Genomic DNA, 72,089 nt, shown 5'->3' with positions numbered 1-72,089 from the left:
TAAGTCAATGTTACAATTGGCATGCCGACACTAACTGCTATGTGCGGAACATCGGACTTGCAACAGAATGCTCAGTGCAACAGCTCAAAGGAAACACAGGTGTAGTCTTCCTTCCCTAACAGATACAATGGACCATTCAAGTTTTTGGGACAATCCAGATAGTCTACAGAATCATTATTAACGAGATTGGCACACTCCAGATTTATTAAGTAATTGAAGTTCAATTTTCGCGGCTGCCTTGGTGGGGTTTGAAGTCATGTCTCTGGGCTGGTTTCTTTTAATAAGAATGGTCTGGACTATGTGGACCAGTAACACTGCCACAACTACTCTAGGTGAATGGAGTAAAAAGGACGCATGATGTTTTGTCAGGTAACACTGAGGTACATCAGGAAACATTTATAGCAAGGTTCAGAGGAAGGGTCACTTGACCCGAAATGTTAACCCTGATAATGAGTTTTTCCAGCAATTTCTGTTTTTGTTTGATATTTCGGACCAGGACCTGAATGCTTAATGAAAGGAGGAGAGAGAGGCAGGGAGGTGGAGGGATGTAGAGAATTCCAGCGTTGGGAACTCAGGCAGCCCACAGGCAGAGATGGCAGTTGAGGAAGTGAGGTAAAATAGGGATGGATAAGTGGTGAAAACTGGAAATTCTCAGGGATCCCGGCAGAAGCTGGGGCTGGAGGAAGTAGCAGACCTGAGGGAGGATTTGAACATGAGGAAATGAAAAACCTTTGTTTCCCAAGTTAATCCAACAAGATGCATGTTCACATCCGTAATTTCCACAAAATATCTTTCCTCCCACACATTCTAATGCACAGAGGCAGATAATAATGTACTAGTTTGCTGAAAGGATACTGTGTTTTCAAGGCATTGTGTTCACATGCAACATCATGTTCCCAGGGTAGCTTCCATTGTTGCTAAAATATTCAGATGTTACTTCATTTGCAATACCCATCATCCCAGGGTCATTTGCTTGACTTGTCTCTGTCAGACAGAGCAACTTGCTGGGATTTAATTGTGAAAGTGTTTCAAAACAATTCCTTTCTCTCAGGCCATGCTTTGAATTTAAAGCTCTCATCTTTGCCTTCAAGCATTCCCCAGCCTTGTTCCTCCCTGTCTTCAGTATTGCTTCGGCTCCTAAAGCTCTCAAGGTACCGAGAGTCATAGAAATCTGCAGTGTAAAGGCAGGCCTTTCAAGCTTCTGAACAGCATCCCACCCAGACCCACCGTGCTACCCTATAAGCCTGCATTTCCCACAGTTAACCCACCCACTCTGCACATCCCTGGACACTGTGGGCAATTTAGCATGGCCAATCCAGCCTAACCTGCACTTCTTTGGACTGTGGGAGGAAATCCGAGTAACCGGAGGAAACCCACGCAGAGAACGCACAGTTGCCTGAAGGTGTAATTGAAGCCGGGTCCCTGGCGCTGTGAGGCAGCAGTGCTAACCACTGAGCCACCATGTCATCCTTCTCCAACCCTGACCGTTTGAATGTCCCAGATTTTAGTCGCTCTGTTGTTGCTGGGGGGGGGGGGATGGTCATCAGCTGCCAACTACCTCATTAACATAGAAGATCCAGGCAGGAGCAGGCCATTTGGCCCTTCAAGCCTGCTCTGCCATTCAATATGATCCGGCTGATCATCCAACTCTAAACCCTGTTTCCATCATTTCCTCTTTTAGCCATAAGAATGCTACCCCCTTCCTTCTTGAGAATGTTAAATGTTTTGGCTTCACCCATTTTCTGTGACAGTTAATTCCACAGGCTCACCATTCTGTGGGTGAGGACTCTTCATCTCAGTCCACAATGGCCTGTCTTGTATCCTTAGACTGTGACTCTGGTTCTGAACTTACTGGGCATCAAGAACATTGTTTCTGTGTTTACCCTGTCTAGTGCTGTCCTAATTTTATACATTTCTATGAGTTCCCCTTCATTCTTCTAAATTCTAGTGAATACAATTCTAACCCATCAAGCATCTCTTCATACCTCAGCCCTGCCATCCTAAGAATCACTCTGGAAAATCTTTATTGCTCTGTTATAGTCAGAACATACTTCCTCAGATAAGGAGATTAAAACTGCACACAATCCCAGGGCCCATGCTCATCAGGGCCTAGAACAATCGCAGCAAGACATCCCTCCTTCTCGAATTCAATCCTGTTACTATGAAGGCTAACATACCATTTACCTTCTTCACCACTGCTGCTCCTGCGTGCTTACCTTCAGTAATATGGCCCTGAATTCTCTACACTGCTTAAAACATGACTATTTAACTCTTTTGATTGCCCACTCTGATATCTTCTCAAATAATATGAACATAGAACATAGAACAGTACAGCACAGAGTAGGCCCTTCAGCCCACGATGTTGTGCTGACCACTGATCCTCATGTATGCACCCTCAAATTTCTGTGACAATATACATGTCCAGCAGTCTCTTAAATGTCCCCAGTGACCTCGCTTCCACAGCTGCTGCTGGCAACATATTCCATGCTCTCACAACTCTCTGTGTAAAGAACCCGCCTCTGACATCCCCTCTATACTTTCCTCCAAAAAAGCTTAAAACTATGACCCCTCATGTTAACAATTTCTGCCCTGGGAAATAGTCTCTGGCTATCGACTGTATCTATGCCTCTCATTACCTTGTATACCTCAATTAGGTTCCCTCTCATCCTCCTTTTCTCCAATGAAAAATGTCCGAGCTCAGTCATCCTCTCTTCATAAGATAAGCCCTCCATTCCAGGCAGCATCCTGGTAAACCTCCTCTGAATCCTCTCAAAAGCATCCACATCTTTCCTATAATAGGGCGACCAGAACTGGACACAGAATTCCAAGTGCGGTCTAACCAAAGTTTTATAGAGCTGCAACAAGATCTCACGACTCTTAAACTCAATCCCCCTGTTAATGAAAGCCAAAACACCATATGCTTTCTTAACAACTCTGTCCACTTGGGTGGCAATTTTAAGGGATCTATGTACCTGCACACCAAGATCCCTCTGTTCCTCCACACTGCCAAGAATCCTGTCTTTAATCCTGTACTCAACTTTCAAATTCGACCTTCCAAAATACATCACCTCGCATTTATCCAGGTTGAACTCCATCTGCCACCTCTCAGCCCATCTCTGCATCCTGTCAATGTCCCGCTGCAGCCTACAACAGCCCTCTATACTGTCAACGACACCTCCAACCTTTGTGTCAAATAAAAAGAGAAATTGCTGGAGAAATTCAGCAGGTCCGGCAGCATCTGTGGAGAAAGAAACAGAGTTAACGTTTCAAGTCCAGTATGATGTTTCTTAAGAACAGTGGAACCTGACAGAGTAGATGCTGACAGATTGTTTCCCCTTGTGGGAGAGTCTAAGACCAGAAGGCAGAATCTCAGAAAGAAAGGTTACACACTGAAAATAGGCATGTTGGAGGGTTTGAGCTACATGGAGAGGTTGAATAAGCTGGAGAGTTTCCCTGAAGTATTGGAGGTTGAAGGGTGACCTTACAGAGGTTTATAAAACCGTGAGGGGCATAGATAGGGTAAATAGCCAAGTCTTTTCCCCAGGATAAGGCAAGGCCAAAACTAGAGGGTGTAGGTTTAAGGTGAGATGTGAAAGATTTAAAAGGGACCTAATAGACAACTTTTTCACGCAGAGGGTGGTACATGTATGGAATGAACTGCCAGAGGAAGTGGTGGAGGCTGGTACAATTACAGCATTTAGAAGGCATCTGGATGGGTATATGAATAGTGGATTTAGTGGAATATAGGCCAAATGTTCTGATTTTATTCACCAAGCTGGGAATTTGTGTTGCAGACTTTTCGTCCCCTCAGTGCTTGGGAGCCTCCTGTGAAGCGCTTCTGTGTTGTTTCCTCCGGCATTTATAATGGTTTGTCTCTGCCGCTTCCGGTTGTCAGTTCCAGCTGTCCGCTGCAGTGGCCGGAATATTGGGTCCAGGTCGATGTGTTTGTTGATAGAATCTGTGGATGAGTGCCATGCCTCTAGGAATTCCCTGGCTGTTCTCTGTTTGGCTTGTCCTATAATAGTAGTATTGTCCCAGTCGAACACATGTTGCTTGTTGTCTGTGTGTGTGGCTACTAAGGATAGCTGGTTGTGTCATTTCGTGGCTGGTTGGTGTTCATGGATACGGATCGTTAGCTGTCTTCCTGTTTGTCCTATGTAGTGTTTTGTGCAGTCCTTGCATGGGATTTTGTACATCAAATGCTGGCAAATGGGACTAGATTAAATTAGGATATCTGGTCGGCATGGACAAGTTGGACCGGAGGGTCTGTTTCCATGTTTTGCATCTCTATCGGCCTATGAGGAGGAATTTCTTCTCTCAGAGAGTAATGAATCAGTGGAATTCTTTATCACAGAGAACTGTCGAGGCTAGGTCAGTGGTATATTCAAGGCCGAGATCGGCAGAGTTTTATTCAGGAAAAGAATGAAGGGTTATGGGGAAAAGGCGGGAAAGTGGAGTTGAGAATGACCAGATCAGTCATGATCTCATTGAATAGTGGATCAGATTTGATGGGCTGAATGGCCTACTTATGTTCCTACATCTTATTGTCTTAATTTCGCCTCACATGGCTTGTGCCAATTTTTGTTGGATACCACTTTTGTGAAGCTCATGAGGATGGTTATTTTACCATAACAAAGGTACGGTATTAACGCATCTTCTCCGGGTGTGGGGGGTGATGGGTGGGAGCGATAGCATCTTGTCGACCATATGAATGTATCCTTCAGTTGTGCGCTAAGCGATGGGAATGCATCAGAATCAGAACATATGGGGCGTGGAAGAGCCAGGCCAAGTAATATCAATTTGAGTAACACTGGCAGCTGTGAATTAGCAGGAGATTTGGTGTGCCCAGTCTTTACACACTGAATATCCAAATCCATCTTCAAATTACTCTCACACACAAAAAACAATTTAACCCCACTGAAGTCTTTGACTGTTTGCCGTTGACTAATGCAAGCCCAAATGTCAAATATTTTTGTCAGAAGGAAGATTCTTATCCATCAGCAAGGTTCCTGTATTCAGTCTTGGACAGAGGAGAACAAAACTGCTTACACAGAGACAGGACTCGTTGGAAAAGCTCAGCAGATCTGGTAGCGCCCATGAAGTTCTGAGGAAGGGTTACTCGACCTGAGATGTCAACTCTGATTTCTCTCCACTGATGCTGCCAGACCTGCTGAGCTTCTCCAGCAATTTCTATCTCTGTTTCTGATTTCCAGCACCTGCAGTTCTTTCGATTTCCACTTACACAGGGCTTGGTGCTTGAAGCAGGGCAGGAACAGAGAGCATTTCCTCTCGGTGGAGGCATCAGAGACCAGGAGGGCATAGTTTCGATAAAAGGGGCAGGAGGTTCAGTGGGGACGTGAGGAAAAACGTCCACACTGATACAGTGGTGGGAATGTGAACTCACAGCCTTTAACTCACAGTGGAGTGGCTTGGTGGCTCAGTGGTTAGTACTGCTGTCTCATAGCACCAGGGTCCCAGGTTCAGTTCTTAGCCTCGGGTGACTGTCTGGATGGAGTTTGCACGTTCTCCTCATGCCTACCTGGGTTTCCTTCGGGTGCTCCGGTTTCCCCCCACAGTCCAAAGGTGTGCAGGTCAGGGTGAATTGGCCATGATCCATTGCCCAGAGTGTCAGGTGCATTAGTCAGAGGGTCTGGGTGGGTTACTCTTCGGAGGGTCAGTGTGGACTGGTTGGGCCAAAGGGCCTGTTTCCACACTGTAGGGAATCTAATCTAATCTTAAGAGTGGGAGAGGCAGGAATCATCATAACATTTAAGAAGTACACATTTAAGTGTGCACATCATACAAGGCTATAAGCCAAGTGCTGGAAAGTGGGATTAGGATGTTTGCTTTTTACTGGCAGAGACTCGATGGGCCAAAGGGCCTTTTTCTGTAAGACAGCAATGACAGTGTAGGTTTTTAGAGAGCTGGTAAATGGTCAAAAGAAAGCTAACTAAGAGATGTAAAACCAAAGGCAGGCTCCTGGGATTTCGACTCCTTCTTCAGTAAAGGATAAACATTAACATGAACTGATTGTTCCAAAATGGCTTCTTCCCATTTGTAATCTCCACATAACCCTCTGTCAATGATTTTAGCCAGGGCTGGATTTGGATTGCTACAATTAGTCTTATTGTCCAAGGGCCAGGAAAGGAAAGCTTCAGCCAAGCTTTTGCTTCTGATTATGATCTGTTGATCCATTTCCAGAAAGCGTGTGTGTTTATTGATGTCAGGCTGCAGCTCTTCCTGAAGTGCTCCACTTCACCTACAACTCCACTCCACTCGGAGGCGAAGTCTGGCGTCACCTCAAAACTTACTCCGGCATTCGAGTGGAATCTGGAAGGAATGCTTGAGGTGCGGTCTTTGGGGTAAGATGTTAAATCTTTGTCCTCTCAAGTGGAGGGACATAAAATGATACGCATCCCATTAGACGACATCGAGAAAAGCATAAACATAGTCAAAGTTCATCAACAAATTTATGACCAAAGTTAAAGTCACCATAGTCCTACTTACCCACAGTGGCTCAGTGGTTAGCTCTGCTACCTCACAGCACCAAGGGCCCATGTTCGATTCCACCTTCGGGCGACTGTCTGAGTGGAGTTTGCACATTCTCCTCATGCCTATGTGAGTTTCCTCTGGGTGCTCCGGTTTCCTCCCACAGTCCAAAGGTGTGCAGGTTAGGTGGATTGGCCAGGCTAAATTGCCCACAGTGTTCAAGCATGTGTAGGTTAGGTATATTACACAGAGGAAATATAAAAAGTAATAGGATAGGGGGATGGGTCAGTCTTCGGAGGGTCAGTGTGGACGTGTTGGGTCTAATGGCCTGTTTATAGGGATTCTATTAGACAGAGATAACTGGTGGTTGTTTAACCTTAGGGTCACCATGCCTCAGGTGAGGGGAGAGTTTGAGAAAGAGTGGCCCTTCATAATTACCTCAGCTGATGTGGAAATTGAAGCCACACTGTTGGTGACAGTGTCTGCTTCACAGACTATCTGTCCAGCCCACTGAACTAACATACTGGCCCAAGGTGCTGTACAATATACTTGAATTAAGACAGTGAGGTGCAAGCTACTGCTGGTAGATGCCAGTGAAAGGAGGGGCAGTGAGCAGTGGTGAGAGATGGGAGGATGTTATGGAAATGGGCTGGGAGGTCCCTGTAAAATGGCAGCAGAGTGTCAGAAGCCTGGCATCAAATGTCATAACATTTCCAAATAGCAGCCATCCATGTCCAAACAATCCAAATAACTAGCCAATTAATGGCCACCCTGTTGGAATCTTACCAAAGGCAGGATGGGTTCATACTGTACGGCAGGAAGCCCAGGTAATATAATTAAGGTTTCTCAGCTGATTTCTGGGCAACTAAGGTTCATTCATATAGCACCCTCAGAGGCACTGACAATTGTCGTGTCTTCAATGCCAATATTGGGTGGCTCACACCATCCAGTCCTTTGTCCACGCAGACCGTCAAATAAAACGTCATCCCCGATCTTCAAGAGCACCTCAACGAGGAGGTGTCCTCTCCCCCTCCCTGCAGCCTGCTCAGTGCAAACAAGATTTTTGATCCATCAGGTGTTTCATTTGCCCAGCTGTTCCAACAGGGAGGCCTGGCATTGGCATCTTTATTTAACTGTTCTGCCACTGGTGATATCCTGCCAGGGATCACACCACCTGACCATACAGAGTCGCAGTCTATCTTCCGTGCCAGGGTGGGACAATCTATATTCGGGAAAATGTTTGAGAGAGGGAGAAAATTAGGAAGAGTATAGCATGGTTGGGCTGAATGGGTGGCTTCCTAACTTTAGGTTCTCTGCTGCTTCTGGGATTTTGATGTGGAAAGGTTGGAGACCAAACGTCCGGTAAGACCCAACAACTGTTTCCGAATCTCCTTCGTTGCTGTAAGGATCCGCACAATGTTTCTTCCTGTGGAAGGAAAGGGATTTAAAAACACAGTAACTTAAGAAATTGGAGCAGCAGTTGGCCATTTGGCCCTGTTTTAACACTGCTCCATATGATCATGGCTGCTCTTGGGTTTAACTCCACCTTACCCTCTGCTCCCCATATCCCATGATTCCCTGAGAGACCAAATCATCCATCTACCCGAGCCTTACATATATTCAATGTTGGACCACCCACCACCTCCTGGGGTAGAGAAATATTCATGGCACTTGGAGTGAAGACGTTTCTCCTAAATGATTAACCCTTTATCTCGAATGGTTTCCCCATGTTCTGGATTTCCCAAACAGGAGAAATTCAGTTTCTACCCTTTCAAGACACTCAGGATCTTAAATATTTCAATTTGTTCACCCCTCATTCGACTAAACTCCAGGGAGTAGAGACTCAATTTGTTTCAGCCTTTCTTCATAGGAACAGGTATAGACCATTCCGCCCTCTTGAACCTGTTTGGCCATTCGATAAGATCATGAATGTTCTATGGCCTCAGTCCCTATATCCCTTTGGCCTATATCCCTTAATATCTCTATTTCAGATTTAAAACTAACAACTGATCCAGCATCTGCTGGCCATTGTGGAAAGAGTTCCAAACCTCTACCAACCTTAGTGTGCGGAAAATTCTCTCACCCCAGAAGCCGACAACTGAACTTTCACCAGACTCTTTCCAATGCAAGTATAATTTTCCTTAAACATGGAGAGACAATCTTTGAGGCATGTTCTCACCAGAACCAACACAAGCTGTAGCAAGACTACCCTGTTCTTATACTTCAGCCTGTTACCATTAGGATGATAATTTGACTTTGTAAAATAGCATGTTAACTTTCCATATGGAATCATGGAAACCCTACAGTGTGGAAGTAGGCCACTCAGTCCATCAAGTCCACACCAATCCACTGAATTGCATCCCACCCTGTGCAACCCTCCATTTCCCATGGCTAATCCACTTAACCTACACATTTTTGGACTGTGGGAGGAAACTGGAGCACCCAGAGGAAACCTGCACAGACACAGGGAGGATGTGCAAATGCCACACAGTCAAATGAGGAGGTAATCGAACCTGGGTCCCTGGTACTGGGAGATAGTCGTGCTAACCACTGAGCCACTGTGCTGGTTACCAAGACCCAAGTACTAGTCCTTGTACCACTCCACTAGTTTTAGTTTGTCAACTTCACAATGACCTGTTTATCCAAACCTACTAATTCCTGTCTATTAACCAAACCTCTGTTCATGATAACATATCACTCCCGATTTCAACAGCCCCTACCTTCTTCATTAACCTTCTGTGTAACACTTCATTCACTGTCCAATGGGGACCTAAGTCTAAAGCTGTTTGACCAGTTCCCCTTTATGGTCCCTATTAGTTGGTTCCTCAAAAAACTTTGACAAGTTTGTCAAACGCGATTTTTCTTTTGTAACTCAACACTCTCTGATCACACTATAATTTTCTAAAGGCATTAAGCCTGCCTTAATACTATTTTCCCAGGAATTGGGGTTAGGCCAATTGCCATTCCCATATATTCCCTCCGCCTTCTTTCTTGAGCAGTGGTGTTACATTTGCTAACTTCCAAACTTCTGAAACCATTCAAAATTCAAGGGAATTTCACGTGTACAAATATATGAATTTGGGAGCAGGAATAGGCCGCTGTACTCCTTGAGCCTGATTTGATGTTCAGGATTCATTGAGGAGACAATGCCTTGGAGAACCATCTTTTCCACATTTACTCAGTCAAAACCCCTCAGGACCTTTTGTGTTTCAACCAAGTCATTTCTTAAGTTACTAAACTTCAGCGGATACAAGTCTTGCCTATCAAACATTTCCTCATAAGATAACACACCATTAGGTATTAGTTAAATAAACCTCCTCGGAACTGCTTCTAATGCAACTACATCCTTCCTGAAATAATATGATTAACGCTGCACACAGGACTCCAGCTGCTGTATCGTCAGTGCCCTGTATGACTGAAGCATTAATTTCTTACTTTCGCATTCAATATTTATTATTCTTATTCATTTATTATTTTTATCAGTGACTGTTCCTCAAGAGACCTGGATAATGTTATGGGGGAAAATCTATAGAACTGCGGAGGCTGTAAATCAGAAATAGAAACAGAGATTGCTGGAAAAGCTCAGCAGATCTGGCAGCATCTGTGGAGAGAAATCAGAGTTAGCGTTTTGAGTTGAGTGACCTTTCCTCAGAACTGGGGACCCAGGCTTGAACCCCACCATGACAGACGTTGGAATTTGAATTCAATAAGAATCCGAAAGCCTAATGATCATCAATTGTCATGGGAACAAAATCCATCTGACTCACTAATGTCCTTTAGGAAAAGAAATCTGCCATCCTTACCTGGTCTGGCCTACATGTGTCTCAAGACCTACAGCAATGTTGACTGTTTGACTGCCTTCTGGGCAATTAGGGATGGGCAATAAATGCAGTAATGTCTTTATCCTGCCAATGAATTAAAAAGAAAATGTAATTGCTTCATATTTCTGCCCACCTCAACAATCAAGTTCCTTACTTGCCTATCATCAATCTCTCTATCTCTGCCTTAAAAACCTTCAAAGAGTCTGCTTTCAATGTTTTTTATTAATGAAAATTGATTTCATTAATATTAATGAATATTAATTAGAGTCCCAAAGACTCACAATACAAATTCTCCACATCTCTGTTTGAAAATGGAAACCTTTTTACTTTCAGATTTTCCCTAGTTCCAGGTTCTCCCAAAAGGAGAACCATCTTTTCCACATTTACTCAGTCAAAACCCCTCAGGACCTTTTGTGTTTCAACCAAGTCATTTCTTAAGTTACTAAACTTCAGCGGATACAAGTCTTGCCTATCAAACATTTCCTCATAAGATAACACACCATTAGGTATTAGTTAAATAAACCTCCTCGGAACTGCTTCTAATGCAACTACATCCTTCCTGAAATAATATGATTAACGCTGCACACAGGACTCCAGCTGCTGTATCGTCAGTGCCCTGTATGACTGAAGCATTAATTCCTTACTTTTGCATTCAATATTTATTATTTTCATTCATTCATGAGATGCAGGCATCACTGGCTGAGCTACTATATATTGCCTGTCCCTAGTTGCCCCCTTGAGAAGGTAGGGGTGAGCTGCCTTCTTAAACCACTGCAGTCCATGTGCTGTAGTTTTTTTTACCCACAATGCCCTGAGGGAGGGAATTCCAGAATTTTGACCCAGCAGCACTGAAGGAACGGCGATATATTTCCAAGTCAGGATGGCGGGTGGCTTGGAAGGGAACTTGTCGTGTTCCCATCTATCTGCTACCCTTGTCCTCCTAGACGGAAGTGGTTGTGGGTTTGGAAGGTGCTGCCTGACGACCCTCTGTGATCACAGTCTTTAAGAGAACAGTGAGTCAGCATCAAGTTTTTCAGATCCCCCCCAGGTTCATTTGGGAGTAAAATCAGGAAGCACAAAGGATTGTGGGCATCTGGAATTCGGTCTCCCAAAACCAGTGGACACCAGTTCCATTGGAGCTTGGATTGGGTTCCCTTGAGATAGGTAACTGAGGAGTTCTCCCATCAAAGCATGTTGCGTTGAAAGGATTTCGTTGGGTAGATCAAGAGAAATTATTTCTTCTGGAGAAACCAAGGAAGAGGTGTCTCCTTGAAATCAACAAGAATAAAATTGAGCAGGATGTACAAATATAATAGAGGCTCAGTGGTAGTGTCCCTATCTCTAGGTCAGGCGGCCTGGATTCAAATCTCAGAGTTATATCCCACATGTACACAAGTTGATTCATATTATTTGCAATAGTGTGCTGCCAATTCATTGATTCCTGTTTTTGCAGAATTAGAGAGGCCACTTTTAGAAAACTGCATTCAATTCTGGTCTCCCTGCTATAGGAAGGATGTTGTGAAACTTGAAAAGGTTCAGAAAAGGTGTACAAGGATGTTGCCAGGTTTAAAGGGTTTGAGCTATATGGAGAGGCTGAATAAGCTGGGGCTGTTTTCCCTGGAGCATCGGAGGCTGAGGGGGTGATCCTATAGAAGTTTATAAAATCATGAGGGGCATGGATAGGGTGAATAGCCAAGGTCTTTTTTCCTAGGGTAGGGAAGTCAAAACCAGAGGGCATAAGTTTACGGTGGGAGGGGAAAGATTTAAAGGAGACCTGAGGGGCAACTCTTCTACACGGGTGTATGGTACGAGCTGCCAAAAGAGGTGGTGGAGGCAAGTTATCTGAATAGGGAGGGTTTAGAGGGGTATGGGCCAAATACTGGCAAATGGCACCAAATCAGTTTAGGATATCTGGTTGGCACAAACGAGTTGGACTGAAAGGTTTGTTTCTGTGCTGTATAACTCTATGACTCCAAAAGTTAGGTTCGATCCCAAAGCCATTTCAGACAGCATCAAACTAAAATCAGGCATAAGTGAGGACTGCAGATGCTAGAGATCAGAGTTGAGAGAGTGGTGCTGGAAAAGCACAGCAGGTCAGGCAGCATTCGAGGAGCAGGAGAATCGATGTTTCAAGCAAAAGCCCTTCACTGATGAAGGGCTTTTGCCCGAAACAACGATTCTCCTGCTCCTGAACAAGAGAATCAGAATGTACAGGGTCAATAAATCCACCCTTAGATAAGACAGCAAATCGCACCTCTACCAATGACTCCAGTGAAACTCCCATCATGCACATAAGCTTATTAGTACCATTACATTTACATACCAGCCTACAGGATGAGAGTTCCTTGTGGCTACTGCCTTTCTACCTTGTTCTACGATTCTATCATGCTTAGGCCGCATTAACCTGATGTGAGTGAAAACCTCACTGACCCTGGGCTGGGGAGGCCAGGCAAGAAACCCAGTGACTCTAGCATAGGGACAAACTAGACATGGTAGACAATGGGGAGAGGTTGGCATGGCAGGGTCGGTAAAGGAATTGGGGGGGGGGGGGGGGGGCAGCACAGTGACTCAGTGGTTAATACTGCTGCCTCACAGCGCCAGGGGCCCAGGTTCAATTCTACCCTCAGGTAACAGCCTGTGTGGAGTTTGCACATTCTCCCCGCGTCTGCGTGGGTTTCCTGCGGGTGCTCCAGTTTCCTCCCACAGTTCAAAGATGTCAAGTTAGGCAGATGGGCCATGCTGAATAGCCCATAGTGTCGAGGGATGTGTAGGCTAGGTGGATTTGCTGTGGAGAATGCAAGGTTACAGGGGAAGAGTAGTGGGGGGGGGGGGGGGGGGTGCTCTTTCAGGGGGTGGTGTGGACTCAATGGGCTGAATGGCTCGCTTCTACACTGTCGGCATTCCATGAATGGGAAAGGGTAATGTCCAGACTGGAATGTTCATCTCGGTCTTGGAGGTGTATTGATGTGGTGATCCCTTTATGAGGCCTGGTCTAGGCCTGGGACCATTCAGTGGGAGCGTATGCAATCAGTAAACTGTGAGTGCTATGGGACACCCCAATACGTTTTTATAAAGGGGCCCCCCATGTAAAACGGCAGGCAACTCTGAGCACCCTTCACTGATGTGTGCCTTTCGAGCAGGGGCATGTTGATGTTGTCACTCTTTCATCTTCTGTTAACACACTGCAGAGAGTCTCCAAGCATCTGGCACATTGTCACATGGTTTGGGCAGCTGACATGCATGGGCCCTGAAAGCATTTCCGTTGGGAATATGAGACCAGGAAGCAATATGTGGTGCTGAATGTGCGGGCAGATCTCACACCAGATGGAGGGAAATGTCATCCAGGGAGAGGTGGAGAGATGGGCCAAATCCCATGGAAGATAGAGACGGGAAAGCATCCATCAATGTCAATGCCTGGAACGCAAATTGGATAAAGAAATATGGCATCGGAAGGAATATACTTGCGAAATACTGTTGCAACACACATTAGCATCAACTGCCTTGGGACTGAATCATTTCCATATTGTTTGTTGGCTGCTAATTTAGGCAAATGCAGCAGACATTCAGAAGATTCAAGTCAGAGTGTCCCTGACAACGATTCAGCGCTGAAATATTGATCAGAATATAGAAGAAGGCGAGGTACGTTTAGCTATTTCATGTAGAAAAGTGTCAAAAGTTATCAGTGTGTCAATGGGAGCAACTGATTACTCCTGACATTGTGTTTTCATATGTGTTGTGGGTAAGATAGCAAAACTACTCAGGTGGAAAACAAAGCAGACTGTGCTTAAGGACAATGGTATTTTAGTTCAAACGGGGCAACAGGAGTCCTGATACAGAGGTCATCATAAGAGGTGAAGGAAGATGGCAAGATGTGCATTGGCTAGGACAACTGTTCACTTTCTCATCTTAGAGAGGCTGGGATGAGTGGTTTAGTCTGGCTCATCCAATTTCCCTCCGAACTCAGGATGCATACAAATAGGAGCAGGCCATTCAGCCCGTCAAGCCTGCCCTGCCATTCAATTAGATCCAGTCTGATCTACGTCTTGGTGCCATCTTGCTTCCTGAAAGACCTTTGCCCTGTCATGAAATGCTGTAGCAACCCGTCAACTCTAACATCAAAATAGGCTTCCAGCCTTGGTTCCTTCACACAAGTGTGCCCTGAATGGTAAAGTCCGTCCATCTCATTTCCATTCTTTTTATTAATTGAAGGGGATGAAGGTGCCATTGGCTAGGCCAGAATTTACTGCCCATCCCTAATTGCCCATAAGATAGTTAAGAATCATCACGTAGCTGTGGGTCTGAATTTACATGTAGGACAGACTTGGTAAGGATGGCACGTTCCTTCCCTAAAGGAAACCAGATGGCTTTTTCCTACAATCAACAACGGATTCATGGTCATCATCATGAAACTCCTAATTCCAGATTTTTTTCGATTGAATTCAAATTCCACCATTTGGCATGTCAGGATTTGAACCCAGGTCCCCAGTTTACTACCTGGGTCTTTGGCTTAACAGAGTAGCAATAAAGCCACTAGGTCATTACCTCCAATGGAATCTCGTTTCCAGACTCCTCTGTCAAAGAAAATAGCCTCCCTACAGCTACCCCACTGAGTGCTTTGATTTCCTTAAATAACTCACCACCGCTTAATCTATTATATTCCAGGGGATATAAGCCTAGTCAGTTCAGCCTGCCCTCAGATTAGATCATTACACCGTAAGGAATAGGAACAGGATGAAGTCCTTTGGTCCCTCGAGTCTGCTCCACCATTCAATAGAATCATCAAACTCCCTTCTCCCCTGGCATCACCCTTGTCAGTCTGCACCACACATCTTTTGAGACTAATCAAACCTTTCTGGGGGTGGGGGGGGGGGGGGGGGGGGGGGGGCTGTGCCCCCAGGGAATGGCAGATTCCATATCAAAGCTCAGTTGAAGACTTACACCGGGCTTGAAGTGTTGACTCTGTTTCTGTGTCTCCACAGATGCTGCCAGACCTGCTGAGTTGGTTCTTACTCATAGAAAGCGTCTGGGTCGTGGGGTCGAGGGGTGCGTTGGTGGGGAGATGAACATTTATTTTCTCTTGCAACAAATTGTTCTGAATAGAATGTGTTGCCTAAAAGAGGTGGGGTCAATCATGACTTTCCTAAGGGATAGGGAGTCAAAAAGGGGGAATTTGCCCCATTGTAGGAAAACGTTCAGGAGAGTGGGATGAATTGCATTGCTCTATCCACAAGCCAACAGAGGCACAATGGGCCGAGTGTCCTCTTCCTACTCTGTCGTGTACAATGGCAATTCTTTACATGAAACTTTGCATAAATCAATGCCAGAGCGTGGAAATCTAAAGTGAAAACAGAAAATGCTGGGAATGTTTAGCAAGTCAAGGTGCTTCAGTGGAAAGAGAAAGCGCAAGAGTTAATATTCAGGTCGATGAGCTTGCAAGCAAGGAATGACATGATCTAAAGCCTTATTGATCCTGGTGTAGTTACAGTTCTAACATAATATGTAGGGACTGATGAAAGAGCATCGACTTGAAGCACCAACAATAAGTCTGTGTGGGCTGGTGCTCAGGAGTGGGATATACTACGACTAAAGTTAATCATAACTGTGTCCAACATGGATTGCTAAAAGTCTTTAATTCTGTTGCAGGCAGGAGATGGAGCCCTAACCCATTTCACTCCCTTCCTTAGTCAGACCATTCAGGAATCCCCCATCGACTGCGTCCCCAACAGCGATCAGGGACTGTGTGTGACACATTCCTCTCTGTGGGAGTGAGGTGATAGTGATTGTCCTGAACATCTGGGCAGCGTTTGACTGAGTGCAGCATCAAGAAGCCTGAGCAAAACTGGAGGAGATGGGAATTGGGGAGAAATTCTGGTGAGACAACACCAGTTGGAGGTCAGTCATCTCAGCTCCAGGACATCTCTGCGGGAGTTCCTCAGGGGAGTGTCCTAGGCCCAACCATCTTCAGCTGCTTCATCAATGACGATCCCTCCATAATAAGGTCAGAAGTGGGGATGTTAGCCAATGATTGCACAATGTTCAGTACCATTCACAAACATTCCTCAGATACTGAAGCAGTCCAAGTCCAAATGCAGCAAGAATCTGGATAACATTTAAACTCGCGCTGCTCTGTAGTAAATGCCAGAAATGATCATCTTCAACAAGAAAATGTTCTTCCTTTGACATTCAGTGGCATTGCCAACACTATTCCCTCACCATTAACATGTTACTGTTAGGTTTAGGATTAGATTTTAGGTTTAGTGTTAGGGTTAGTGTTAGGTTTAGTATTCAGTTTAGTTTTAGGATTAGGTTTAGATTTGAGGTTAGGGTTAGGTTTAGGGTTAGTGTTTGGATTTGTTTTAGAGTTAGGGTTAATTTTAGTTTTATGGTTAGGATTAGTTTTAGTGTTAGGGTTAGCTTTAGGATTGGAGTTAGGTTTAGGTTCAGCGTTAGTGTTAGGGTTAGATTTAAGATTGGGGTTAGTGTTACTTTTCGGATTTGGTTTAGCTTTAGTATTGGTGTTGAGTTTAGAGTTCCCATTGACTGGAATCTATACTGGACCAACTGTATAAATTCACTAAGTGCAAGAACAGGTCAGAAACAAGGAATTCTCCAAGGGGTGTCCACTATCTACTAGGCAGATTTGGTGCAGGTGCTATCCTGAATGCAACTCCGACAACACACAAGAAACTCGACACCACCCTGGACAAAGCAGCTTGCTGAATTGGAACCATGTCCACAAGCATCCATTCCCTCCACTGCTGAGGTACAGTAGCAGCCGGTGCACCATCCACTGCAGATACTTGAAGGTCCATTGATCTTCCAAACACGTGGCCTTCCATCATCCAGTTTTCAAATTATATGCCTTCATTCCTTCACTGTTGTTGCACCAGGATCCTGGGACTCTGTTCATACTGGGCACTCTGGGTGCCCCTACCCAAAACATGGCTGATCATTGCCTTGTCAATGGCGATCAGGACTTGCCAGTGCCACCCATGCCCAAGAAAGAGTAATGGAAATGTTTATTTATTTGGGCAACTTAAATAGTTTGTTGTTAGGACAACGTCTTCTGTGAGAGGTCGTTAAGCAGAAATGTGGGATCCACCAAGTCTAATCTCTCACTGTGGAACAGAGGTGAACAGGATCTCACTGATTTAACAACTCATAGAATTTTCCTCTTCACTATGATTTTCTCCATTTCTGCCTGGCAAATCAGGTTAGAATTCCTCCCTCTGCCTTCCCTCTGTTTCTTTCTCCAGCGATGGTATCTGAGCTGCTGCATGTTCCCGTCATCACCTGGTTTTATTACAAATATTCATTCACTAAGACAATGCAGCACTGAAAGCAACAGAACTCAACTTCCAACCAAACACCTGAGGGTTTCAGTTGTCCAATAGCCCATCTATTTTCTGGGGTGGGTCTGGTGAACATGAACAGACTTATTTTCACTCCAACTTGTGCATGTCTGATTGGAAAGGCAGTACAGGGTGTTTTCCCTGGTATGGCAATACTTATATTATCCCTCATAAAATAAGAAACTGAGCATGAAGTATTGAAGGAATCGAACATACATTCACAGGCATATCAGTGTCTGGGTTCATATTAAGTATTTAGTTGAAAAGTGCAGCAGACTTCTATTAACATGTCATGGTTAAAGGGATCCAGAGGTAGGTGGAGTCTGAGACATCTATACCCACAGTTCAGGAGCTATTATGCAGGATTAATATCATGACCATGTCTCTTAAAGGACACAGCACAGTGTGGAAACCTATGTCCTGGTGCAGCATAACGGGAAACCCTAACCTGCACATCTTTGGACTGTGGGAGGAAACTAGAGCACCCAGAGGAAACCCACGCAGACACGGGGAGAATGTGCAAACTCCACACAGTCAGTTGTCTGAAGGTGGAATCGCACAGGGTCTCTGGCACTGTGAGGCACAGGGCTAACCACTGAGCCACCGTGCCACCCTATATCTGTCAATGGTATACTGACAGTGTATAGCGCTGACAAGTTTTGCTCCCTGGTTGGCTGGGGACCATTCCCAACAGAGCTCTCCAGAGGAGGCTACAGGCCAGGCAGAAATGAGGACTCTCCAGCTGGGTTAGTGGAAACACAAGGGATCAGAGGATTGGAGGTGAGGAACAGGATCTCCAACCCTTTGATCCCAAGGTGGAGATCCCAGGGGTGTTTCCAATCCCTGATCACAAGATTGTCCAATCACAAAAGTGTGGTGTGTGGAGAGGAGGTAACTCCTGGGGTGAGGAGGGCTCTGCCCCCTGATCCAGAATGTTGGGGGACTCCATTTGTAATGTGTGGCTATTGGGAGCACCAAGAAACCTTGTGTGGTGGGAAGAGGCTAATCCTCCTAGACTGAGGAGAAAGTGAGGTCTGCAGATGCTGGAGATCAGAGCTGAAAATGTGTTGCTGGAACAGCGCAGCAGGTCAGACAGCATCTAGGGAACAGGAGAATCGACGTTTCGGGCAGCATTCCTGAAGAAGGGCTTATGCCCGAAACATTGATTCTCCTGTTCCCTGGATGCTGCCTGACCTGCTGCGCTTTTCCAGCAACACATTTTCAGTGCTAATCCTCCTAGACCACAAGCAGTTCTAGAAAAGCCCTTACCTATTCCATCCAGCTGCTCCAGCCTCCCTTTAGCTGTTAGCTTGCTGAGAGTTGGGAAATCAGGAAAATCTCAGGGAAGTCAGTGACAACCTGGAAGGCAGGTTTAAAAATCTAACATTCCACCTGACACAACCTTTTGGGTTAAAAATCAGAGACAACATTTCACTTGCTCATGATTATGTGAATGATCTAGAGTCACAATGGTGTTGTAACTCTTAACTCATAGTCAGGGGCTATGATCCAGTGGAGTTTCACTGGTCTCAGTGAATCTGGGAGAGATCCCTCCCTGAGGTCATGATGGAGATTTTGTTTGGTTCAATGTTGGCTGTTGAAGACACCGTGGCTCAGTGGTTAGCGCTGCTGCCTCACAGCACAAGGGACCCGGAGACATAACTCTACAGAGGTCGGTGCCATGGTTAACATGAAGGCCCCACTGTCTCGATCTCTCTCTTTTCCTGAGGCGTGATGACCCTCAGGTTAAATCGCCACGAGTCTCCCCTCTCTCCAATGAGGGAGAACCCCTATGGCCTTCTGGGATTGTGGCAACATTGTCTTTTGACCTAGTAGATGTTTGAAGCAAGTCTTATGTGTTATACCTAGCTACCAGTGAAACACCATCTGCATCTAGTGCTGTCATCAAATAAATAGGAAGCACAGATTATTGTTTCACTAATCCTTGTCTGTGATTAGTATAACTATGTCAAACAGAAGAACGTAATAGAGACCAATCTCTTGGAATACTAGGCTTAAATATGATATAACCCTCTCCCTTCCTGTCTGTTTCCTGTCACCCAGTCAATGAATAATCCAATTGACTGCTTCATTTTAGAACCCTACAGTTTTCATTTTATCCAGCTCTGCATTAAAGGATGTTAAATGCTTTCCAATGGTGAGGATATACAATAACTAACACATTTGCCTCAGCATTGCCATTGGTCTCTAAGCCCACAAGATGGCAGGGAGGCTATAGGGCAAGTGGGTAAAAGACCTTCTGGACCTCATGGTATGGACTCACTGTAACCTTTTCTCCACCTCCTGCCTGGCAGCTGACTGGATTAGCTGGGTGGGACACGAGCAATTTGGCCACTTGGTTTGGCTCCGCGTGAGCAGGAGAAAGGGAAGGAGGGTGAGGCCAGGGATTAGTGGAGGAGAGAGACTGACGTAGAAGACAAGAAATGAGTGATTGTTGCTTGAGGGGCTGCCAGCAAGGCAATTGCTGGAGGGAGCAGGAGAGTGGGACGTGTTTGAGGATTGAGGCAGAAGGGAGAGTTTCGGATCTGGAAGAGGGGCTGAATGGCCTCCTACAGTGCTATAGTGGACAGTGAAGAAGACTACTTAAGATTGCAAAGACATCTTGATCAATTGGGTCAATGGGCTGAGGAGTGGCAGATGGTGTTTAATTTGCATAAATGCAAAGTATTGCATTTTGATGAACAGGGCCTATACTATTAATGGTTGGTGCCTTGGGTAGTGTTATAGAACTGAGAGATCTAGGGGTACAAGTGCATAATTCTTTGAAAATGTTTGAGTGGTTAAGAAAGTGTTTAGCACACTTGCCTTCATTGCTCAGACCTTGGAGCACAGGGGTTGGGCCACCATGATGAGGTGGTACAGGTTGTTGGTGAGGCCGCTTCTGGAGCTCTGTGTGCAGATCTGGTCGCCCTGTTATAGGAGGAATATTATTAAACTGGAGAGGGTTCAGCAAAGACTGAATAGAATGTTGCCAGGAATGGAAGGTTTGAGTTATAGGGAAACGCTGGATCGGCTGGGATTCTTTTCACTGGAGCATACGAGGTTGGGGGTGGGCGACCTTATAGAGGTTTATAGAATCATGAGAGGCATAGATAGGGTGAATGTCAGGTAACTTTTCCCTCGGGTGGGGAATTCCAAGACTAGGAGGCTAATGCTTAAGATGAATATAAGAACACACGAACTAGGAGCAGGAGGAGGCTATTTGGCCCATCGAGCCTGCTCCACCATTCAATAAGAATATGGCTGATCTTTTCATGGACTCGGCTCCATTTACCCGCCCGCTCACCGTAACCCTTAATTCCTTTACTGTTCAGAAGTTATCTTAGTTTTAAAAACATTCAATGAGGAAGTCTCAACCACTCCACTGGGCAGGGAATTCCATAGATTTACAACCCTCTGGGCTCTCAATTCAGTCCTAAATCTGCTCCCCTTAATTTTGAGGCTATCCCCTCTTGTTCTAGATGCACCTGCCAGTGGAAACATCCTCTCTAACTCCATCCAATCTATGAGAGGACAAAGATATAAAAAATACATGAGAGGCAATTTTTTTTTACACAGAGAGTGGTTCACGTGTGTCATAAAGTTGTAGAGTCATAGAGTAATACAGCATGGAATCAGGCCCTTTGGCCCAAACTGATCCATGTAGTCCATGGTGCCCACTCAGCTAGTTTCAATTGCCTGCATTTGGCTCCTATCACTCTCAACCCTTCCCATCCATGTACCTATCCAAATGTTTTTATAAATGTTGCTGTTGTGCCTGCCTCAACCACTTTCTCTGGCCCATCTCATATACACAGCACTCTCTGCCTGAAGAAGTTGCCCCTCAGGTTCTTCATCTTAAATGTTGCCCTTCTCACTTTAAATCTATGCCCTCTAGTTTTCAATTTCCCATCCCTGGGAAAAAGACTATATGCATTCATCCTATTTTTTTGGTTTTCCCTGGGTCATCTTCGGTTTTTGGCTGCACAGATGTTTCATAGGGAAAGGTACCTTGCAGAGAGCGGGTTTGCAGGCAGTTTAAATGGCAGTAGGTGCTCTTGGTCTCTCTCTCTGGCTAACTGTTCAAAATGCCTGATTTGTATACCCCAAAACATCAGATCATCTCGGTTTGATGTCGTCAAAAGGGTAAAATTCAAATTCGATTGGCTTTTAGTACCTTCGGCATAATTTAGACTGATTGGCTAAATTCAAATTATTGTAGAATATAGCAACTCAGCTCAGCTATTTGTTTCACTCCCAAATACTATGTTTTTAAATTTTCCAGCATACTCTGTGCCTGCTAGGTGTCTGTCAGTTTTCACTCTCTCTTAAAGGTACAGTACACGTCTACAACTTCATAACAAGAGTGACTAAAACTATACACAATACTCCAAGTGTGGCCTCACCAACGACTTATACAACTGTAATATAACGTTCCAACTGCTATACTCAGTGCCTCGACTGATGAATGCCAGCAAGCTAAATGCTCCTTCACCACTCTATCTACCTGTGACACCGCTTTCAAATAACTATGTACTTGTACTCCTAGGTCCCTCTGTTCTACAACACACCTCAGCACCTTACCATTTACTGTATAAATCCTAGCTTTGTTTGACCTTCCAAAACGCAACATCTCACACTTATCTGTATGGAATGGCAAATCCTCAGTCCACTTCCCCACCTGATCAAGATCCCTCTATAATTTTGGATAACCTTCCTCACTATCAATGATACCTCCTCATTTTGTATCATCTGCAAACTTACTAATCATACCTCAATAACAGGTAACAGAGGTCCCAGCACCAATCCCTGTGGGACACTACCCGTCACAGGCCTCTAGTCTGAGAAACAATCTTCAACCATCACCAACTGCTTCTTAACATTGAGGCAATTTTAAATCCAATTAGCTAGCTCTCCCTGGATCCCATGCGACCTAACCCTCATGACTAACCTGCCATGCAGGACCTTTCCAAAGGCCCTTCTGAAGTCCATACAGACAACATCCACTGCTTTATCCTCATCTAACCTCTTGGTTATCTCTTCAAAAAGTTCCAAAAGATTTTGTCAGACATGATTTCCCGTGCACAAATCCATGCTGACTATGTCTAATCTGACCTTGACTATCCAAATGTTGGTTGATCCTGTCCCTCAGTATCCTCTTCAACAACTTGCCTACCGCTGATGTCAGGCTCACTGGCCTGTCATTTTCTGACTTTTTTTGCTGCCTTTCCTAAACAAATGCCACTGGAGTGGCATGGTGGCTCAGCGGTTAGCACTGCTGCCTCACAGTGCTAGGGACCTGGGTTTGATTCCAACCTCAGGCAACTATCTGTGGAGTTTATACATTCTCCCCGTGTCTGTGAGGGTTTTCTCTGGGTGCTCCAGTTTCCTCTCACAGTCCAAAGATGTGCAGGTGAGAGGATTGGCCATGGGAAATTGCTCATCGTGTTCAGGGATGTGTAAGTTAGGTGCATTAGTCAGGGGGAATGGGTCTGTGTGGGTTACTCTTCAGAGGGTCAGTGTGGATTTGTTGGGCCAAAGGGTCTGTTTCTACACTGGAGGAATTCTAATTCTAATTAGCCACTCTCCAGTCTTCCAGAACTTCACCAGTGGTTAAAGATGAAGCAAGGGCCTCTACAATTTCTTCCCTAGCCTCCCACAGTGTCTGAAGGTGGACTTGATCAGGCCCAAAGGATTAATCCATCTTAATGCTCTTTAAGGTTGCAAACACCTCCTCTCTGGCTATACGTATATGGTATGCAACAGCTCCTCTTGTTTTCTTTATTTCCTTAGCAACCATGATTCTCTCCTCAGTATTTCTGCGAGATCCTGCCTAATGGCCGCTAAATTGGCCCTGCTCCAGTTTAGCATCTTAACCTGTGGACCTGTCCTATCTGTATTCATCACTATATTAAAACCAAGGGAGTTATGGTCACTGGAGTGAACTTCCAGAGGAAGTGACGGATGCAGGTACAGTTACAAATTTAAAAGATATTTGGATAAATACATGAATAAGAAATGTTGGGAGGGATATGGGCCAAGCGCAGGCAGGTGGGACTAACTTAGTTTGGGATTATGGTTGGTATGAAGGATCTGTTTCCGTACTGTATGACTCTATGTGAAAATGTGTGTGATTCCATCATGGCTGCGACCTCACTTCTTTGTAAGAATTTACCTACCTCTGTCTTAAAAGCCTCATGGCAAAAATTCTCCTTGTCTTTAGCTTATTTGAAGATCTTTGATTTTTAAACTGTGTCCCCACGTTCCAGTCTCAAGTCCACAAAGGACAGTAACACCCCTGTCAGAGTCCATCCTAATAAGTGCCCTCTGGATGTTGTTTCAATAAAATCACCTTTCACTTTCCCAAGCTCCAAAGAACACAGGCCAACCGACGGAAGCCTTCCAACATAAGATAGCACCCCCTCCCTACCATCCAGGTGATCAGAATTCCTTCTAATGTTATTACGTTCTTTCTCAAAGACTTCTGAAGATACGAGTGGAAGCAAAACATTACAAAAGAAAAAAATTTACATTTATAAAGCATCTTTCAGACCCTTAGGATATTGAAAAGTACTTTGGAAGTGTAATTATTGTCGTTGTGTAAGTGAATCTGACAGACAATTTACATACAGAAGGTTCTCACTAACAGCATCAAGATGAATGAGCAATTATTCAGGGATTGTATAACTGAAGGATTTGGGTAAATGTTGAGCAGGACACTGGGAGAATTCCCTACAAATTCAAATCAGGGCAGGACTTACACAGATAATGGTAGGGCCCTGGGGAGTGTTGTTGAACAGACAGACCTAGGGGTGCAGGTACATCGTTCTGTGAGAGTGGAGTCACAGGTATAGACAGGGTGGTGAAAAAGGTGTTTGGTATGCTTGCCTTTATCAATCAGAGCATTGAGTATAGGAGTTGGGGCATCATGTTATGGCTGTCCAGGACATTGTAAAGGTCACATTTGGAGTACTGTACTATACCAAGGATTTTAAAGAAGGTTGCCGGCACTAGAAGGTTTGAGTTATAAGGAGAGGCTGGAAGGAATAAGACTTTTTATCCTGGAGCATAGGAGGCCGAGGGGTTACCTTGTGGAGGTTTGTAAAATCATGAGGAATGTGGATAAGTTAAACAGCCAAGGTCTTTTCCCAAGGGTAGCGGAGTCCAAAACGGAGGCTGAGGGGTGACCTTATAGAGGTTTACAAAATTATGAGGGGATAAATAGGCAAAGTCTTTTCCCTGGGATCGGGGAGTCCAGAACTAGAGGGCATAGGTTTAGGGTGAGAGGGGAAACATATAAAAGAGACCTAAGGGGCAATTTTTTAGAACACAGAACATAGAACAGTACAGCACAGAACAGCCCTTCAGCCCACGATGTTGTGCCGACCATTGATTCTCATGTAAGGTAAACCTAATGTACGAACCCTCCAATTTCTGTGACCATATGCATGTCCAGCAGTCTCTTAAATGTCCCCAGTGACCTTGCTTCCACAACTGCTGCTGGCAATGCATTCCATGCTCTCACAACTCTCTGTGTAAAGAACCCACCTCTGACATACCCTCTATACTTTCCACCAAACAGCTTAAAACTATGACCCCTCATGTTAACAATTTCTGCCCTGGGAAAAAGTCTCTGGCAATCAACTATATCTATGCCTCTCATTATCTTGTACATCTCAATTAGGTCCCCCTCTTCCTTCTTTCTTCCAATGAAAAAAGTCCGAGCTCAGTCAACCTCTCTTCATAAGATAAGCCCTCCAGTCCAGGCAGCATCCTGGTAAACCTCCTCTGAACCCTCTCAAAAGCATCCACATCTTTCCTATAATAGGGCGACTAGAACTGGACACAATATTCCAAGTGCGGTCTAACCAAAGTTTTATAGAGCTGCAACAAGATCTCACGACTATTAAACTCAATCCCCCTGTTAATGAAAGCCAAAACACCATATGCTTTCTTAACAACCCTGTCCACTTGGGTGGCCATTTTAAGGGATCTATGTACCTGCACACCAAGATCCCTCTGTTCCTCCACACTGCCAAGAATCCTGTCTTTAATCCTGTACTCAGCTTTCAAGTTCGACCTTCCAAAATGCATTACTTCGCATTTATCCAGATTGAACTCCATCTGCACCTCTCAGCCCATCTCTGCATCCTGTCAATGTCCCGCTGCAGCCTACAACAGTCCTCTATACTGTCAACGACACCTCCAACCTTTGTGTCGTCTGCAAACTTGCTGACCCATCCTTCAATCCCCTCATCCAAGTCATTAATAAAAATTACAAAGAGTCTAGTAACATCCTCAAAGAACTCGATAAGGTTTGTGAGGCATGACCTGCCCCTCACAAAGCTGTGCTGACTGCATTTAATCAAGCCATGGTCTTCCAGATGGTCATAAATCCTATCCCTCAGAATCCTTTCTAACACCTTGTAGATGACAGACGTGAGACTTACTGGTCTGTAATTGCCGGGGATTTCCCTATTTCCTTTCTTGAAGAGAGAAATTACATTTGCCTCTCTCCAGTCCTCAGGTATGACTCTGGTGGAGAGCGAAGATGTAAAGATCTTCACAAGTGGCGAAGCAATCACATTTCTCATTTCCCAAAGCAGCCGAGGACAAATCTGGTCTGGGCCTGGCGACTTGTCAATCTTAATGTTTGTTAAAGTTTTCAGCACATCAGCTTCCTCAATCTCTATCCATTCCAGGCTTACCTGCTCCTCAATGGTTTCATTCACTACAAGGTCCTTTTCTTTAGTAAAGACAGAAGCAAAAAACTCATTTAGGGCTTCCCCTAACACCTCAGACTCTATACACAAATTCCCTATGCTATCCCTGATCGGCCCTACTCTTTCTTTGATCATTCTCTTATTCCTCACATATGTGTAAAATGCCTTTGCGTTCTCCCTAATCCGTTCTGCCAAGCCTTTCTCGTGCCCCCTCCTGGCTCCCCTCAGGCCATTTTTGAGCTCCTTCCTCCCCTGCCTGTAATCCTGTAGAGCTGAGCTTGACCCTAGCTTCCTCCACATTATGTAAGCTACCTTTTTCCTTTTGACGAGAAGCTCCACCGCTCTCGTCATCCAAGGTTCCTGTATCTTACCCCTTCTTACCTGTCTCAGAGGGACATATTTATTCATCACTCACAACAACTGTTCCTTAAACAGTCTCCACATGTCTTTGTTCCCTTTCCATGGAGCAATTGCTCCCAATCCATGTTTCCCAACTCACGTCTGATAGCATCATAGTTTCCTTTTCCCCAATTAAATATCCTCCCATTGTGCCTGCTTCTCTCCATCTCCATAGCTATGTAGAATGTGAGGCAGTTGTGGTCACTATCGCCAAAATGCTCTCTGCTTTTTCACGCAGAGGGTGGTACGTGTATGGAGTGAGCTGCCAGAGGATGTGGTGGAGGCAGGTACAATTGCAACATTTAAGAGGCATTTGGATGGGTATATGAATAGGAAGGGTTTGGAGGGATATGTGCCAAGTGCTGGCAGGTGGGACTAGATTGGGTTGGGATATCTGATCGGCATGGACGGGTTGGACCGAAGGGTCTGTTTCCACGCTGTACATCTCAATGACTCTATGACTCTAGAGGTCATGGGTTTAAGGTGAGAGGGGAAAGATTTTAAAAGGGACCTGAGGGGCTGCTTTTTTCACACAGAAGTGTGTGTATGGAATGAGTTGTCAGAGAAAGTGGTAGAGGCTGGTACAATTACAACATTTAAAAGGTGTTTGGATGGACAGGAAAGGTTTAGAGGGATATGGGCCAAATGCAGGCAAATGGGATTAGTTCAGTCTGGGATATCTGGTCAGCATGGACGAGTTGGACTGGAGGGTCTGTTTCTTGTGCTGTATGACTCTATGAGTAAATTGTTGTTTTACCTGCACACCTAAACTGGGCTTCAGTAAACAGGCTATCTTATATGAGTAGGTTAGACAGGCTTAGCTTATTTTTGCTGAAATCTAGAAGAGCTAGGGAAGACTAAAGAGGGTGTTGGATGAACATTTGGATAGAAATGGCGTGTAGGGATATGGGGGAAGGGCAAGAAATTGGCACTTGGGGATAGAACCTATGCAGGCAAGATGGGCCAAATGACCACCCTCTGCGGTGTAAAAATTGGGAGATTCTGTGATTTAATTAAGGTGTGTGAGCTCCCAAATGGTTTGGACGAGGATGACATAGAAAGGATGTTTCCTGAACTGATTCTAAAATCCATCTCTAAGAGGTAAGCACAAGTCTTTTCTCTTTCGCAGGATTGTGTCAATTTGGGACGGGCTGCCTCAGTAGGAAGTGGAAGAGGGAGTGATTGAATAGACAGAGCTGGTTAGGCAGGGGAGGCAAAGGTTTGCCAGAGGTAGGTGGGGATGTGGGATTTGGGTCAGGACAGATCAGCCATAGTCTTATTGAATGCCACAGGAGACCTGAGGGGCCAAATGGCTCCATTTTGCATGTTCATTGTTAAGATTCTATCAAGAAGGACGTGCCTCAACCAACATAAAATTCCTTTAACAAGAATTGGTGTTTATATCATGTTTTCATGACCAGCAGGCTCTAAGCATGTTACAGCCAAAGAAACATTCTGAAATGTCACTTTTGTAATCTAGGAAACTTTTAGATCATAAGCATTAGGAGCAGAATTAGGCTATTCGGCCCATTGAATCTGCTCCCCCATTCGATCATGGCTGATATGTTTCTCAAACCCATTCTCCTGCCTTCTCCCTGTAACTTTTGATTCCCTCACTAATCAAGAACCTATCTATTCTGGATTAGTGGTGCTGGAAGAGCACAGCAGTTCAGGCAGCATCCAAGGAGCAGCGAAATTGACGTTTCGGGCAAAAGCCCTTCATCAGGAATAAAGGCAGAGGGCCTGAAGCGTGGAGAGATAAGCTAGAGGAGGGTGGGGGTGGGGAGAAAGTAGCATAGAGTACAATGGGTGAGTGGGGGAGGGGATGAAGGTGATAGGTCAGGGAGGAGAGGGTGGAGTGGATAGGTGGGAAAGGAGCTAGGCAGGTAGGACAAGTCCGGACAAGTCATGGGGACAGTGCTGAGCTGGAAGTTTAGAACTAGGGTGAGGTGGGGGAAGGGGAAATGAGGAAACTGTTGAAGTCCACATTGATGCCCTGGGGTTGAAGTGTTCCGAGGCGGAAGATGAGGCGTTCTTCCTCCAGGCTATCTATCTCTGTTTTCAATACACTCAGTGACTTGGCCTCCACAGCCTCTGTGGCAATGAGTTCCACAGAGTCACCACCGTCTGGCTGAAGAAATTCCTCCTTACCTCAGTTCGAAAGGTTAAAAATCACACAGCACCAGGTTATAGTCCAACAGGTTTATTTGGAAGCACTAGCTTTCGGAGCAACGCTCCTTCCTCAGGTGGTTGAAGGAACTGCATTCTGAAAGCTAGTGCTTCCAAATAAACCTGTTGGACTATAACCTGGTGTTGTGTGATTTTTACCTTTGTCCACCCCAGTCGAACACCAGCACCTCCAAATCAGTTCGAAAGGGTGTCTCTTCACGCTGAGGCTGTGTTCCGGGTCCTAGTCGCTTCTATTGATGGAAACATCTTCTCCATATCCAGGTATGCAGCCCTCTGAGATCTCGGTGCTTCTCCAGTTCTGCATTACTCTATCATTGGTACCCTGGGCTGTAAGGTCTGGAATTCCTTTCCTAAACCCCTCCTTCCCTCTATTGATCTTTCCTTACAATGCTCTTTAAAACATTACATCTCCCTGTCTCTCTTTCCAATGCCTTTTAAAAGTTAACTCAGTAGCTAACTGTTTGCTCACCTGTCCTGATCTAACTGAATGTCTCATGTTGTTTGATAATGGTGCTTGTGTTGTGCCTTATGCTGCTTTACTAGATTATCGGTGCTAAACAAATGCAAAATGTTGTTGTCCACTAAGCCATCAGAATGAGCGCTCTTTCATTGGCCAAAACTAAGATGAAGAGATAACAGACTGAACAGTGTCACATTAATGTTTACTTACTCAACCAAGTTATGAATATGGTGACATTTAGAGAGTTGCTAAACATAGCTTGCAAACAGGCACTGGCTTAATATATACACCATATTCAGATTGCCTCTCCTCCAATCCTCCACCCCCCACCCAACATACAAACCTACACTCATACACACAAAACATACACATACAACACACAGACACGCACAAAACATACACACACGACACACAGGCACACACAAAACATACACACACGCATATATACAAAACATATACACACAACACACAGACACACACAAAACATACACACACGACACACACACACAAAACATACACACACAACACACAGACACACACAAAACATACACACACGCATATATACAAAACATATACACACAACACACAGACACACACAAAACATACACACACGACACACACACACAAAACATACACACACAACATACAGGCACACACAAAACATACACAACACACAGGCACACACAAAACACACACACGCATATATACAAAACATACACACACAACACACAGACACACACAAAACATACACACACAACACATAAACAATGCATACATAGAAAACACATACACAATATACACAACACACACACAATACACACACCACATACAAAATACACACACAATGTACACACAGACATGCACACAGACTCACACACTATATACATGCACACACATACACACACAGACTCACACAGAATACACACACACAATACGCCCGCACAGCTGGGTTGGGATGGTGGCTCCGTGGTTAGCACTGCTGCCTCACAGCACCAGGGGCCTGGGTTCGATTCCAGCCTTGGGTGACTGTCTATGTGGGTCTGCTTCTACAGTCCAAAGATGTGCAGGTTATGTGAATTGGCCATGCTAAATTGCCTTTCGTGGTTAGGGGTAAATGTCTGGGTGGATTACTCTTCAGAGGGTCAGTGTGGACTTGTTGGACTGAATGGCTTGTTTCCACATTGTAGAGATCCTATGATGCAGAATTGTATAGTGTTTATCAAAATTCCACTGTTCAAATGAAAGAAGCATTTATACAGAACCTTTACCAACTATTGGACTTCATGAACCACTTTTTAACCAACTGAGTATCGTTGAAGTGAACATAGGGACATAGGGATGGGAGCAGGCCACTCGGCCCTTTGAGTTTGCTGCATCATTCAATAAGAGCGTGGCTGATCTGATCGTGACCTCAACTCCACTTCCCTCTCTGCGGCCATACCTCCAGCCCTGACTCCCTCGCCTATCAAAAACCCATCTAACACAGCTTTAACTAAACGTCCTAGCTTAAGTACCTATCCATGTACCTATCCAATTGCAGCTTAAAGGTCACCAATGATTCTGACTCTGCCACTCCCACAGGCAGCGCATTCCATGCTCCCACCACTCTCTGGGTAAAGAACCCACCCCTGACATCTCCCCTATACCTTCCACCCTTCACCTTAAATTTATGTCCTCTGTTGTACCCAGGGAAAAAGTTTCTGACTGTCTACTCTATCTATTCCCCTGATCATCTTATAAACCTCTATCAAATCACCCCTCATCCTTCGCCGTTCCAACGAGAAAAGGCCTAGCACTCTCAACCTATCCTCGTACGACCTATTCTCCATTCCAGGCAACATCCTGGTAAATCTCCTCTGCACCCTCTCCAAAGCTTCCACATCTTTCCTAAAGTGAGGCGACCAGAACTGCACACAGTACTCCAAATGTGGCCTAACCAAGGTCCTGTACAGCTGCAACATCACTTCACGACTCTTGAATTCAATCCCTCTGCTAATGAACGCTAATACACCATAGGCCTTCTTACAAGCTCTATCCACCTGAGTGGCAACTTTCAAAGATCTATGAACATAGACCCCAACATCACCCTGAGAGAAAGACAAATTCTCCTCATCTCTGTCCTAAAAGAGAGATGTCTTCTATTAATGTCGCCTAGTTTTAGTCTCCTGCACAATCTCTGCATATCCAGCCACTTTCATGATCCGCCACCTTACTAAGAATCCTACCGTTAACCCTGTATTCCACATTCTTATTTGTCCTTCCAAAATGGACAACCTCACACTTGACAGGGTTGAACTCCATCTGCCACTCCTCAGCCCAGCTCTGCATCATATCTAAGTCCCTTTGCAGTCCCTTTGAGTACCATAAATAGATTTGTTTTGCTTATTTTTACAGTCCCTCTGGAAGCCCATACCGATTGCTTGGAGCTGGATTCAAGCTGATGTTTCCAAACCAGTTCTTTAAGACAGATTTCAGGCCGGATCACTTGACAAATGTGGGAGATACTTACTTCAGAGAGTTAAAAGTGGCTTTCAGTGAGCTGTGCATTGTCTGGGGGAAGGACAAATTGTCCTGCAGCCCTCAGAATTACCATTGAAGGAGTAGCAGGAGTTGATAACCAAGCCCCCCCTCCGCTCCCCACCGCCCGCAAGAGGAACTCAATCCAAGCAAAGGAGTTAATGTCACTCTATTTTCATAAGCCGTACTGCTTCTGATAACCTCCGATGCTCCTTCTTGTTCTGGCTGTGTGTCTCTATGTACAACAGCTGATGGGAGCTTCCAACTTACAGCCTGCGTGGGGTTGGATGGTGGAGTGAAACATTTCTGTGATCTTGAGTCAAGTTTGTTAAATGTTGTACATTTTCCTCCACTGCTACATCCATGGTCTAAATAAGGTCTTTATTTACCCCCAAATCATTGAGTTCCCTTTACTGTCGCCCAGCGACCAGATTACAGAGAGTGCGAGGGCAGATTGCATTTTTTTTTCATTTTGGTCTTGCCAAAGGCACATGGAGTTTTGTCAAAATATTCCAAAAATTAATTAATGAGTTTTGGCATTCATATCTATCAGCTGGGAAAGAAATGTTTGCGCGACGTTAAGAGATTCTTGAGACCTGCTGTTAAACCCAGCTTCTCTCAGTGGCTCACATGAGCTTCCTGGTTCCATAATGCAGAGCTTGCCACCATTACTGGAGCACTCACTACACACCAGTGCAAAAGGTGTTCACCACATTCAAAGAAACAGTGGCTTCTTTCAAACCTGAAGTCACACCAATTGACTTCAAATTGTTTAACAGCGTAATCATCATTAACTGAATCAATGCATTGTCAGTGGTGCACTCATTGCCTATTCCTCATCACAATGGCTGCCTTAGACCAACTCAACTCTGATTCATTAGTATGGTGTTAGGCTGCTTACAATGCAAGCACATTTGAACTTAAGGACCACAGTCCTTGCGTCAATACTGAAAATATCTTTGCTGATCTTTAAAAGCTTTCACTGAGCTGTGTTTTGTTCCTTCACCAGGATAATGAGAGGGTAACTGGTCCTTATCCCATTCACTTCCAGCTCAGAGTTCAAGGTCATCCTGAGGGGTGCTGACAGATCCTCCATCCCATCGAGGATTTGGCTGGGGGATTCAGCCTGCAGCATCCTGTGCACGAATGTGCGTCTCAACTAATGATCCACTTACCAGGCAATGGACATGTTTAAAATCCGTTCTCAGGAGGAGAGAGTGAGGGCCATCTATTCTTATCAGCAAAGACCACTTAGGAGAGCAGCTGTAAGAATCGGCGATGATAGTGTGGATCAGGACTCACATATGGAGTCACATCATTGTTATGGTGTAGGAAGAGGCCATTCCGCCCATCACACCAGTACCTGTTCTCCTGCCTTTGCCCCATACCCTTACACAACATTTCTATCCAAGTAATCAGGCAATGTCCTTTTAACGCCTCCACTACCTGGTCAGGCACTGAATTCCAAACCTGAACTACTCAATGTGTGAAAAATCTTTTTCTGACATCACACTTGTTTCTTTTGCATGTCACTTTAGCTCTATACATTTTCCTTTCTATTAGGAACAGGTACTAATTCTCCCCATCTACAGTATCCAGCCAGGTCATGATTTTCAAATCTTCTCTCAGTTGCCTTCTCTCCCAGGAGTTCAGTCCCAACTTCTTCAATCTGTCCTCATCCCTGAAGTTTCTCATCCCTGGAACTGTTCTTGGAAATTGCTTCTGCACTGTCGCCAAAGCATCAGATACAGAGCTGAGCAGGCAAGTACAGTCAGTCACTTTTCCGGAAAGAATATTCACAAAGTGATTTACTATTAAGTGGCCTATGTTCACTTGACCTCTCCCTTCATTCTCATTTATTAAAAGAAGCTCTTATTGTCAATTTTCACTTCAATTTGCCCTTGTAGTTTATTTTCTCCGTCTTTATTTTTTGTCCTCCTTTGTTGGATTCTGAATTTATCTCAGGCTTCAGGACTATCATGACTTTTGACTCCTTAAAAGCCTTGTCTTTCAATTCAACGCTCTCCCCAACTTCCTTAGTTAGCCATGGCTGGTTCATCCCTCTCTGAGAGTCATGCATCTCCTTAAATATCTGCCACTGCTTGCTTTACTGTCATTCCGGCTAATTTATGCAACCAGTTCATTTTAGCTAACTCTATCCTCATTTCAGCATAATTCATTTTATTTCAGTTAAATACAGTTGTTACTGACTGGAAAATTTCCACAGAGGCTGGTATCCCATCACAAAATCACTCTTCACTCATCACGGAACACGAACTCTGACTAACCAGCTCAGAACCCAGTCCCTGGAATGAGGAGAATCCTTGAGGCTCCAGTTTACTTTATAAAAATTTTATTAAACAATACACATTTACAAAACAATGATCATTAACAGCTGTATGCAGAGAAACAGCAATTTTACACGGAAAAGGAGCAGCAAAGTTAGGCCCCAAACCCCACCGTTCAACCAGTTTTCAGGGAAATGAGGACGCACCTCAAATCCTGCTTTCCTTCGTTACAAAGCAGTAAATACATATTAGACAGTCCAATTGCATAACAAAGTCCATAAAATACAGACCCCCAGTAACCCAGCAAGCACCCCTCCCCACGTCCCTCCCACCTACCGGCCATTCTCAGGCAGCCCGCCCCTATGCCCCTTCCAGTTCTCGATCCGCCCTGACACACCTTCCAGCCACCTGAGACTCTTGTTTACTTTTATTTCTTTAACAGAACCTCTGAGACTCATGTTTATTTATTTATTTAGTTTTTCTTTTCCATATTACCCCCACACTACTGCCCAAATGCGGTAGTTCTTCTTTTTTCCCCCCCAGCACCCATGGTGTGTGTGTGCAGGTGTGAGACACAGTGAAAGACACAAAGTGCACGAATCTTTATTCAATTTCCACCACCAGGAAGATAGGAAAACACCCGGGTGGCCAGTGACAAGCACTGCCCTTCACATCAAAGGGCAGTGCTGTGTGATCAAAACAGTGAAGGGGAGGGTAGGGACTAAATCAAAATACAGTTGGAGGGAGAAATGATGCACTCCACTCCCTGCGGCGCCCACCTCTCCCTGAACAACTCCAGGGCGTTGGTCGACACCGCGTGCTCCTTCTCCAAGGACACCCGGGCTCTAACGTAAGACTCCTGTTTACTTTTTTTTTTACGGCTCGCTGCCTGGACCTTCTCCTGTTTATATATATATTTTTTTCTTCTTTTTTAAAATTTTTTTTCTCTTCTTTTTAACCCCCACACTACCACCTAAGTGCGGTAGTGCTTATTTTATCCCCAGCACCCATGGTGTGTGTGTGCAGGTGTGAGACACAGTGAGAGACACAAAGTGCACGAATCTTTATTCAATTTCCACCACCAGGAAGATAGGAAAACACCCGGGTGGCCAGTGACAAACACTGCCCTTCACATCAAAGGGCAGCGCTGTGTGATCAAAACAGTGAAGGGGAGGGTAGGGACTAAATCAAAATAGAATTGGAGGGAGAAATGAGACTCCTGTTTACTTTTTAACCCCCACACTACCACCTAAGTGCGGTAGTGCTTATTTTATCCCCAGCACCCATGGTGTGTGTATATACGTGTGAAACACAGTGAAAGACACAAAGTGCACCAATCTTTATTCAATTTCCACCACCAGGAAGATAGGAAAACACCCGGGTGGCCAGTGACAAGCACTGCCCTTCACATCAAAGGGCAGCGCTGTGTGATCAAAACAGTGAAGGGGAGGGTAGGGACTAAATCAAAATAGAATTGGAGGGAGAAATGAGACTCCTGTTTACTTTTTTTTTTTAAATTTTTTTTTATTAACCCCCACACTACCGCTTAACTGCGGTAGTGCTTAACGCTTCTGTTTATTTTATTTTTTTTTTATTTTATTTTCTTTTTTTTTTCTTTTTTTTTGTCTTTAAATTTAACCCCCACACTACCACCTAAGTGCGGTAGTGCTTATTTTTTCCCCAGCACCCATGGTGTGTGTGTGCAGGTGTGAGACACAGTGAAAGACACAAAGTGCACCAATCTTTTATTCGATTTCCACCACCAGGAAGATAGGAAAACACCCGGGTGGCCAGTGACAAACACTGCCCTTCGCATCAAAGGGCAGTGCTGTGTGATCAAAACAGTGAAGGGGTGGGTAGGGACTAAATCAAAATAGAGTTGGAGGGAGAAATGATGCACTCCACTCCCTGCGGCGCCCACCTCTCCCTGAACAACTAGACTCCTGTTTACATCTGTCAGCCAGTGCTCTCTGATTGGCCAAGGTTAACAGCCCCAATCAGGGAACTCCTACTCAATGAGATCCACCTGGTCTTTATTCTAATCACTATATCCCTCCTTAGCACTCCCCCCACACCCCCCCTCCCCCACTAAGTCGGCAGGTGAGGCTTGTTCTTTTCTTTGTCTTTGTTCTCATCCCAGATCCGGGTTTTCTCTGACTCTCACTTGGACACGGGCAGCATGTACTGGACCGTAGCCCATCTCTTGTGACTGGAGCGTTGTCAAAGAAATCCCTCCTCTTCCTCAGGCATTGACAGTATCAAGGCTGTGGCATTGGCTGCATCCATCTTGGACTCTGAAGTTTCTTCGATGTTAGACAGAAGGGGGCAATCCACAATTTCTGACGGCCTTTCTGGCTGTCCTGAGGGGCCATTAGTCCTGCTCCGTTTTCTGAGGTAACAGCTTTCGTGTGACCCACATGTTTTCTCAGGAAAGCTGCACCTACCCGAAATTTATACGTCCTGGAACGTGACCTCATGTCGACCTTGCTTCGTAATCATACAGGGCCATTTCCATGGTTTCGACGCCAAACCCTGTCCCCTGAATTAAACTGTCTCCCTCGCTTAGAGGAGGTGTGTGGCTGGCATTGGTGTTCCTGCTGCCATTTCACACTACCCCCCCCAACTCCATGTCCGGGAAGATCAGGTTTAACCTGGTGTGGAGTCTTCTCTCCAACAACAACTCTGCCGGAGCCATCCCTGTAGTTGCGTGAGGGCTGGTCCTATAATCAAACAGGAACTGGGACAGTTTGGTATTGAGTGACGCTATAAGTTGTCCCTTTAAGACTGCCTTCAATGCTTGGGCTGCTTTTTCTGTCAGACCATGGACAAAGGACCACGTGGGGCTGTCCAAACACGCCGAATACCATTCGACTTGAGGAACTACTCGAAATCCCTGCTGGTAAATGACGTCCGTCGTTGGTGACCAATACTTCCAGAATCTGTGCATCAAGAACGATGCTCATCCCTGAGTTTGCCAAATGGATTCCATGCATGTTCAACCACTTCGAATGGACATCCACAATGACCAGGAACATCGAACCCATGAAAGGATCGGCACAGTTGGTATGTAACCAGGTCCAGGGTTTACCCAGCTACGTGGGGGAGCTGCTGGAGTTAACTTCTGGGCACTCTGGGCACTGGCCCCCTCACACAGCTATGTTGGCATTCAATCCTGGCCACTAGACTTGACTTCTCACCAACATCTTCATTTTGGAAACCTCTGGATGACCCTGGTAGAGTTCAGCTAGTATCTGGCAGTGATCTTTGCTCAGGACAATCCCTCTTGCTCCCGATAATAATACGCTGTCCTCTGCGGTGATCTGGTCCTGCCGGGTCCAGGAAGGTTTCAATCCTGGTTGGGACGGCCCTTTTGTTTTCCCCCGTCACCACCAAGTGTTTTAGTTTTGCCAGGAAAGGATATTTATCTGTCCACAGTCAGATATTGCCAGCTGTGACTGGAAGGGTGTCTAGAGAGTTTAAAATCAGAATGGTTTCTTCCAGAGGAGACACCCCTGGTGGTGTATCTACCAGCAGGAGGTGACTCAAGGCATCCTCATTAGCCACTTGGGGCTTCCTGACCGTGTTCCAACTTACAATTGTATACACTGACAGTCAAGGCCCACTGCTGAGTTCAACCAGAAGCTATGGGTGACATGGCCTTGTCTTCTTTAAGATGCCCTAGCAGGGGTTTGTGGGTCGTTAGTAATACAAATTCCTGTCCGTAAAGGTATTGGTGGAACTTCTTCCTCTATCTGAGCAAATGTCAACTCCGGGTCAGCCAAAGTGCAGGAAGCTCACCCTATCGCCATTCCTCTGTTGGGCTACCAATGAGCCGACACCACCCTGATATCATTCGGGGAGCTATCGCAAGTCAGCATCACTTCTCGCTCGGGATCATAGTGGGCTAATACCTTAGTTGACGGTAGCTGCTTTTTCCACTTCCCTAAAGTCTACTTCTTGGCAATGTGACCATTTCCAAGGCTGTCCCTTTTTCAATAGCAGGTGTAAAGGTGCCAAGATGGAGGCCAGGTTACATATGAAATTCCCCGTAATAATTCACCAACCCATGGAAAGACCTAAGCTCTGGTACAGATGTGTGAGCGCGACACCTTTGATTATCCTCACTTTATCTTCCAACTGGTGTAACCCGGTCCTGTTGAGTCGTAGCCCAAGTAGGTCACTCGGGGACCTGGAACACACAGTTTTCCCATCTAAAACATACACCCACCTAGGAGAAACGTTTAAGCAGCATGTCCAAGTTCTCAAAGTTCTCTTTTTTGATCCTCCTGGTTATGAGCATGACATCCGATAACTGGCAACCGGGAGAAGATATTATAAAATGTTGTCCATCATCCACTGGAAAAGGGCACAGGCTGATAATCCCCACATGGCTGCTTTGTATATTGGCACAAACTCTTATTGGTATTAATTATGGCATACTTCTGGGACCCCTCATCTAGGCATAATTGCAGGCACACATGGTTCACCTCCAGTATTGTGAAGGACAGACCACCCCCCCCCCACCCCACCAGCTTTGCGTACAAGTCCTTTATGTGAAGAATCATTTATCCAGCCATCAGGAGTGGTTTACCGTTTGTTTAACGTCCCCACAAAGGTGAACCGACCCATCGGGCTTCACTATCAGTACAACCAGTGGTGCCCATTCCAGTTTGATCATTCCTTTACTCTCCAGCCTCCTGATTTCTGGCTCTACTTTTGCCTGTGAGGCAACCAGCACTGGGAGGGCCTTGCTGAATCGGGGAATTGCTTCCTGGTCAACTTGCAAGGTGGCCTTGACTCCTTTGATAGTCCTGAGACCTTTCTGGAAACCTCCAGATATTTAGTTAGGACTTGGCTCAGGCAGCCATTTTGTAATCGAAAATGTCAAGGTGTATCTTTCTCAACCAATTCTGCCCCATCAAGCCCGGGCCCAAGCCTTTTATTACCATCTATGGTCACTGAACCAGGAGACTGGAACCGAACCCTTAACCAGTAACAGTTCTCTGGTATCCGTTCTCAGTCTGATCAAGATCTTGTGCAAACCTAAGGGTTGGAGTCCAGGTGAATCTTGTTAAAGACTAGTTCTGCAATCACTGATACAACTGCACCAGTATCAACGTCCATTTGAACTGAGTGACCATTTAATCATTTATTGTGATTGTTTCTGATTTAGATGGTTGCTAAGCAATTTAACGGTCCCAAAGCACACGTAGGTGAACTTACCAGGGTGTGCATTCTCCTGAATTCCAGCCTATGGGTTCTCTTGCTCAAGTCAGGCCTAGTAGGAATCCTTTGGCCTGTCGAGTCTGCATAGCTGCAGCAACTCCAATGACTTGCTGGCCCAGATCCTGAAGAACATTTAGCTAATTGCCTGAGGCTCGGATTTGTTTTGGGGTTTTTCTATGAGTTGGGTCCTGCTGCTCAGAATGTGCCCTGCGTGAGGATCTGATATTGGCTGCACTCAAGTGGTGTTCCCCAAGCTCTGTTGGACAGGTGAGGATGTCCACTTCCATTTGGGATGCCCTGTAGCTCACATGCTCCACTTGCCACATTCTCTAATGACAAGGCCAGTTGTAGTTCCTGTTTGAAGGCCAATGGGCTTCAGCTAGTTGACACTTTTGCATGGTTACATCATTAATCCCACACACCAAATGGTCTCTCAGCATCTCATTAAGGGTTAGCCCAAAATCACGTGCCTCTGCCAATCGGCTTATTGGAAAATCTTGATACAGATTTCCCTAGTTCTAGAATTGCCAAATAAAATTGATAGCATCTCAGAGTGAAAGGAGGCTTGGGATCGTAATATTCCTTAACTAAATCAGTCAACTCTTGGAAGGCTTTAGTGTCCGGTGCCTCAGGGAAAGTCAGGCTCCTAATAATCGAAAAAGCTGCTGGTCCACGAGCAATCAGAAGGATTACTGATTGTTTTTCTTCTCCCCAGCGTCATTTGCCCTGGAAAAAATAATGCATTCTTTCCACATTCTGAGCCCAGTCTTCGATGGCAGGATTGAACGAGTCAAACTTCCCAAATAACAGCATGATGCCAGAAATCTGTACCCCAACTCAAAGGTTAGATTAGATTAGATTCCCTACAGTGTGGAAACAGGCCCTTCAGCCCAACAAGTCCACGCCGACCCTCCGAAGAGCAACCCACCCAGACCCATTTCCCTCTGACTAATGCACCTGAACACTATGGGCAATTTAGCCTGGCCAATTCACCTAACCTGCACGTCTTTGTGACTGTGGGAGGAAACCTAAGCAGACACGGGGAGAATGTGCAAACTCCAGACAGACGATTGTTAATGACAAATTTTCTTCAGGAGAAATTTGCAGTGTTTTCTCTCATCATCACTGAAATAACGGCACAGAGGTTGATATCGCGGCACCAAGTTACCCTTTAGTTACACAAGCATTGTACTAAGACCCTGACTAGACAGTCTGTAGAATGAGGAGAGTCCTTGAGACTCCTGTTTGTAGCAGTCATCCAGGGCTTCCCCATTGGTCCAGGTTAACAACTGCTATGGACCAGGCCAGACCCCTCAAAAATATTTTAGGAAGGTAGCCTAGACCTGAACTTTCTCATATTTTAAAGGCAGATGCCAGGTGCTGCCTTCCCAATGCAACACGACTGGTCAAACTACTCGATATTGAGATAAACACAACTTGTTTAAACACTGCAGTTAAAATACAACCAAAGAAAGAGGAGTTTAGAATAACAACTCTATTGGAAAACATAACCGAATAATAAATACAGTAACTATTGCTAATTAACTGTTTCAATATGGTAACACACACCCTTTGGTGAAAAAGGAAAATTCTGACACAGACTCTCACATGCAGTTCTCCCATCCAGGAGGGAAAAAAAATCATGAGAAATTCAGAGAGAGAGAAGACATTCACTTAAGGTGGGAAACCTCAGAACCTTTAAAAAGTACTTGGATGAGCACCTGAAATGTCAAATCGTTCAAGGCCTCGTGCTGGAAAGTGGGACCAGTGTCGGTTTAAGGTCTTTTTCGTCAGTGCAGACTTGATGGGCCGAAAGGCCAAAGGGCCTCCTCTGAACTGTATGATTCTATGACTTTAACCCTCCATAAACACTGACTCTTCAGTTACAGAGGCACTGGCTCTTATCCTGCTGAATAAGTAATGACTCAACAGTTACACCGTGAGTGATCTATATGCTGAGTAAACATAGAAGGCTATGTGCCAAGTGCTGGAAAGTGGGATTAATGTAGACAGCTCAGCACAGACTCAATGGCCTGTTCTGTGCTGTATGACACTGTGACTCTCAAGGATTCTGTAATACTGTATGAGGCGACAGAGCTGATTGGTTAGCAAGTGAACTCTGATGTAATAGCAGCATTGCTATGGAGAATGTACCATTTCATGATGACTGACAGTTAACTGCCAAACTTTGTTTAAATTTAAACCAGGAAGGTTGTCTGTGATTGGTCAAGGCATTGCCCTGAGAAATGAACCAACACCTTTTCTTTTCTCATATAGCATGAAATGTCAGCAATAGTAGTCATGTTTTGTACTACCAGACAATTTGCGTGGGTATATTATTGGTACAATAATTACTATTTGCATATATAGATGTGGAACCCAGCTAGCTGAAAGCACAATTGCCAATTGTGGGGGTGTGACCCAGGAGGTCGCCCTAGTTGGGAAAATGCAGGGCCTGGTCTGGGCTGCAGACCTGGAGGTGTTAACAGAGACAGTCAGGAGTGAGACGGAGGGTAGATAAGACCTTCCTTTTCCTTGTCAGTGTGAGGTTTGTACTTCCCAGTTAAACAACTGCACAACCTGCCTGTGCAATCAGACTGATTTATAACAGGCATGGGGCTGTTCATGGATAAATAGCTACAATAACATTTAAATAACTTCAAAAGATGAATGAGCAGTAAAAACAATCAGAAATTCAAACGGTAGTTTAAGAGCAGCTCCCAACATAAATGGGAAGAGACGAATATTGATTGGGCACATTAATAGTTTCTTCCAATTATAAATTGATTTATTTCCATTCCCGCACTCCCTTTTTGCCCACCATCCCAAGCTAACGGTAGACAGTTTGTAATATAGATGAGCTAGCCGTGCCAGCTACTGTGTAAGGATTTCAGGTGCTTCAAAGGTATTTTTTCACCAGAAAAACTCATTCAATTTCTGTTTTAGTCATCACCATTATGGGCGGCTGCATTAATAAGATCCGCAGCCTGTCTGATCCACATCACATCAACCCACATGGACAAGGACAGCATCACATTCACCTCAGGGCTCGCCTCCAAGTCAGACGCTGTTCCGAATTGGGCATAAATCACCCGCGCTGGGTCTGATCCTCAGCACTGGTTTACAAGGCAGGCTTCCATGTCTGAAGTGAAGTGCTTGGATATTTTTTATAACAGCAATCCAACAGCGCCAACGACAATTCTACCGATGCCAGCTTCCTGGTTTTACAATTACAATTCTCAAACTCCCTGGGAACAACCGTCCAAAGGCGTGAAGGTAGAGGGTGGATTGGCCGAGCTATATTGCCCATAGAGTTAGGTGGATTAGCCACGGGAGATGACAGGTTACAGGGATAGGGTAGGAGGTGTGTCTGGGTGGGATGGTCTTTGGAGGGTCAGTGTGGACTCGATGGGCCGAATGACCTGCTTCCACACTGTAGCAATTCTATGACAATCCTACGATAACAGGGATTATCAATCCATTCTTCTGGATAGGACATGTTACCGGTTAACGTGCAAACCCCTATCTCACTGACTTAACAGGGGCCAGTGGGTCAAGTGACACCTCCCAAAGGCCATCTATAGGAATAGGACTAGGCCAGTTGGCCCATCAAGTCTATCCTGCAATCCTATATGTGCAGGTGTTGGTGTTGGACTGCCATCCTATATGTGAAGGTGTTGGTGTTGGACTGCCATCCTATATGTGGAGGTGTTGATGTTGGACTGCCATCCTATACGTGGAGGTGTTGGTGTTGGACTGCCATCCTATATGTGGAGGTGTTGGTGTTGGACTGCCATTCTATATGTGGAGGTGTTGGTGTTGGACTGCCATTCTATACGTGGAGGTGTTGGTGTTGGACTGCCATTCTATACGTGGAGGTGTTGGTGTTGGACTGCCATTCTATACGTGGAGGTGTTGGTGTTGGACTGCCATCCTATACGTGGAGGTGTTGGTGTTGGACTGCCATCCTATACGTGGAGGTGTTGGTGTTGGACTGCCATTCTATATGTGGAGGTGTTGGTGTTGGACTGCCATCCTATACGTGGAGGTGTTGGTGTTGGACTGCCATCCTATATGTGGAGGTGTTGGTGTTGGACTGCCATTCTATACGTGGAGGTGTTGGTGTTGGACTGCCATCCTATATGTGGAGGTGTTGGTGTTGGACTGCCATTCTATATGTGGAGGTGTTGGTGTTGGACTGACATCCTATATGTGGAGGTGTTGGTGTTGGACTGCCATCCTATACGTGGAGGTGTTGGTGTTGGACTGCCATCCTATACGTGGAGGTGTTGGTGTTGGACTGCCATCCTATATGTGGAGGTGTTGGTGTTGGACTGCCATCCTATACGTGGAGGTGTTGGTGTTGGACTGCCATCCTATATGTGGAGGTGTTGATGTTGGACTGCCATCCTATACGTGGAGGTGTTGGTGTTGGACTGCCATCCTATATGTGGAGGTGTTGGTGTTGGACTGCCATCCTATATGTGAAGGTGTTGGTGTTGGACTGCCATCCTATATGTGGAGGTGTTGGTGTTGGACTGCCATCCTATATGTGGAGGTGTTGGTGTTGGACTGCCATTCTATATGTGAAGGTGTTGGTGTTGGACTGCCATCCTATATGTGGAGGTGTTGGTGTTGGACTGCCATCCTATATGTGGAGGTGTTGGTGTTGGACTGCCATCCTATATGTGGAGGTGTTGATGTTGGACTGCCATCCTATACGTGGAGGTGTTGGTGTTGGACTGCCATTCTATATGTGGAGGTGTTGGTGTTGGACTGCCATTCTATACGTGGAGGTGTTGGTGTTGGACTGCCATCCTATACGTGGAGGTGTTGGTGTTGGACTGCCATCCTATATGTGGAGGTGTTGGTGTTGGACTGCCATCCTATATGTGGAGGTGTTGATGTTGGACTGCCATCCTATACGTGGAGGTGTTGGTGTTGGACTGCCATTCTATATGTGGAGGTGTTGGTGTTGGACTGCCATTCTATACGTGGAGGTGTTGGTGTTGGACTGCCATCCTATACGTGGAGGTGTTGGTGTTGGACTGCCATCCTATATGTGGAGGTGTTGGTGTTGGACTGCCATTCTATACGTGGAGGTGTTGGTGTTGGACTGCCATCCTATATGTGGAGGTGTTGGTGTTGGACTGCCATTCTATATGTGGAGGTGTTGGTGTTGGACTGCCATTCTATACGTGGAGGTGTTGGTGTTGGACTGCCATTCTATACGTGGAGGTGTTGGTGTTGGACTGCCATTCTATATGTGGAGGTGTTGGTGTTGGACTGCCATCCTATATGTGGAGGTGTTGGTGTTGGACTGCCATCCTATACGTGGAGGTGTTGGTGTTGGACTGCCATCCTATATATGGAGGTGTTGATGTTGGACTGCCATCCTATACGTGGAGGTGTTGGTGTTGGACTGCCATCCTATATGTGGAGGTGTTGATGTTGGACTGCCATCCTATACGTGGAGGTGTTGGTGTTGGACTGCCATCCTATATGTGGAGGTGTTGGTGTTGGACTGCCATCCTATATGTGGAGGTGTTGGTGTTGGACTGCCATCCTATATATGGAGGTGTTGATGTTGGACTGCCATCCTATATGTGGAGGTGTTGATGTTGGACTGCCATCCTATACGTGGAGGTGTTGGTGTTGGACTGCCATCCTATACGTGGAGGTGTTGATGTTGGACTGCCATCCTATATGTGGAGGTGTTGATGTTGGACTGCCATCCTATACGTGGAGGTGTTGGTGTTGGACTGCCATCCTATACGTGGAGGTGTTGATGTTGGACTGCCATCCTATATGTGGAGGTGTTGATGTTGGACTGCCATCCTATATGTGGAGGTGTTGGTGTTGGACTGCCATCCTATACGTGGAGGTGTTGATGTTGGACTGCCATCCTATATGTGGAGGTGTTGATGTTGGACTGCCATCCTATATGTGGAGGTGTTGGTGTTGGACTGCCATCCTATACGTGGAGGTGTTGGTGTTGGACTGCCATCCTATACGTGGAGGTGTTGATGTTGGACTGCCATCCTATATGTGGAGGTGTTGATGTTGGACTGCCATCCTATACGTGGAGGTGTTGGTGTTGGACTGCCATCCTATATATGGAGGTGTTGATGTTGGACTGCCATCCTATATGTGGAGGTGTTGGTGTTGGACTGCCATCCTATATGTGGAGGTGTTGATGTTGGACTGCCATCCTATACGTGGAGGTGTTGGTGTTGGACTGCCATCCTATACGTGGAGGTGTTGATGTTGGACTGCCATCCTATATGTGGAGGTGTTGGTGTTGGACTGCCATCCTATATGTGGAGGTGTTGATGTTGGACTGCCATCCTATACGTGGAGGTGTTGGTGTTGGACTGCCATCCTATATGTGGAGGTGTTGGTGTTGGACTGCCATCCTATATGTGGAGGTGTTGATGTTGGACTGCCATCCTATATGTGGAGGTGTTGATGTTGGACTGCCATCCTATATGTGGAGGTGTTGGTGTTGGACTGCCATCCTATATGTGGAGATGTTGGTGTTGGACTGCCATCCTATATGTGGAGATGTTGGTGTTGGACTGCCATCCTATATGTGGAGGTGTTGATGTTGGACTGCCATCCTATATGTGGAGGTGTTGATGTTGGACTGCCATCCTATATGTGGAGGTGTTGATGTTGGACTGCCATCCTATATGTGGAGGTGTTGGTGTTGGACTGCCATTCTATATGTGGAGGTGTTGTTGTTGGACTGCCATCCTATATGTGGAGATGTTGGTGTTGGACTGCCATCCTATATGTGGAGATGTTGGTGTTGGACTGCCATCCTATATGTGGAGGTGTTGATGTTGGACTGCCATCCTATATGTGGAGGTGTTGATGTTGGACTGCCATCCTATATGTGGAGGTGTTGGTGTTGGACTGCCATTCTATATGTGGAGGTGTTGGTATTGGACAGGGGTGGACAAAGTCAGAAGTCACACGATGCCAGGTTCCAGTCCAACAGGTTTATTTAAAATCACAAGCTTTTGCAACAAGCTGATGAAGGAGCAGCGCTCCGAAAGCTTCTGATTTTAAATAAACCTTTTGGACTATAACCTGGTGTTGTGTGGCTCTGCCATTTTAGATCATGCCTGGTTTTTGACACAGATCAATGTTTTCCCCACATTCCTTATTGCCAATTATGTTTAGAAATGTATTGATTTTCTGTATTAAAGAGAATCTTCCTTGTTACTCTTTTGTCCTTAATGTATTTGTAGGATCCCTTTGGATTCTCCTTAACCCTGTTTGCCAAAGCTATCTCATGTCCTTTATTTGCCCTCCTGATTTCTCTCTTCAGTATACTCCTACTGCCTTTATACTCTTCTAGGGATTCACTCGATCTCTGCTGTATATACCCGACAAATGCTTCCTTCATGTTAAAGGATAGTTCATTAGCTGACCGGAATCAAATAGGAAATCAATTCTAGGATTTTCTTGACTGAAAGAAAGAGGAATTGTATTACATTCTAACCCAAAGCAAAATAAAACATCACAGCAAACATGTACACATACACAAACAAAGGTTTGAAGTTTAAAAAAGGTCAGGTGTCAGTGAAAGATCATGAATATGTAGTTTGCAAAATGCTCAGAATCTTTGAGGTGTCATGTGACATGAGATTCGAACATACTGACAGCCCAAAGATTACTACACAGGTTTTCCTTATTCTGTTGGCCTCAGGTCATTATAAACAGGAAGAATAAACAAGGAGCTATTTAAATTATGTACAAAGATTGTGGGTTACAATGAATTCTGGAATGCTGCCCATCTGCTTCTCCTCCCATTTTCTCCAGCAAGAGGTCTTTCGATATTTCCAAATGCACTCCCTTACTGTCGCCACCTGCAGGTGGAGGCCATGATGAACTGCTCAGCTTCTTTGCTTCATGCCGTCCATCACTATCACCATTTACTGCTCGGGTCTCTTTACAGTTACATTTATCCTCAGACTACAGTCACTTAATTAAATGCTTACATTCTCAGCAGTCATAAAACCTGGGTTTTTGCTAAATGGGTCTTTCTATCATATTTTCACCAGGTGTGGCCAGAGTGAGAGACATAAAAAAGCAGGACAGAGAGGGGGAGGGGGCAGTGAACAAGCCTTACAGTTCTGTAGGTAGAAGTCCATCATTCCTTTCTCTTTGGGCCCAAAATCTATGGTTTGAAATGCAGTTCATTTGTGCATTCCTGTGTCAGGCTTGATTTTCTTTCAAGCTAGATAATCTACAGGCAACGTCCATTGGAACTACATCCAGAAATATTCAGACATTCCACTGCTAGTGCTCAGGAGCAGCACTGTGTACTATCTACAAGATGTACCGCAGTAACACACTAAGGCCCCTCTGTTAGCACCTTCTAACTCCAAGGACATGATCATCTAGAAGGACAAGGGCACCAAATATATGGAAAACTAACATCTCCAAGCTACTCTCAATCCCGACTTGGGAATATATCACCCTTCTTTCAGTGTTGCTGAAAATCCTGAAACTCTTTCCCTTAGGGCATTGTGAGAGTCTGTACAGCATGTAAAGTGAAGTGGTTCAAGATGGTAGTCCACTATCTCCTTTTTAAGGGCAACTATGGATGGTCAATAAATGCTGGCCCAGCCAGCAACACGGGCATTTTAAACGAATTTCAAGAAGTGATAGCCTCATTGTTCGCTGAATTCAAGGTGAATAAATTTGCAGAGGGGATACTCTTTGGCAATGTTCAACATTGTTTACACTCTCCCCAAGGGCATCATGGGTTTGTATGGAGGCTGACTACACGGGGGCCTTGTATTGTACTGAATTTATTTAGCAAAGACCATTCTCGCTGAAGTAATTCAAATCCTGCAGTTTGAAGGAAGGATTTTTTTTTCCCAGAAGGAAATTGTGAGTGACCTTCCCTGTCCATCATCCCTTGCTGTTGGATGTTGCTCAGGAAGCTTGCTCCTTTGAGAGATGGAAGGTGGGCAGGAAGTGGGTCAGGCAGGTCACCATGGAGCAATAAGTATCAATGGTCTGAGGTCCAGGCTATCATGACAGCAATTGCCTCACGTAAATCCAACAAGTCTGGTTAAGCGGTTCTTTCTGGCTGTGAACCTTTTGAGGTGTTCCTGTTCACACTCATTATCTTCCTGTCAGGATCCAGATACCCAGGAGAGAAACTATCGATCAAGCCAGAATTCCTAAAGAAAATTTAGCAACTGCAGAAGATCTCCATTGTCAAAATCCCAAGCACCCCAGCCACAGAGGGAGTCAGAGATCTCAGCATTGAGAAAGGATCATTGAATCTGCAACAATCGAAAACAACTAACTATTCTAATCCCATTTCCCAGCAGTAGGCCCATTGTCCTGTACACCTAGGCATCAATAATGCACATTTAAATGTTTCTTAAATCTGATGAGGGTTTCTGCCTCTGCTACTCTTACAGGCAGATTCCCTCCAGCTTCAGAGTGAAAACATTTTTCCTCAGATCCCCTCTCAACCTCCTACCCCTCGCCTCAAACCTTTGGCCTGGTCACAGATCCCTCCACCAAGGGGAAATATTTCACCCTGTCTACCCTCTCTATTCCCCTTCACAGTTTTACACACCTCCATAAGACCATACAACCATAAGACATAGAAGCAGAAATTAGGCCATTCAGCCCATCTGCTCTGCCAATCAATCATGGTTGATAAGTTTCTCATCCCCATACTCCTGCTTTCTCCCCCCCATAACCCTTGATCGCCTTGATACGCAAGAACCTATCTATCTCCATCTCAAATACACTCAATAACCTGGCCTCCACAGCCTTTTATGGCAACAGATTCCATAGATTCACCCCTCTCTGGCTGAAGGTGTTTCTCCTTACCTATAAGGTTCTAAAAGGTCTGCCCTTTACTCTAAGGCTGTGTCCTTGGGTCCTAGTCTCTGCTACCAATGGAAACATCTTCTGAATGTTCACTCTGTCCTGGCCATTCAGTATTCTGTAAGTTTCAATTAGATTCCCCCTCCCCCCATCCTTCAAAACCCCATTGAGTATAGACCCAGAGTCCTCAAACATTCCTCATATGTTAAGCTTTTCATTTCTCGGACCACTCTTGTGAACCTCCTTTGAACACACTCCAGGGCCAGTACATCCTTCCTGCGATAGGGGGCCCAAAACTGCGCACAACGCTCCAATCCCAATTGTATCTGCCACCGCCTCCCCACCACCACCACCACTGCCCCCATCAGTCTCCTCTGCTCCAAGGAAAACAACCGCTCTCTGTCCACCCTCTGTCTGCAAGCAGCCTTCATTTTGACTCGATGGCAATAAAACATGTTCTTTGAATCTTACAACATCATGTTGTGAGCCTATCAGCACCAGGAGAAACCTCAGTGCCACCTAACACTCCACTGGCAGCATCTGACTTTAGGAGACTCACCTTGGAGCTGAAGAAGTGACTGTTTATTAGAGCAAAGGCTTCGATGGACGGTGTCACTCTCTGTGAATGAAACACGGCTGTACCACCTGCTCTGACACTGCCCATTGCAGCCATCCCATCAATAAATCATGTTTCCTGATGGCTATGCAGCGATGGAGCAGGTGGGAGGAAGCCTCCAATGCAGGACAAACAGTACGCATTGGATAACATTCAGTACCTGAGCTCCACCACTTTAAAAACAATAATGTAAAATCAAGTCTCCATAGTCTTACCAGACCGTAGGGCTGCTCTCTCATTAGAGAGAGAAAAACGACTGGTGGCGATTTAACTTGAGGGCCACCATTCCTCAGGTGAGGGGAGAGGTAGAGAAGGAGAGCCCTTCATGGTAACCTCAGTCAGTGATGGGTATAGAACCCACATCATTGGCATCACACACCAACCGCCCAGCCAACTGAGCTAAACTGATCCTGAAATGTAAACTATCATTTTACTGAAACAGAAAATATTAACTTCCTGGAATTGCAATGTCCTTTGGTTAAAGTGAATTGGCCACCAGGCTGACTTTGGTGCGACTTAATGCCATCTTTTCGTGGCATTGTGAATCTTTAAAGGCAAAGGCATTGCGTGAATTCTCATTGTAACTGTCACTATCTGGGAGTCACTGAAAGCTAAGGCCAGAGAGAGTGAGAATGAGCTTTCTCTTGGCACGTTAAGACGAAAATCATTTCTCACAGCCAGACATGCATGCAGGAATCAAGCGTCCCTGTTTCTCCTGAAGTGTTGAACTCCTGTCTGGTTAAATCCCAGTTTAGCGAGAGCAATAGCAGAGTGTTCAGAAATTTGAAACAAATCTGGGCCAACACAATGTGAAGCAATGTAACCATTCACGGAGGACCATTATGTTCTTCGCCATGTTGTGATGGTAAATGTGCCAAAGGATCCCTTGCTGCCTCCAACCCTGCCTTCTGCTCCATCGCTTGCCAAACAAAATTAACACATAGCTTCACACCACCACTAGCTTCCCCAACTGTGGTAAGGATGTCGCATTGAGCAGGAGACCTTTGCTGTTCTCATGGAACAAGGGTCTTGTGTGACAGACCTATTTTCCTTGTGTAAAACTGTGTTTAATTAGCAACTAAATTCATGCAACATTCAAATCATTCAGTCCTGACTTGAGATTTAAATTGGGATGTACAGGGTATGGAGTAAGGGGTGGGTTTACAGTTCGAAACCTGCTTTTCTTAAAATTCAGAAATATGCTTCACTGATAAAATTTGTGAAGGCGCATCACATCTGGGATTGAATTTCTTTCCTTAACGATGAAACACAGCACTGCGGATGCTGGAAATCTGAAACAAAAACAGAAGTTGCTGGAGAAACTCAGCGGGTTTGGCAGCATGTGCAGACAGAGAAACTGCAACTTTTTTTTCAGAACACTGCTAGACACGCTGAGTTTCTCCAGCAATTTCTGCTCCAATTTCTTCCCATGTGCCTTATGGAACTCAAGTGCAACTGGATATACTTATAGGCACAGGTCCGACTTAACAGCATACCTTTACGGTCTTTGTAAAACATTCACATTCGCCACAATCGCCAGCCTTTTGGTTATTGTGATGGGACCACCTTAGACTGTGACCTTGCCTCATTGAGGCTTTCTAGCTGCTCGTCCCAAGCATTAATGCATTTCTCGAAAGCTTGGAATGTACCTGCCTGCCACACTCAGTCACCAACTTATCTTTGCCCTTAAGTGTTTTTCACTGAATTAATAGCCCTCAATTGAGAGGCAGTAAGAGCACAGAGTTCTGCCACATGGACCTACTCCGGATCAACTCCATTTAAAATTGTTGTGGTTCTGTTCGCCGAGCTGGGAATTTGTGTTGCACTGAGGTGACATCCTCAGTGCTTGGGAGCCTCCTGTGAAGCCCTTCTGTGATGTTTCCTCCGGCATTTGTAGTGGTTTGAATCTGCCGCTTCCGGTTGTCAGTTCCAACTGTCCGCTGCAGTGGCCGGTATATTGGGTCCAGGTCGATGTGTTTATTGATTGAATCTGTGGATGAGTGCCATGCCTCTAGGAATTCCCTGGCTGTTCTCTGTTTGGCTTGGCCTATAATAGTATGGCCGCGCCTCTCCCCCACACCTCCTTGGTGAAGGCATATTCCAACAAATGACTGGATCTCGGTTCTGTTGTTTCCTTCACTGGCGAAATATTGCATTGAGAGTCATAGCGAATACAGGGAGGACATGAGACAACGCACACATAGGGGGAAGGAGAATCTGTTGCACAAGGACTCAGGCCATTGGCAACACCATCAGCGACAACATAGCAATCAGCAACAAGAGTAGACCACCCAACCGTTTGAGATTGCTCAGACCATTCAATATGAACATGGTTGACCTGATTCTAGCCTCAGCTCCATATTGCCACTTACCCCAATAACCTGTTGCTCCTTTTGTTTATTGAAAGCGTCTACTTTAAAAATGTTCAAGGACTCTGCTTCTGCCCCCTTTCCAAAGACTCACTGTCTGAGAAAAAAATATTCTCCTCCTCTCCGCTTTAAATGGCCAAGCCTTAGTTTGAAATGGTCACCAGGAGTTCTAGCTTCGCCCACAAGAGAAAAACTTTGGCCACATCCATCCTGTTAAGATCCCTCAGGATCTCATGAGTTTCAATCAAGTCACCTCTTACTCTTCTGAACCCCAGAGGGTACAAACTGACTCCCAGTAACTTCTGAGAATCCTTTTATAAAATGGAAAGGTATGCATGTAATGGATGTTCCAGCCTTCAATACTTCAGAACATCCACAAACAGCAATACAATAACGACAACATAGTCCAACTCTGCGATGTCGATTGAGTGATATATATTGATTGATAGATTGATTTGTTGTCACGTGTATCAAAGTAAGTGAGAAGCTTTGTTTATAAACATTACAGGCAGATCATAGTAAGCAAGGATGTACTGATCAAAAGGTCTAGACAGAAGCAGACAGAAAACATTGTACAGGGTGTACAAGAATGATCGACATTAGCAAGATCAGCATTATACGAAGTTGGAGCATCCATTCATCAGTCTAACAATGGCTGGGAAGAAGCTGTTCCTGAACCTGCTGGTGTGTGTGTGTGTTCAAGCTTCTGTATCTTCCGCCTGACAGACTGGGTTGTAGGAGATCATTACCGAGGTACGACGGGTCTTTGATGATATTGGCAGCCTTTCTGCGGCAGCGAGCCGTGTAAATGGAGTCCATGGATGGGAGGTTGGCTTCTGTGATGGTCTGGGCTGTGCACATCACCTTCTGTAGTTTCCTACGGTCCCGGCCAGAGCGGTTGCTGCACCGGGACATATGTACCCGGGCATTATGCTTTCGATGGTGCATTGATGAGGGTCCTTACGGACATGCTAAATTTCCTGAGCAGCCTGAGGAAGAAAAGGCGTTGTTATAACTTCTTGACCATTGCATCTACATGGGAAGACCAAGACAGGTTATCGGTTATCGTTACTCCGAGGAACTTGACGCTGTCCACTCTTTTGACCTCAGTTCTGTTGATGTAGATTGGGGACCAACAGGTCACCAGGGATAATTCCTCTGCTCTACTTTGAACTTGTAACCCCACCTGAGAGACAGATAGGACCTTGGTTTGACATTTTACCTGAAAGACAACTGTTCAGACAGTGCATCAATTAAAGCAACATCTGCAAGAGTGGCAGTAGAGTGTGCTGAAAGTTTCTAGATGGCTTACAACACATTACAGGCAATGAAGGAACTGCAGGCGTGTTTATCACATGGGTTAGTTCTGACAGTATCTCCTGGGAAGCTACATTTTCCACTATGTTTGGTGTCAGTATTGGCAAACTAACTGGGTAATGCTAGAGCAAGACAGGACTAGCAGAGGATAGTCAGTGAACATCAATAACTTGCCCTCCAAAAGGGCATAGCAATCAATTCGCTTCAAGGGCATTTATGGATGAGCAACAAATGCTGACCTTGCCAGTGATACACCCACCTCGTGAAGATATTTTTAAGGAAAGGGCCAGTCTGGCTCAATCTCCCAGTGAATCGTTCTGAGTTTCAGTCAGTTACATCATTGAGGAGGAAAGATTCGGCTAACATTTCTAAACAGTGGCATGGATTGATGAAGACAACTTATTTGACACCACCCTTCCAGCAGACCAAACCTTCCATCTACCCATCGCAGAATTCTTAAGGTACCCTGATTTTTTTTGACACTCCATTCTAGCTTCTCAGAAGAACTAATTCCTGGCATCTAAGCATGAATCCATTCACATTTTCCTTCAAAACCACTCACCATTCTGACTTGGAAACCTAAAGCCATTTGTTCACTGTTGCTGGGTCAAAACTCTGGAATTGCCTCTCGAATGGCATTGAGTGTTAACCCACAACACATGGACTGCAGCGGTTCAAGAAGGCAGCTCACCCTTACCTTCTCAAGGGGCAACTAGGGATGGTGTTCAATGCTGGTCCAGTCAATGATGCCCACATCCCACTAATGAATGTAAATGAAAAACAACTCTGACTGACCATGTACTGGCCCTCTGGGATAAAGGTCAGGATATAGAGTTGGGTTGTACATCAGTCATGATCTCGCTGAATGAGGGGTTAAGTATTGTTCCTTCTCAATCCTCTGTTATCGTTGCGTACCTGAAAGTATCATCTGCTTTTATTTTTTCTGCCTTATTAAGTACCCAATCTACTTAGAAACCTTGCAATGCTTTTAAAACAACCATTTATCTCGTAATCTCTCAAGACTGTTTCTTTTAACAGAAAGGATTGCGGAGTAATTGTTCCCAGGGGAATCAGCAAAGCCTTCACAATATCCACCTGCAAGCATTCTCTCCTCTGGGATTCCGAGAGGTCTTGGATTCACTGAATGCGGGTAACTCCACTTACGCCTGATTTACCCATAGACTGTCCTGTGTTTAGCTGCATTTTTACTGATCTGCAGTGAGATTGCAGATTGCTCTGACACCGTGGCAACACTTTGGAGAAGAAGCTGAATATAACCTTGCCCTTGTGTTTGCCATCCCTGTGGGATCCAGGTTCTTGCCAATTTGGCATTTGGCAGGGACCCACAGACAGGGGGAGTGTCTTAGGATTAACACCCAGGAAAGGACCATGGGAAGAAGTCGCCTCTCAACTTTCCTTCAACTTCACTCTACATGGGGCCCTAACTTTTCCACAGCCTGAGATTCAGAGAGCAATGACATTGGCTTCCCATTCATGGTCCTCTGCCCCACAAAGTCCCAGCCCAAAGCACAGTTGGGCACAGAGATCCCACTTTGCATTGCTAATTGAATTCCATCCAACTGGATGGCCACTGATCAAGCTTTCAACCCCTGACCCTGAGGTGAAATTGTTTGGGACGGTGAAGGCACAGGACTTTTCATTCTACGGCCTTCATCCCATCGACAAATGTGAAATCTGACCTCCTCCCCCAGCACCCCCACTCCTCACCGTAGTGTTTATCTGAAAAGAAACAGAGAGCATTGGAGAAAAGGCAGCATTTGTGGAGAGAGAACCATAGTTAACATCTCAAGTCTGGCATGTCTCATCTTCAAAGAATTATATTGGACTCAAAATGTTAACTCTGTTTCTCTCTCCACTGATGCTGCCAGACTTGCTGACTGTTTCTCCCAACAGATTCTGTGTTAACAATCACTCATATCTGACTTCATTTCCTGCCAACCACCTTCTCCAGCATTTCTTCATCTGTTTTACCAAACTGGAGACCAGAACTGAGCACTTCACAGAATTGTTAAAATGTACTGGCTCTTCATTTTTACCCAATGCCAATCTCCTGCCTTTTCCCCATACTCTTGAGCAATCATTTCCATCCAAGTAATCATCTAGTGACATCTTGATTACCTCAACTGAACCTTTCTCCACAACACTTCCAGGCTTTAGCTTTGGCCTAAGTGCTGAACCCACAGCCTTGCTTTATTTTAGGTTTGTTATGGTTTATAGTTTTTCTTTTGAATCACTAAATATAAACTTCTCGATGCACAAATTAGCCCTCATGGTGTCCATAATCCATCCACAATGATGATCGATGCCCCCAAAGATGTCTGACCCCAATTTGAATTAAGCAATTTTTCATGCTGGCCTGTAGGTGGTCACCTAAAATTGAGATAAGGCCCCTTCTGTATGACAATGAGGTAAGGCCTGTTGGAGGATGTTCTGTGCTGTTGTAATTGAAATGGCAATGAGCCTGGTCTGATCCACTCTTACCTTCTGAACATGGATGCAACCTGACAAGTGGCTGGTGATTGATTTATTTATTATTGTCCCACGTACCGAGACACAATAAAAAATGTTCTTAATGTTAGCATTGCCCTTATCAGGCTTTGCTTGTTACCGTTTCATTAGCCACATGGGCATTCGGATGTAGGTTTGCTTGCTAAGCTGGAAGGTTCGTTTTTCAGACGTTTCATCACCATACTAGGTAATATCGTCAGTGAGCCTCCAGATGAAGCACTGGTGGCGTAACCCGCTTTTCATTTATACGTTTGTGTTTCCTCGGGTTGGTGATGTCATTTTGCTACGGTGATGTCATTTCCTGTGGTGATGTCATTTCTTTTTTTTCTCAGGTGGTAGTAAATGGGATCCAAGTCGATGTGTTTGTTGATAGAGTTCCAGTTGGAATGCCATGCTTCCAGGAATTTTTGTGCATGTCTTTGTTTGGCTTGTCCTAGGATGGATGTGTTGTCCCAGTCGAAGTGATGTCCTTCCTCATTCGTATGTGAGGGTACTAGTGAGAGAGGGTCATGTCTTTTTGTGGCTAGTTGATGTTCATGTATCCTGGTGGCTAGTTTTCTGCCTGTTTGCCCAATGTAGTGTTTGTTACAGTTCTTGCACGGTATTTTGCAAGAGCATTTCCTGATGATGGAAAAATATAGAATTAAGTTCTTGCACAGTGGCGTCTTTTTACTGAGTTGTGCAGTGGTAGTGTGGGAATTTATATAAATATGAACAGGGGACTGAGAAGGTCTCCTCAGTTTAGGGAGTGGCTTTTGAGCTGGCTGCTCAGAGCTCATTGAAGATGTTACCTAGTATGGTGATAAAACATCTGAAAATGAACCTTCCAGCTCAGCGAGCAAACCTACATCCAAATGCCCATGTGACTAATGAAACGGTAACAAGCAAAGCACATGTTAATAAAGGGTGACTTGGTGACAGGATACCAGCCTCTGGAGAGTTATTCCACCCAGACAAAAGCTGAATAAGGGTTACTGTTTAAGAAAAACACAACTGATAAAAGTACAAAGTGAACTCCTTAGGTAATGTTCATTCGGTTCATAATTTTGGGCTTATAATCTATCTCTTATCAGGGATTGAGAAAACATAAAGTGAAAAGTGTTATTTTGCATGTATACAGGCAGATCATATCAGGCAGAATGCACCCAGGGGGCAGAACGGAGTGCAGAATACTGCGTTATAGCCACAGAGAAGGTGCAGAGAGAGACAGATGAATTAATATTTGAGAGGTCAATTCAGAAGTCTGATAACCAAAGGGAAGAAGCAGTTCTTGAATCTATTCATGTGAGTATTCAAACTTTTATATCTTCTGCCTGATAGAAGATGGTGGAAGAGAGAGTAACCGGGATGGGAGGGGTCATTATTATGTTGGTTGCTTTCCCATGACAACGGGAAATATAGATGGAGTCAATGGATGGAAGGCTGGTTTGCGTGATGGGTGAAGGTACCTGTAGATGGATCTTATTGACTATGAGGTCCTTGACTAGGGCTATTATCCTGGGCCAGTCCCAGTCAAGGAGCCCAAGCTGACAGATACAAACAGAAGATTCAAAACGTCTCTTCAGTGTAGGGACTGGCTTTGAGCTGGCTGATCAGAGCCCATGTACTAGAACAGGTAAATAAAGTGTGACAGGACTCTAGTTATTTCTGTACTCATGAAGATACCATAAGATCTTAAGATATAGGAGTAGAAATAGACCATTCAGCCCATCAAGTCTGCTCCACTATTCAGATAAATGCCAGGTGCTGCATTTTGGGAAAGCAAACCTTAGCAGGACTTATACACTTAATGGTAAGGTCCTAGCGAGTGAACAAAGAGACCTTGGAGTGCAGGTTCATAGCCCCTTGAAAGTAGAGTCACAGGTAAATAGCATAGTGAAGAAGGTATTTGGTATGCTTTCCTTTATCGGACAGAGTATTGAGTACAGGAGTTGGGAGGTCATGTTATGGCTCTACAGGACATTGATTAGGCCACAGTTGGAATATTGTATGCAATTCTGGTCTCCTTCCTATCTGAAAGTTGTTGTGAAACTTGAAAGAGTTCAGAAAAGATTGACAAGGATGTTGCCAGGGTTGGAGAGTTTGAGCTATGGGGAGAGGCTGAACAGGCCGGGGCTATTTTCCCTGGAGTGTCAGAGGCTGAAGGGTGACCTTATAGAGGTTTACAAAATTATGAGGGGCATGGATAAGATAAATAGACAAAGTCTTTTCCCTGGGGTCGGGGAGTCCAGAACGAGAGGGCTTAGGTTTAGGGTGAGAGGGGAAAGATATAAAAGAGACCTAAGGGGCAACTTTTTCATGCAGTGGGTGGTACGTGTTTGGAATGAGCTGCCAGAATGGTGAAGGCTGGTACAATTGCAACATTTAAAAGGCAGTTGGATGGGTATATGAATAGGGTGGCACGGTGGCACAGTGGTTAGCACTGCTGCCTCACAGCACCAGAGACCTGGGTTCAATTCCCGCCTCAGGCGACTGACTGTGTGGAGTTTGCACATGCTCCCCGTGTCTGTGTGGGGGTGCTCCGGTTTCCTCCCACACTCCAAGATGTGCAGGCTAGGTGAATTGGCCATGCTAAATTGTCCGTAGTGTTAGGTAAGGGGTAAATGTTTTGTATCACAGCCCTCTGATACAAAACATTCCTCCTAATCTTGGTCTTAAAACCCTTTATTCTGTGATCATGCCCTTCGGTCCTTGACCTACCCACAAGTGGAAATGACCTCTCCATATTTGCTCAATCAAACTGCCGGAATCCTGCATGTTTCAATAAGGTCGCCTCTTATTTTTCTAAGCTGCAATGAGTACAGGTCCAATCTACTCAATCTCTCCTCATTGGACAGTCCCTCTATAGCTGGTAGTAACCTACTGAACTTTCTCTGGACTGCACTCAATACCAGCCTAGCTTTCCTAAGATCAGGGGCCTAAAACAGTTCACAGCTGTGGTCTAACCAGTGCCTGTTCTGAAGTAAAAAAGGATTTCCCAGAGCCAGTTGGAAACGGAAGCAGTTCTACAGCAACCATCTGTTCCTTCCTCCATACTGAACCTGCCACTGTCAGTGAAGGAAGTCGCCCAAATTTGACGGATTGGGAGCTGATGATTTGTCCTTGGGAGTTGCAACAATATTCTAGCATCACATTTGACACTGAGATCCAATTGGAGGTGAACTGGAGCATTCAGCATGGGTTAACCCCTCACATCCCTGGGTGCATGCCCTTTAAACTCAAAACCTTTTGACCCTGAACTGCACGGGGTGGAACAATGAACCACAGTGACCTCTCAGCCTTCAGGAAGAGAATCAGAGCTTCATCTGGGTGCAGGCTAGGAAGGGCTTCTGTGCACAGGCCTGGCACAGGCCGAAGGGACATCCTTTGTTCAGGGAATTCTGGACTGGGTGGGTTAAGGGTTGGAGGATTATACCCACTCAGGCACAATCAGCCCCAAGTCTAGAATCCAAGCCTTTCAGGTAGGCAAAAGTGAGGACTGCAGATGCTAGAGATCAGAGTCTAGATTAGAGTGGTGCTGGAAAAGCACAGCAGGTCAGGGCTTTTGCCCGAAATGTCAATTTTCTTGCTCCTCAGTTGCTGCCTGACCTGCTGTCCTTTTCCAGCACCACTCTAATCTAGAATCCAAGCCATTCAACCCACCAAATCCACACTGACCCTCTGAAGGGCAACCCATCCCCACCTCCTAAAATTCCCATGGCTAATCCACTGAACCTGCACATCCACACCTGCTCAATTTCCCATAGCCAATTCACCCTGACCTGCACACCTTTGAACTGTGGGAGGAAACCCACACAGATACAGGGAGAATGTGCAAACTCCACACAGACACCCAAAGGTGGAACCAGGTCCCTGGTTCCTTTGAGACAGCAGTGCTAACCAACTGAATCACCATGTTGCCTGGAAATCTAGATGAATTGAACCCAATAACTCTTCAAAGAGTGTGGCATTGTTGCAGCAAGACTGAGTGAGGGGATAAAGCTTCAGTTGGACAAGCTGGATGAGGTATAAAAAGGTATTTCAAGGTGAGTTGATGCCTTCAGGAAGGCAATTGCTTTGGAGAGGGTGGGGTGAGGTGGGCTGGAGGAGAGTGGAGTGTTGGTAATGTGGGGAAAGTACAATAGCTCTGAAGAACACGTTGAGGGAGCCATTGGCTGGCTTCACAATCAATTGAACATGTCCATCATGCACCGCTTTTGGCTATGAGATTCCGGGATTTAATTCTGGTCTCCCAAGAGCGTTCTCATTGTCTCATCATTTATTTAGTAGTCAAATGTTTAAGTACAAGAGGAAACTGCTGTAGCAGCTGCCCTACAAAGGTTAAAGCACAATTTAAGGAATAAGGACATGGTTAAAATGATCACTGTTAATGTTAGGAGTGAGTTACTGCATGAAAACAGAATTACAGATGCCTTTTAGACTCTAGCTCCAGGCAATGAATTAGTGATAACTTGACCTGAAGGGAAATGGAGCTGGAGAAAGTGCAGTTAGCACTGACACGAGAGAAACAGCCTCCTTTTAGAAATTGCTCATCTTAAAACAAGTGGATAATTTATACCTCTCTAACCCAATGAAGAATGTATTTGGTTGTCCCTACTATACAACACACACACATTACCCTGTTTTTCAAAGTCAGACAGATAGCAATATAGAGGCAGGAGGCTTTGATCTCTACAGGCGCCCATACTGGATAGTTCAGCAAAGTTCAACCATTGGTTAATATCTCCTGATGTGTCAGTGATATATTTCCCTGTTCACCAGGGCTAAAAATATACTCTTTAACTTTGCAGCGATTGACTGCAGTGGTCGAAATTTGTGCAAGTTTCAGCTGAAACCATGCAACTCCCAAATTCTGCAGCTCAAAACTAGGCATCGAAGAAACATTAAATGGTACTTATGAGAAATGGTAATCGTTGCTGCAATGCTGCGGGTCTGCCTCAAACAATCCGACAGGTCGACAACGTACTGCTCAATCCATTAAGTGGGCCAAGCACCTGACAGCTCCACTCTGCACCTTGCACACAGGCTGAGCTCTCTTACCTCACTTTCCTGCAATGTGTTCGAACATGAGCTCACGAAGCAACACCTCATAGAAATGTAGAGCACAGAAACAGACCCAGGTTTGATTCCAGCCCCGGGACGACTGTCAGTGTGGAGTTTGCACATTCTCCCCGTGTCTGCGTGGGTTTCCTCCAGTTACTCCAGTTTCCTCCCACAGTCCAAAGCTGTGCAGTTTAGGTGGATTGGCCAGGCTAAGTTGTGTCCAGAGAAGTGTAGGTTAGCTGCATTAGTCAAGGGAAATGTTGAGTAATGGTGTAGGGGAATGGGTCTGGCTGGGATTATCTTTGGAGGTTCAGTGCGGACTTGTTGGGCCAAATGTCCTGTTTCCACACAGTAAGGATTCTATGAATATCCATGAACACCTCCTTTACTTGCCACATTACCCATTTTTGTTTACCCTACACCACCAATGCTTTTGTCATTTTATCTTTTCCATGCTAACACCCTCCCCATTTCACATTCTTAAAACCTGTTATTTTTCTTTTTTTTTCAATTCTGATGTAAAGGCAATGGCCTGAAATGTTAACTGTTTCTCTCTTCAAAGGCACTGTTGTGAATTTTAAGCTTTGTGTACTGTGTCCAGTTCTGGTCACCGTGTTATAGGAAGGATATTATTCAGCTGGAGAGGTTTCAGAAGACGTTTCCCAGAATGTTTCCGGGAATGGAGGGTTTGAGTAATAAGGAGAGGGTTGGATCGGCTGGGACGTTTTTCATTGGAGCATAAGAAGTCGAGGGGTGACCTTATAGAGGTTTATAAAATCATGAGGGGTATAGATATGGTGAATGGCAGGTGTCCATTCCCTAGGGTGGGGAATATCAAAACTACAGAACATAATTTTAAGTTGAGAGGAGAAAGATTTAAAAAAGACATGAAGGGCATTTTTTTAACACATGGAGTGTTTGTGTGCAGAATGAACTTCCAGTGGAAGTGTAGGATGTGGGTACAATTACAACATTTAAAAGACATTTAGATAATACATGAATAAGAAGGGTTTGGAGGGATATGGGTCAAGTACAGGCAGATGGACTAGTTTAGTTTGGGATATGGTTGCAATGGACTGGTTGGACCAAAGGGTCTGTTTCTGTGCTTTATGATGCTGCGACTCTATGATTTTGCATAGTCACAACACAACTTTCCAACTTTTATAGTCAGTACCCCGACCAATAAAGGCAAGCAGGTCATACGCCTTCCCTACCACCTTATCCACTTGTACTGCCACATTCAGGGATCACTTCCCTTTTGTTGGGAAAAGTACTGTTGAAGATAACACACAGTGCTGCTTCAAAGCATCAACTCTCTATTAGATTTCACTGAAACAACAATGTTAGTGAGACCAACAGACTGTGGATTCTGAATGCATCAAATTCTCAAAAAATTACTTTAGCCCCACAGAGAAATTAAGACACTGGATAAATATGTTTAGAAAGTAAGAAAGATCCGCAAATATAATGCCTTTCATAACCTCAGGGCATCCCGTTACGTAGTCACTGGTGCAATGTGAACATTGGCAATTAATGCCATAAGAACACAGAATGCTGTTCTCACAAAAGGAAATCATTACAAGCACTCAGTGATACTTTTTCTCGCTAACGTTTGCTTCCTCAAACCATTTCCTCACCTCTTCCACCCTTACTCCCACCACAAAATGCAAAGAGTTCAGAAATTCCTGCATGTGAAAGATATAGAGTACTCACCCTCAGGTGTGAGTGTTACCCAAACACTGCCCTAACCCCGTTCACTAGCACTTTTCCACTTCCTTCTCTATCCCGTGCCACCCAGTGACCTTCTTCAGACCTGCATTTATATGTCGACAGTGTCAACTGTCCAAAGTGGTGTTTAAACCAATGAAGTATTTCAGAAGTTTAGCTTAGGTTTTGAGGACAATGACATTTATAGGACACAGAACACAGAACATTACGGTGAAGTACAGGCCCTTCAGCCCTCAATGTTGCATAGCCCTGTGAAACCAATCTAAAGCCCATCTAACCTACACTATTCCACTCTCGTCCATATGCCTATCTAATGACCATTTACATGCCTGTAAAGTTGGCAGGTCTACAGCTGTTGCAGGCAGTGAATTCCATACCCCTACGACTCTGAGTAAAGAAACCACCTCTGACATCTGTCCTATATCGATCACCGCTCAGTTTGAAGCTATGACCCCTCGTGCTATCCATCACCATCCTCGGAAAACATCTCTCATTGTCCACCCTATCTAACCCTCTGATTATCTTATATGTCTCAATTAAGTCACCTCCCAACCTTCTTCTCTCCAATGAAAATAACCTCAAAACCCTCAACCTATCCTCGTAAGACCTTCCCTCCATACCAGGCAAAATTCTAGTAAATCTCCTCTGAACCCGCTCCAAAGCTTCCACATCCTTCCTATAATATGGCAATCAGAACAGCACTCAATACTCCAAGTGCGGCCGCACCAGGGTTTTGTACAGCTGCAGCATAACCTCATGGTCCCGAAACTCGATCCCTTTTACTAATAAAAGCTAACACACTGTATGCCAGCTCTATTCAATTTAGATTCTCCCTGGGATCCATACATGGGTCTTAGGTCACAGTATGAGATACACAGAACTACAGCACAGACAACCCCATGATATGATAAATCAATATCATATCATGGGGTCCATCTCTTTACTTCAGGTGAGTAGTTGTGGTTAAAGTCCCACTCCAGAACTTGAACACAAACAGTAGGGACCAAAATTCCTGGACACAGGATTATTTTTCACAAACATCTTGCTGATATCTCCCTCTATGATTCCCCTAGTTTACCTCGGCTCCCCACAGCACAGACTTTCCCAACTGAACAGTGAGAACAGCAATGCCTATTGAAAAGGTAAAAGCAATGACTGCAGATGCTGGAAACCAGTTTCTGGATCAGTGGTGCTGGAAGAGCACAGCAATTCAGGCAGCATCCGACGAGCAGGAATTCCTGATGAAGGGCTTTTGCCCGAAACGTCGATTTTGCTGCTCGTCGGATGCTGCCTGAACTGCTGTGCTCTTCCAGCACCACTGATCCAGAATGCCTATTGAAAACTCATCACTGATTGCAAGTGTGGGGAAATAGTGATCTAATGGTTATTTCATTGGACATATAGTCTGGAACCCCAGCTAATGTTCTGGGGCATGGGAACTAACTCCCCAGAGGCCAGTATCCCGTCACCAAGTCACGCTTTATTTACACATGGACAGTCCTTGACGTTACTACTGCCTCATTCAGAGCCAGTTACTAGAGTCCCAGTACCTCTGACACTTGCCTTTTTTTTTATCTGTCAGCCAGGGTCCCTTGATTACAGCCTCAAGCAGAGAATTCATACTCTCTGAGGTCCAGCTGACTAACCTTGTTATGATCACTACAGCATGAGTTCAGTTAAAAAATTTGAAAAGCTGTTGATTGTCACAACAACCTATCTGGCTCAGCAAGGTCCTTAAGGAGGAAATCTGCAGTTCTTACCTGGTCTGACCTACATGTGACTTCAGACCCACAGCAATGCGGTTGACAATTAATTGCCCTCTGGGCAATAGCTCGTGATTCCCATATTCCATGAACAAATTAAATAGAAATTGACTGTATTCCATTTCTTGGCTGCCCAACCAGACTATATCCCACTTTGTAAAAACAAATCCAAAATACCTTATTGGCTACAACGCTCTTTGAGTGGTCAGGAAAAGTACTATTGGTTACAGTTGAGGACCAAACCATTCGCTACCATCTCTGTGACATGCCCTTCTCTCATCTTGTTGGTACCTAAACCCTTCTCAATTTCTTTGTTGTCCATACACCACACATGTCCAGGGAATGTCATTACAGTCTCCTGAGCCTCATCTACCATGAACGCCAAAGGAACTGAGGTTCTGCTGCTCATTTCCTGTCCAACACTAATTGCAACTTGCTTATCTCTTCTTATTGCTTTATATGCCTTTAGGGGTCTGGTGGTGTCATGGTAATGTTACTGGATTACTATCCCAGGCTAATTCACTGAGGGCATAGGTTCAATTCCTACTGTGGTATCTGGTGGGATTTAAATTCAATTTTAAAGATCCAGAAGATAATGACAATGAAACAATCACAGATTATTGTAAAAACCATCTTATCCACTAATGCCCTTTACGGAAGGAAATCTTCTGGTCTTACCAGGTCAGGTCTACTTATAATTCCAGACACACAGCAATTTGAATAGGTACATAGATGGGAAAGTTTTAGAGGGATACGGGCCAAACACAGGCAAACTCATTCAGTTTAGGAACCCCGGTCAACATGGACGAGTTGGGCCAAAGGGCTTGTTCCTGTGCTCTATGACTCTTATGTGGTTGACTCTTAACAGCCTTCTGAAATGGTCCAGCAAACCAACCAGTTTAAGGGTGATTAGGGGTGGACAGTAAATGTGGTCTTGCCAGCAATGACCACATCCCAAGGAATATTTGTCCCCATTTCTCTAGTGGGTTGAGCTAATAACTCATGTTGGATAATTGCTTTCTCTCTCTGCAGCCTTCTGCAACAGTGTATCTCACCTCCTGACTCCCCAAAGCCTGTCCACCATCTACAAGGCACAAGTCAGGAGTATGACGGAATACTCCCCACTTGCCTGGATGGGTGCAGCTCCAACAACACTCAAGAAGCTTGACACCATCCAGGACAAAGCAACCCACTTGATAAACACCATCCACGTGCATCCACTCCCTCCATCACCAAAGCTCAGTGGCATTAGAATGCACCAGCTACAAGATGCACTGCAGAAATTTGCCAAAGATCTGCACTTTCTAAACACATAATCTCTTCCAGCGAGAAGGACAAGGGCAGCAGATACACAGGAAAACTGCCACCTGCAAGTTCCCTTCCATGCCATTTACCATCCTGACTTGAAAATACATCATTACCACTCCCTTAGTATCTCTGGGTCAAAATCCTGGAAATACCTTCCTAAAAACACTGTGGGTGCTTCCATACCTGAAGGACTGTAGTAGTTCAAGAAGTCAGCTCCACTCTACCTTCACCAGTGTGAATAGGGATGGACAGTAAATGCTCACCTTGCCGTCATGTCTGTAGCCTGTGGATAAATATATTTTGAAGAAAAATTGACATTTATCTTAACTCTTGGCCTGAGATCTGTTTGAATGGGTTTCAACCAACACAGCCTTCCTGCATCACCATGGTAATAGCCTTTTCAGTGCCACATCCCAGAAATGTTAATCATCAGAAATGTTATCGACCATCTGAGCAACAGGCTTACAGACTGCTTGTTTCAGGATTTAAGTTATTCTATCTGGCGTGGTTCTCTCTTGCCCCTGAGTCAGAAAGCTGTGCATCAAGTTCCACTGTGTACTGGAACATGAACAGCTACCTGGGTTCTCCAACTCCCCCACGCTGGATTGGTGGAGTTGCCACCTTTCAAAAGGTGGAAACAGGCCCTTCGGCCCAACAAGTCCACACCGACCCGCCGAAGCGCAACCCACCCATCCCCCTACATTTACCTCTTACCTACCACTACGGGCAATTTAGCATGGCCAATTCACCTGACCTACACATCTTTGGACTGTGGGAGGAAACCGGAGCAAACCCACAGGGAGAACGTGCAAACTCTACACAGTCTGTCACCTGAGGCAGGAATTGAACCTGGGTCTCTGGCGCTGTGAGGCAGCAGCGCTAACCACTGTGCCAAGGTGCCGCCCACTGGACATTAACACTGGAATCCTTCCATATCATCCAGCAGCCATAACACGGCTCTCATCTGAGGGAAACCAAGGACGTAGACCCCAGTGTCCTGGCTAAAACCAATCCCTCAATCAACATCACAAAAAAAAACAGATTGGTTATGATCACAGCCTGGCTTATGGGAGCTTGCTGAGCACAAATTAGCTTCTAAGTTTCGGACTTGAAGGCATGTAGAAGAGAAAGTCACCATTGTCTTCCCAGACATAGGGCTGCTCTCATTAGAGAAAGAGACAGCTGGTGGCTCAGTTGGCTGGATGGCTAGTTTGTGATGCAAACAGCATGAATTCAACTCCCACACTAGTTGAGGTTATCACAACAGATTCTCCACCTGCAGCACGGTAGCTCAGTGGTTAGCACTGCTGCCTCCCAGTGCCAGGGACCTGGGTTCAATTCCACCATCAGGCTGTGTGGAGTTTGCAAATTCTTCCTGTGTCTGTGTAGGTTTCCTCCCACAGTTCAAAAATGTACAGGCTAGGTGGACTGGCCATGCTAAATTGCCCATAGAGGTAGTGTATTAGTCAGAGGAAAATGGGACTGGGTGGGTTACTTTTTGCTGGCTGGCGGGGGGGGGGGGGGGGGGTGAACTTGTTGGGCTGAAGGGCCTGTTTCCACACTGTAGGGAATCTAATCATCTCAACCTCTCCCCTCACCTGAGGCATGGTGACCATCAGTTAAACCATCACCACTCATCTCTCTCTAATGAGAGAGTAGGATTATGGTGACTTTACCTTTATGTTTTAGTAATATTTCATTGGCTTTTTTCAGTTGTTTATGAGTTGCAGGTGCTGGTGTTGGACGGCAGTGGACAAAGTTAGAAATAATGCAACACCAGGTTATAGTCCAACAGGTTTATTTGGAAGCACTAGCTTTCGGAATGCTGCTCCTACATCAGGTGGTTGTGGACAGGGCCATAAGACACAAAATTTATAGCAAAAGGTTATAGTGTCATGCGGCTGAAATATATTTTTAAAAATTCATCTTTTAGAATGGTTTTGCCAGTTCCCAATTCATTAATATATAAATCCCAAAACTCTTTTTAAGTTACATTCTCAAGATAACTTCAGGTTTTTTAACAAAATGTGTGATTTTTAGGGCAATTAAGAGTCAACCACATTGCTGTGGGTCTGGAGTCACATGTAAGCCAGACCAGGTAAGGATGGCAGATTCCTTCCCTGAAGGGCATTAGTGAATACAGATGGGTTTTTCCCAATAATCGATAATGGACCCATGGTCATCATTTGCCTCTTAATTGGATATTCTTTTTGAGCTGAAAATGTGTTGCTGGAAAAGCGCAGCAGGTCAGGCAGCATCCAGGGAACAGGAGAATCGACGTTTTGGGCATAAGCCCTTCTTCAGGAAGGGCTTCAGGAAGGGCTTCAGCCCTTCTACCATTAATACCACTAGACCATCGGCCTCCCCAGTAAGCACTCGGGAGCACTTTGGGCTGTTCTGTGATTGTTAAAACGCACAATATCATTGCACAACTTAGACTTGGTCCCTGCACCCTATCGGTCAAATTATCAATATATAGAGCGATGGACTGGGACAGTTGGTGCATCAAGTCTGCCCAATATTCCTGCTGTTTGAGGCATCATGACCAGACACATCCTACATTCCAGTAGCCATGGAATCTTCTGGAAGAAATGAGGCAAAGCTACTCAGCAAACTAACTCCCTCAGAATCCCCAGGAGATCTAAAGAGTTCAGGAGATCACATGTGAAATAATTTCAGTGTCCTGCCACCAAGTCCCCCTTCATTTACACACGGAGAGTCCTTGACACTGATCCAGCTCCCTCAGAGCCAGCTCTCAGAGTGAACAGAACCCCTGACAACTCCTGTTCATATCTGTCAGCCAGAGCTCCCTGATTGGACCAGATTAACAGCCCCAATCAGGGAACTCATATTCTATGAGGTCCAGCTGGCTGACCTTGTTACAATCTTGACGACATGGGCCTAGGGATTATTTTTTATTCTTTCACGGGAGATGGGCATCTCTAGCTAGGCCACCATTTATTGCTTGTCCCTGACTGCTCTTGAGAAGGTGATGGTGAGTTGCCTTCTTGAGCCACTGCAGGCTGTCTGCTATGGGTCACAATGCCCTTAGGGAGGGAGTTCCAGGATTTTGACCCAGCGAAAGTGAAGGAACGTGGATATATTTCCCAGTCGGGATGGTGAGTAGCTTGGAGGGGAACTTGTAGGTGGTAGTGTTCTTCTAGATGGAAGCAGCTGTGGGTTTGGAAAGTGCTAATGGAGGACTCATGGTGAATTTCTACAATGCATCCTATAGATAGTACACACGCTATCCATCTGATAAAGTCATGTCACTCTAAAATGGGAAAGAAAGCAACCAATTTATGCACAGCAAGCTCCCAGTAACACAAACAGTCAACATAAGATCTGTTCCCTGTGAGTTTAATTGAGGAATAAATATTGGCCCGGATTCCAGGGTGAACCTGCCCCTATTCTTCCTTTGAGTAGTGCCATTTATTTTAAACTCCCATCACAAATCCCCACACCAATGATTTCATCATGCTCTCTGGCAATTGGCCTCAAAACCGTGGAGGCTGATTTGACCCCAAGGTGAGTTTACAACCAAATATCTGCACCAGGATACTGTCACTGTTAGTAAAAAAAACCTATATGCACCTCTGACAAATCATCGAATTCTGCCCCAACCTCAGCTCACCTGATGTGAAACACTCAGTGCCATTCGTCCAGAGCCCATGTGACTCCTGACTCACCTTATCTCCTGGTTAGGCAACATTCCTATCTTCATATCCTCATCCATGTTTACAATCTTCTCCATGGCCTCCATGGTTTTTATAAAGTACTCATCCCACAATCTGAAAACAAACAGCTCTGCTGGTCACCTTGAGGGCCCAGAAAATACAGAGGTTAGTGAATCGTGCACCTGCTCAGCCCAATGTCTTCCTCTGCAACGATTTGGGGTATGGGGATCTGGAACCATGCCAGAGTGGGGTTCCTGACTCACTCCAGAGTGGGGTTCTTGACTCACCCCACTCACTCCAGAGTGGGGTTCCTGACTAACCCCAGAGTGGGGTTCCTGACTCACCCCAGAATGGGGTTCCTGACTCACTCCAGAGTGGGGTTCCTGACTAACCTCAGAGTAGGGTTCCTGACTCACTCCAGAGTGGGGTTCCTGACTCACCCCAGAATGGGGTTCCTGACTAACCCCAGAGTGGGGTTCCTGACTCACCCCAGAGTGGGGTTCCTGACTCACCCCAGAATGGGGTTCCTGACGCACTCCAGAGTGGGGTTCCTGACTCACCCCAGAATGGGGTTCCTGACTCACCCCAGAGTGGGGTTCCTGACTCACTCCAGAGTGGTGTTCCTGACTCACCCCAGAATGGGGTTCCTGACTCACTCCAGAGTGGGGTTCCTGACTCACCCCAGAGTGGGGTTCCTGACTCACTCCAGAGGGGGTTCCTGACTCACTGCAGAGTGGGGTTCCTGAATCACCCCAGAGTGGGGTTCCTGACTCACTCCAGAGTGGGGTTCCTGACTAACCTCAGAGTAGGGTTCCTGACTCACTCCAGAGTGGGGTTCCTGACTCACCCCAGAATGGGGTTCCTGACTCACTCCAGAGTGGGGTTCCTGACTAACCTCAGAGTAGGGTTCCTGACTCACCCCAGAGTGGGGTTCCTGACTCACCCCAGAATGGGGTTCCTGACTCACTCCAGAGTGGGGTTCCTGACTAACCCCAGAGTGGGGTTCCTGACTCACCCCAGAATGGGGTTCCTGACTCACTCCAGAGTGGGGTTCCTGACTAACCTCAGAGTAGGGTTCCTGACTCACTCCAGAGTGGGGTTCCTGACTCACCCCAGAATGGGGTTCCTGACTAACCCCAGAGTGGGGTTCCTGACTCACCCCAGAGTGGAGTTCCTGACTAACCTCAGAGTAGGGTTCCTGACTCACCCCAGATTGGGGTTCCTGACTCACCCCAGAATTGGGTTCCTGACTCACCCCAGAATTGGGTTCCAGACTGGAGGAAGGGTCACTGGACCTGAAATATTGGCTCTGATTTCTCTTCAGAAGTGCTGCCAGACCTGCGGTGCCTTTCCAGCAACTTCTGATAGAGAGGATAGGTTTACTTCTCCCCCTTTCCTTAACCATGTGAACTCCAAAAGCACGTTGCTGTTCAATGAAGTACTCTTGGAAGTGCAATCACTACTGTAACATAGCAAACGTTATTTGGTATCATGTTAGAGTCATCTATAAATACAAAGCAAGCACAATGCAGAGAGAAAAGCAGAGTTTTTCTGTTAATGTACTTACTGAGTCCTCATAGGTCCTTGCCACACGTACTTATCAGTCTCAGGATTGTCTCAGATGCCATGTCTCTCACTCGACTGTTTTAGATGTTTTGCATCTTTGAAATTATTTCTAAACCTGTATTAACATGCTGAACCCCAGTTTTCTGCTGATGGCCAATATGCAAGTGGCTTGAAGAGTGATTTCCTTTGACTCTTTAAGACAGTGAAGGTGAGCTGAGAGTGCAAGCTGATAAGAACCACCCTCATAGCCTCTGGGTGTGACTGGTCTGGTGTGAGCTGGACAGAGTAGACAGGGGTAAGCTCTTCCCCATCATTAAGCGAACAGGAATGAGAGGGAAGAGATATAAAGTGATGTGCGAATGAAGCAAGGGTGATGTGAGAGAAACCTTTTACACACAGCAACTTGTCAGGGTATGAAATGCCTGGAAATATAGAGAAGGAAGGTTGAATTCATGGATTGTGAAGGGCACTGGATGATTGGGATAGAAATGAGAGCAAAGGAATAGGGAGAAGGCAGGAGATGGACACTAGGTAATGAAGAGAGAAGGTTGCTTCCTCTTGTGAGAGAGTCGAGGACAAAAAGGCATCTTTGCTGAGTAAGGAGTCACCCATTTATGACGCAGATCAGGAAGAATTCTTTTCTCTCAGAGGATAGGGAATTTGTGGAATTCTTTACAAGCCAGACAGAGACACACATAAAAATTCTTAGAAGCATGGCATTCCAACTGGAACTCTATCACCGTGGGTGACACGGTGGCACGGTGGTTAGCACTGCTGCCTCACAGCACCAGAGACCCGAGTTCAATTCCCGCCTCAGGCGACTGTCTGTGTGGAGTTTGCA

This window comes from Chiloscyllium plagiosum, unplaced genomic scaffold (assembly GCF_037043375.1).
Source record: "Chiloscyllium plagiosum isolate Xiang-an unplaced genomic scaffold, Cpla_swu_hap1 HiC_scaffold_5, whole genome shotgun sequence".
NCBI classification, from domain to species: Eukaryota; Metazoa; Chordata; class Chondrichthyes; order Orectolobiformes; family Hemiscylliidae; genus Chiloscyllium; species Chiloscyllium plagiosum.
This window is presented reverse-complemented; position numbering follows the sequence as displayed.